We start from the raw sequence: 72,089 nt of genomic DNA, 5'->3' as shown, positions 1-72,089 counted from the left end.
TGTTGGATCAGTCCTACGGGCACAGAGTTAGCCTGGAGTTGGGAAGATGAATCCCAGTGGTTAGCAGATTGCTCTGTAGGCGCAAGATCGAGTGCAACAGTGGAGGTCTAAGCTTTCTTTTTCCCTTTCACCATTGTTGAACCTTGGTGGATTATAAGAACGGCTTTCGACGTTGTTTCCACAGACGGTGCCAAACTGTTGATGTAGAAATCTGGTTAGCCTTCGCTGGAGCTTTAAGTACCTGCACCAAGAACAGACAAAGGAGACCCTGGCTAATAGAGGGAACCCTCCGATGCCTAAGTCAGGTAGGGAATCTGGATTTGGTTGTAAGAAAAGTTTTACACTAGAGATTGTGCATACCTTTCACCATTAGGGATGCTCCCATTTATAAGTGAGGAGTGGGCGGTGTCGTAGATTGCGATCTTCCCATTTAGTAGGAGCATATTGTAGAAGGATTTAGATCCTAGACATGTCGTGGATATTGTCCGAGATCTTCAGCTGAGATCTCGGACTAATCTCTTTAATATGATCCGATTAGCTGGAATTAGAAGTAATATGTGGTAGAAGGCCGAGGCCGAGCAGAACGTTCATAATGGGCCTAGCAGCCATCTCGAAGAATAACGCATCGACCTAGCCTTCCTCCCGAGTCGTGACTAGGCTTTCCCTCAACATTGGGCAGATTGCCATCTTGCCGAGTGTTGGAGCATAAAAAGAAGAAGAAAAACGAAGGAATGAGTAAAAAGAGAAGAAGATTGACTGATGTAGTAAGTTGTTGCGTAGACCGCGCAATCAAGAGTTAGTTGCATCGGTCGTGCAAACCCCTTTTCCCCTTGCACGGGTCATGTAACTAACTTCAGAAATGGTTTGATGGAAGTGATTGGATCTAATGCAAGGTGAGCCCCATGGCATAAAGATCGAGGATTCACACATGTGGAGGCTTATAAATACCCCACTTCCCCTCTCATTTGGGGTTAGGAAGAATTTTAGAAGAAGGACAGAGCTCCTGAAGAAGCTGAAAGTAGGGGAGAGAAGTTGCAAGGGGTTTGCGCGACTCGCGCAACCCTGGGCAACTAGGTTGTTGTACAGCCAATAAAAGAAAGGGGTTGAAATGCTGCCGAAATTGTCAAGCCTAATCTTCACCATTTCAAAGTTCTCCTTTTGCATAAAGGATAAGCTCAAGTGGGGAGAAATCAGATGATCAAATCTGCACAATATTCCTCCTAGAGAGATCATCGGATCACAAGTCGAAATGCTGCTGAATATGATATTTAGATTAGACATTTGAACTTTGTTAATTCCTGTACTTCCTAAATAATCTATCTTAGAATCAAGAGATATTTAAGGATGTAAACAAACTAAATATTAATAATATGATGATTGTTCTTGATACACTCTCTCTGTTATATTTGAATAAGATAATCTCCAAATTGAATGCATTTGTTTCTTGTTCGAAACAAAATTGCGACTCTGCTGGGGACTTCTATCTTATTTAATGTTAACATTGAGAAGGTTACATGACTTTCATCATAGTTTGGCGTCTTTCTGATGCCAAAATGGTGACTCTCAATGGGAACATCCTCCCCTTCATCTCTCGGATAAATTACATTATTATTCAAATAATAATTATGATTTCATGTTTTATTTGAAGGTAAAAAGATAAAATTGTGAACTACGATCAGTGACAAATTCAATGAGAAAGGTGAACTTTTATTTCACTGTGACTGAATTCATAATGGAATATGCACCGGATCAACCTCCAAGGTGTGAAACCCAGTCTCCTGTAAGTAAAAATGACTTAACCCAAATAATGGTTGGAGTCGTGTCTGCTTCAGCTCAAGCACTGGAAGGTGATGAAGACTGGATTGTCATGACATCTCGACGGACGAGAGCTCGAAATGCAATAAGCTTCATAATAGGTTTACCTTCGCCAAGTGCCAGGGGACCAATAACATGGAACACTGCCAAAAAGAATTCTGAATTAGCCCCTCCTGTAATATATCTTAGGCAAATAGTTCTGCAGTTAGCATCACGTGACTTCCCGGCTTTGATTGCTCCAAGAGTCCATTGGACGAAAGAGCAAAAAGGAAAGGCGCTACTCGTAGGATCATCTACTTCTGTATCACCTTGATCAATCAATTACAGCACAAGTACATGAAAATTGAATGAGACTCCCCTCTTCGTAAGTCCCATCATATCAACATATTCCCATCCTACTCCGACTACAGCTTCATTACGAAGTGGGGAAGCTACAGTACACATGGCCGGAATAAATCAGGAAACCATGCCGACTGCAAAAGACCGCATGAATGAAATGGCACAAGCACAGAGAGTACTGATGGAAGAGTGTAGAAATCTCAGGGAGGCTTTGGCAACTCTCGCGCACAATGTGGCCCAAATAGCGGCTCCTCCAATGATGGGCACGATGAATGGACAGGAACATTAACCTGAAGGCTTTCAGCCACCGGGGGCAGGATCACTCGGATTTGCTTTGGCAGTGAGAACCATTACTCAAGAGGAAGTATGACAAGTTGTTGAGGAAGCTGTCAGAACAGAAAGGGAGCATAAGAATGTCAGCTGATTCAAATATAGAACGTTGTATCTAAGAGAAGTGGAAGATGTCCCTTTTCCAGTTAACTTCAAGCATCCAAACATTCAGAATTTAATGGGGATGGATCACTAGAGGAACATTTGATGCATTTCATTACGAGCATGGGAAACTTCTCCATGATACCATAATATTGCCTACGATTGTTTGGATCTTCTCTAACGCATTCCGATGGTATTCTAGTTTGGCTCCAGGATCGATACGCACTTGGAAACAAATGCAGGATGCTTTCATGTTAAATTTCTTCTCATCAGAACGCGACGTTAGCATTACGGAGTTAGCTTTGGTATGGCAGAGAGAAGAGGAACGCGTGGAGAAATTCATAGACAGATGGAAGACATTAGGAGCTTCTAGTAGACAGTTACCAGAAGAGAAAGAGTAGGTCAAGATGTGCTTGAATTTCATGGAGACGGGAATTGCTTTTGGGCTTACTAGCGCCGATATCAAGACTTTCCATGATCTGGACACCAAAGCCCATGCCTTAGAGCTGATGACCCAAAAAATGCCAGCATTTCACTATGAAATGGCCAGGAGAGGACCCAGTGGGTTGATCGCGAACACTGTATATCATGAGAAAAGAAGTCAGGAGACAAGAGACTCGGGAGAAAAAAATGATAGAACGGAAAGAAGAATCAAGCCGTCCTAGGAGTAGAGTCAGCGGAAAGATGCCCAGATTACTTAATTCTCACGAAGGGTTCGCGTTCGATTGGGAAGATGTCGTACCCATGATGAACCAACTATTAAAAGCTGGTACGATAGAATTACCTGCATCCAAGCGCCCCGAAGATGTAGCAAGAACGAGAGAAAGGGATTTCAGCCATTATCATCGTCTGGTGGGGCACCCGATAGAAAATTGCTATACGTTGAAATGCATAATACAAAGAATGATAAACAGGGGCAAGATAGTGATCAGAAAAGAAAAAGAAAGAGACGCAAAGGCAACAGTGAATGTATTAACGATTCGGGAAAGTACCCATGAAAGAGTAGGGAAAGAGAATCGTAAGATGATAGGAAAGGTCGCGGTAATCACACTACGGTCAGGGAAAAGAATGACAAGTCCCTCAAGGCAAGAAGTTTGAGTCACAAGAGCAAAGGCCATCAAGGATCAGCATGATGGTGATAAAAAAGGAAGAGAAGAAGGAGGCAGCAAAGGTGACTTATGATGTAGTAAGTCACTTGAAAGGCATACCGGCTCGGCTAAGTGTGTTTGATGCACTAAACTTATCAAAGGACTTTCAACAAAGTCTGATTCAAGCACTATCCAACCATAATGTCAGAGAGACATTGTTTGTGGAAATGGAAAATGAAGAATGCATAGAACGAGAGGACTGCATGCCAGTACTTTCCTTCTCTGATGATGATCTGGCCTGTGATGCAGAGCATAATAGGCCACTAATGATAGTGGGCCACATCCGCGGCAGGGAAGTCAAGAGGATTATGCTCGACAACGAGTCTGCAATGAATCTGCTACCTCTAACAATGCTAAATAAGTTGGGCTATCATTGTTCTGATCTGTGCCCCAGTGGAATGATGATATAGGGCTTTAATCAAGATGGGCAGCGCGCGCTCGATAAAATTACAATGACATTGGAAATAGGAGAATTAACTATTGATGTTGTTTGCCATGTAATTAATGCAGTCACGACATACAATCTTCTCCTGGGAAGACCAAGGATATATTAGTACAACATTATACCTTCTACCCTACACCAATGTTTCAAGTACTGTAAGAATGGAATACAGTATAAAGTAATGACCGATGCAAGGCCATATACAGAAGCCGAAGCCCTTTTTGTAGACGCAAGTTATTACGACAGATTTGCCAGAGGAGAAGAGAAAAAGAATGATGAGAACAAATCCTTAGAAAATACTCATGCGAAAGCAACAAAAGGGGAATTCGAAAAGGCAGGATCGTCTGGAACTTTATAAGTAAAGAAGAAGTTCTTTGTGCCAAAATATTTGAGACAGCCAGGATAGCCGCCATTAACGTTATTATCATCTAAACAGTTGAGAATCTTGCAGTCAAATTATTCAGTACCATTGCCATATGCTAAAAGAAACAAGCCATTCCCGGCTGTTCCGGAAAGGTTTCATGTCAAAGCCAGTGTGAAGTATCCGGAACCGATTGAATTTTACGCCCATTCGGAAGTAAAGGTAGAAGATAGAACTGAGAATAATGTATATCACAGAAAGTTGACATCTCGTAATCTTAAGAAATACAGTCCGGCAAGCAAGAAAATTATGAAAAGCATGAGTTTTGATTACGACAAACCAACTGGTTTAAATCATCGAAAAGGAATTCAGATTCCTATTAGAGTCGGTCAGAAGAGGCAAGGGGCAGATTCTTCGGTGAATATGGTCACAGTCGATCCGTTATCAGAGGCAGATCCTGAAATAGTCAAGCATCCTGAGACAGCTCCGAAGCAGCAGACAATCGATAGTTTATGAGAAGTAAATTTGGGCACAGAAGAAGAGCTGAGAAATACATTCATAAGCGCTAGCTTTATTAAACAAGAAGCTAAAAAATATGTCCAATTGCTAAAAGAAAATAGAGATGTCTTCGCCTAAACATATGCGGAAATGCCGGGTGGTAATGCATCAATTAAAAATTTCTAAGGACAAAAGACAAAAGACCAGTTAAACAAGCGCAAAGGTGATTTCACCCGGACTTGGTCCCTCTAATGGAAGAAGAAGTGAGCAAGCTGATAAAAGTCGAGTTTATCAGAGAGGTCAAGTATCCTAAGTGGATATCAAACATCGTCCCAGTAAAGAAGAAAAATGGACAAATCAGAGTGTGCGTAGATTTTAACGACCTGAATGAGGCTTGCCCGAAGGACGACTTTCCTCTCTCAATAACGGAAATGCTGATTGATAGTACGACACAATATGTTGTCATGTCTTTCATGGATGACTATGCTGGTTATAATCAAATTAGGATGACTCCTAAAGACGAAGAAGCAACGGCGTTCAGAACCTCATTAGGGATTTACTACTACAAGGTCATGCCGTTTGGTCTTAAGAATGATGGGGCGACAAGGGCAATACAAAATATCTTTCAAGATATGATGCATAAATATGTTGAGTGTTATGTAAATGACCTAGTGGTTAGGTCAGGTAATCATCAGGAACATCGCGAGCATTTGGCATCAGTCTTTCGACGGCTCCGAAAGAAATAACTAAAGATGATTCCAGCAAAATGTGCTTTTGGAATGTTGTCAGGAAAATTTCTCGGCTTTGTCATCAGGCATAGGGGTTTCGAAATTGACCCAGGGAAAATCAAGGCCATCCAAGATATGCCGCCTGTTCACTCCCCAAGTATAGGGTTGTGATGTAGTAATAAACTCGGTGAGACCGAGGTCGAATCCCAAGGGACTGAAACCTGTACGTACTTTGAAACCAAGTAGAAATAGAACTAGACCAAGATGAAATCTAAATCGAATGATTTTTGAGGAATAATAGTGAAATACTAATCTAAAACTTAAGGAATTCAGAGGAAGGAGACTAGGGATTCAAAGGATCCACTTGTAGAGATTAGGGAGATCTATGGCCAATTCATGAACTCAACTGGACTTCGAGTCCCATCTTCATCCAGTTGGAGGATATACCTGGAAATCAATTCTGAACTTCATTTAATCTAGTTTTCAAGTGATCAGACAGGTGTAAATTAGAATGGATTCCATCACAAAACCATGCCCATGAGACAAAGCAAACAACAAAATTAAACTAATTCACAGCGAATCTGGGTGATGTATGAATGTCAGGAAGAGTTCCGTCATCCCACCATGTCGAAGGGGCGATGGTGAACAACAGGGCATCCTGGCTTCATAATCACAAGAAAGGAAGAGGAAATACTCAAGCCATCGCAGATCTACTGTAATGTAGGTCACAATAAACCATTAAAAACTAAAGCATTCTTTCATTAACTAGAATTAAATATAGTTTCATCATAGGCATCCACACCGTAGGATCAACCCCATCACGCCACAAGCTTCACCTCTTAGCCCTAGCTAAGAGGTTTAGCCTACCATGATTAGGCTATCCTCAAATTAAAAAGATTAAAACAAAAAAAATAGAAAATACAACTAAGAAAAGGAAAAAAACTCTCTGTCTCTTCCACGGCTGGAAAACTTGTTCAAAGCAACTCCTCCCTCCCCACTGCGCCTCTCTCTCTCCCTCTTTATATGCAGCAAAGACTGGCTGGAGTGCCCGAGGCGGTGGCTGGAGTTTTCTCACTCCATGATGCGCGATCTCTGTTTTTTGCAACAAAATAACATGTGTTTGATTTGATTTTGCGGCGTCAAATCAACACATTTGTTGATTCTGACACCTTGGCTAGGGCTATGGCCATCTGTTGAAGCATGTGGATGGTCTGGATCATCAATCCGACGGTGATCAAAAGAACACAGGGGCCCACAGCGTCCGGATTTCATGGACTGCGAAACAGAGCCAGCGCTTCTTGCGCTGGCTGTCGGTGGGACCCACTCCTTTCATTTTCTACGAAATCCACTCCGTCCATTGTAATAACGTCGAAAAAAAAGTAAGAAATGGCTGGCTTCATGTTGGATTCGGTGTGGCCCATGCGATCTTTGTTCCCACTGTCCATTACTACGTTTACATGCAATCTACCTGTGTGTGTGTGCATGGGACCAAATTTTCACCTAGGCGAGGGTTGTAGCTACCCCACGGAATGAATGAACGGTTCAGATTGGTGATTTGACTGATTCGTGGGCCCCACTGAGAGAGATCGGCGGACGCTGGTCCGTCCGCTATTCTGGTGCCGAACTCGGGCGAGTCGACTTTGACTGGGAGTCCCAGTCCGAACGTGCTATGTACACGCACGTCACACGTGGGGTCCACTGTGATGTTCACAAGAAATCTGTCCCTTCCATCCGTTTTTCCATCTCATTTTAAGGATTGAGACCAAATTTTAAAGCATATCCAAAGATCAGGTGGGCCCCATTTTAATGATTTGTGGGCTAATCTGGCTATTGAGCCTCTTGCACAATAATCTGAGAGTTGAAATTCAAAGTGTACGGTTAATTTGTGGTCCCTTGGCCATGTATGAAGTTTCAAGCCAAACAGATGGTGGGAACCCTATGATTTACATTATGGACCAATTTCGGGCCACTTGAGCTTCAGTTACTTGATTTTCGCGAATCTCTGGCATGTAAATTCGTCGATCTTGGTCCCCTGGGGTCTGTCTCATGCTTTGGTGAATTTAGAGTATCAATCCATATATTTAGCACCCTCTTTCAGTCCAGGCTCTTAAAGTCACCTTGCAACACAAACACAAGTAAATCGGGCTGTTAAACAGTATCCTGTTCGTAAATCCAGGCAATAACTAGGTCTGATATGCAATATTTGACCCTTGACACCGCCTCCGAAAACTTTAAAGGAATTGAAAATCTTGCAAGGAAAACTGGCGTATATTCTCCATTTTATTTCAAATCTAGCGGGAAGATGTCAGCCGTTTTCTCATCTGATGAAGAAAGGAACAGAGTTTGTATCAGACATGGCTTGTCAAAATGCGTTCAATTCAATAAAGGAACTGTTGAGACAACCTCCAGTATTGACATCTCTTATAAAGGGTAAGCCACTTATCTTTTACATATCTGTGGCCGAGAATTCGCTGGGAGCCTTGTTAGTGCAGGTAAATGGAGATGGAAAAGAAACAACTCTTTACTATCTGAGTCAAACTTTGATAGGCGCATAATGCAATTACTCCCCGATCGAGAAAGAATGTCTGGCGCTGATATTTGCAGTACAGAAATTAAGACATTTTTGCCTCTCTCATGATATAATTTTGATTTAAAGGGTAGATCCGATAAAATTTTTAATGATGAGGCCGATGTTATCGGGAAGATTGGCCAAATGGATGTTGTTACTTTCGGAATATGCAATTACCTATGAGCTGATGAAAGCAATGAAGGGACAAATAATGGTAGATTTCCTAGCAGCACATCTCGTAATGGAAAGTGAGAACATTAGCAATGATTTTCCTAATGAGCAGGTAATGAAGATTGAGTCACAAGGTCAATGGCAGATGTATTTCGATGGTGCTTCTCGAGCACCAAGAGTTAGGACAGGAGTTATATTCATCACTCCTCAGGGTGATCTATTACCCTATTCTTTCACATTGGGTACTGCGTGCACGAACTATGAAGCTGAATATTGAGTCCTCATCATCAGAATGGAAATTGCCCAAGAAATGAAGATAAAAACACTACAGATTTACTGAGATTCCAAGTTGATTATAAACCAACTAACAACTGAGTTTGAAATAAGAAAGCAAGAACTCTTGTCGTACTGTCGAAAAACACAGTAGTTACTAGAGCAATTTTGCCACGTCGAAATCAAGCATTTACCGCAGTCTGAAAATGTAAAGGCGGATGCTCTGGCTAATCTAGTAGCAACCCTGTCTTGCCCAAACGGAAGTCCATTCTAAGTAACTATAGAAGAAAGAAGATTCTTACCCTCTTTAGAAGTTATTAATGCTTTGGCTCCCCATATCATGTTTGGAAATGACAGCAAATGATTAGTGCCAACCTTTCATAGATTATCTCAAATATGATATCTTTATAGAAGATCTAGCACAAAAACAACAAATCAAGAAGAGATCGGGCAGGTTCATCATATGTAGTGAAGTGTTATACAGAAAATCTTACAACGGGATGCTGCCGCGTTGTCTAGATGAACAAGAAGTGGATTATATGTTATGAGAAGCTCACTCTAGAGAGTGCGGGGCACATCAAGCTGGACGAAATTTATTTCATTGGATACATCGAATGGGGTATTACTGGCTTACAATGTTCAAAGATGCAATAGATTATATGAAGCGATGCCACAAGTGTCAGATCCACAAAAATGTGATACATATTCCCCCCTGAAGATCTCCATCAGACGGTCACTTCTCGGCCTTTCGCTGCTTGGGGACTCGATGTTATTGGGCCCATAAATCCACCTTCATCTAAAGGAAAGTAACACATTCTGGCAGCAACAGACTACTTCTCTAAGTGGATACCAGCAATAGCATTGCGCAATGTTAAAGAAAAAGATGTAGTTAATTTCATCCAACACGTGGTAATATATCACCACGACATCCCGAAGAAAATCGTTATTGATAATGATACCCGTTTTAAGAATAAAGGCATAGAAAAGCTATGTCAGAAATTCAGTATTCACCACTCGTTCTCAACACCTTATTATCCACTGGCCAATGGATTAGTAGAGGCACAATAAGACGATAGTGAAGATATTGAGGAAGACAGTAACAGGGAACAAGCGTGATTGGGACTAGAAGTTGCAAGAAGCGTTGTGGGCATACAGGACTACCCACCGGACAACAACAAGAGTGACATTATATTCGTTAGTTTATGGCATGGAGGCAGTCATCCCAATCGAAACACAGGTCGCGTCATTGAGAGTGGCAGTTCACCAATCAATTAAAGATGATGAAAATGCAAAAATAAGGCTAGAAGAATTGGACCTGCTTGATGAAAAGCGCCTGGTAGCTTAGCAGCGATTACAATTGTATTAGGCAAGAATATCGGTTTCCTTTGATAAACGAGTTAAACATCGCTCTTTCAAGAAAGAGGACATGGTGCTAATGTTGAAAAGACCAAAGTAGTGACCTACAGAACAGGGGGTAAATTTGAGCCTAAATGGGATGGGTCATACATCATAAAAGAAGTATATTCTAATGGAGCATACAGAGTAGTGGATCAAGATGGATAATGTATCAGTATATCGGTCAATGCACACTTCATCAAAAAGTATCGTCCCTGAAGATAGTCACAATTTTGATCCAGAAGATTATCGGCATAATGCTTCTATATCAAAAGGGGGCAAGGACAAGTGAAGTCATGTTCATATATTCTTTTTCAAATAATTGAATAAAGGAGGAATTTCAAATATATCATCAAAGATTATATATGAGTGGTTTCTTAAAAGAGAGTAACCATCATTGTTGCTATCGAACAAGCTTTGTCAAACTTGTTGAAATTGGTACCATCGCCAAGCCAATATATTATTATGAGCATGGTGCGAATATCATTAAAGACATTTTCAGCAATGGTGATATATCAATCAAGACGCCTATTACTACCATGAAAACGATGGCAACTTATTATCATTTGAGGCAGCCTAGCCAAGCTTATACGTCCAACTACACAAGCCTATATAGCCAACTACGCATAAAACTTATCACCATCACCATTTGGGCAACAGTGAGAAGCCAGTGGCCCTAAAAAGCCCGTGAAGGCCATCATATGCATACTCATGAGAGCAGCGGATGGAGCTAGTGACTGAGAGCCTTAAAAGGTCAAAAAGTCCTCAACGACCAGTCACGCGTAACACCAATGTTGTCTGTATAGCTTTTCAAAAGCATGACGGGGAACGGATGAAATTGCCCTCCCGTGAATGGGTCCGACCTTGCAGACGAAGAAAATGCGGGCTGTAGTGTGCGCTCTTTGGCCATTGTCCATAGATAGGACAACCATGCATAAGACCCCCCCAGATCCTTGGCTTGATTTCAGTAGTAGCACATGAGGAAGGGCCTAAACCTACTCATTGATGGACTGACAACCCTAGATTTGGTACCTCAAAGGTCGCCTTATGCACCCCGTGAACTCTACAGAGTTACTGCGGCCAACCCTGCGTGTAAATTCAACCGAGTGCACGGCCCCGGTAGCTTCACTGGGCCCCTCTGATGGATCGCGGTTTGTGAACTCACTAGGCTGTGAGAAGTCCAGTGAACTCATAAGAGTTACAGAGATCATCAAGTTGGACTCGACTCCACTACTTAAGAGTCTAAAAAACTGCATGGTTCTACTACTCAAAAGCTTAAACTACGTGTGATTATTTAACTAAATTGAAACTTAGTACCGTCTACTAAGACGAGAATCATATAGGAAATCCCTTACTAAGAGTCATAAGAAATGCATAAATAAAAGCATAATGCAACAATCAGAACATTGCATGTACACATATGCATAAGTATAAAAGAAAAATTCAAAAGAGACAACCATTCTCAAGAACATCACAACATACTCATATATCTTGCAATTCAAAAAGTGCTTATAATAACAAAAGAAAACATGATAAAGTTTTATCTCTCATAACTCTCCTACCATGCCTAGTGTTGCTAAGTATTGTTGTAAATTTTCCTGAAGATGAACTTGAGCAGCCACATGTTCCAGTTTGACATTTGAAATGATTCTAGTAGGATCTGGAATGCTAGCTAACTTTCTCTCCAATGAAGCAATTAGCTCTTCATTTTTGGCCAATTCAGATCGCTTGGCGTCAGTAGAATGGAGAATAGATTGTATCTTTTCCTGCATTTTATTGATGTTCAAATCTTCCTCTAAGTCCTGCTTCTCCAATTGGACAATTTCTCATTTCAAAAGAGCAATTTGGTTCTGGATAGTTGTTCTACTAGCAACAAAAGTCTACAATTGCTCGCGCAAAGATAATTGTTCTTGGTCATGTTGGGAAATGATGGAAACGATCTGGGAAGCTCTCTCTAGAAGACGCTAGCTGTTTCCCATACTTTAAGATTTCTGGCGGAACAACTATAGTCTCAGCTGTCTTCAGAGCAATTATTGAATTATGAAATCTTAAGAGAGCATTGCGCATAGAAGAAGCATTGACTTTAGCCATCCTTGCAGCGCTATCTAGAACATCCATGGCAACTGCTAGATCTGAACATTGATTAGGATCTTTAAACCTTTCAATGACTGCTGATATAGAATTCCTAATCAATGTCAATTTGTATGCGGGAATTTTCTCAAAAGATAACATATTCGACAAAGAAGTGACAGAGCCAGAGCTAGCTGTGTCGCTCTGAGGTAAGTTCCTTGTTGAGAAATGAAAAAGTAAAGTTATAGCAGAACCATAAATGCAAATGATATGAGAAGCATAAACAAGGAATGAAATATACCTTTTGCTAGCACTGGAATAATGGGAGATTGCATTTCTTAGGTAAGGGGAGGACTAGATCTTACCATCTCAGCAAAAGAAGGGGCTCTGGCCTTAGTACTTGAATCTATGGTTGTTGGAGTTGAAAAATTAGTTGGTTCCACCGGAAAAATGATTCCGTGAGCCACTACTCTTAAAGGTACTAAAGGAGTCAAAGAGACCCTCGGTAAAACCACTGGTACAATAGGAGGTAAGTCCATAGGGGAAGTACCATTTGTCCTAGTACTGACAATATGATCACCTGAAATAAAATACATAGTGTGTGTGTGTGTGTGTGTGTGTGTATAAAGAAGAAAGGAGAAAAAAAACAGATAAAAATAGTAAGATTTTCTTACCCGGCGAATATCCATATTCCTCGTAGTCCAAGGGTTCATCTTCTCATTCCTCCACCATTGGTGAAGTCTTTACAGGAACATTGGTGTCAGGAACAACTTCAGAAGTTGATGGGAGATGTTCCTCGTTGACAAAAACACCCTCCGCAATGATGTCTTCCTCACCACTAATGTCAACTTCTCCTTCCTCATAGTCACCATCTTCATTCTCTCCTTCAGTATTGTATTCTTCAGAAGCGGTATCTTTAGATGAGGAAGTCGAACCTTCACTCTTTGAATCTCCTTCGCTTGCTTCTTCAATTACAACCTGCTTCCCCTTTGAGAGAGGAGATCGACTGCTCCGTGGTTGAAGATCTTTACTGACTGGAGCTAGAGAAGTTGAAGCCACAGTACCTTCTTGAGGTGAAGGGGGAGAGGCTTAGGAGCGCGTCCGAGATCTTGTCATCGGGGAAGAGGGACTGGGGTGGACAGTCCTAGCGGCAGGAGAAGAAGTCGGCTGATCTTGAGGACTGGTAGCATTTTCTTGAATTGGAGAAGCAACTTCCTTTGTTTCCTCAACTATCCTTTCAGAGCGGTCTCAGGGAACTTTTTCAAAATCATGGATGGCCTCATAGGCTACCCATCCTTCCCAAGTATTATCAAGTTTTCGTTCACAAATGGGCTCGTCTACAGATATCTTAACACAAAGATGACCAGAAAAGGGGGCATGACTTGTCACTGGTATGAAACCTACCCCTTCTGTGAAGGTACGATCCCTGAGCCTCGGTGGCGAAAGCCAGATGGGCTTAGTAACTGGCAAACCTTTCCTTACCAAATATGATTGGTGGACCCACCATCTCATGTGACTATATGAGGCCCGAGGGATACGATCGCAGCCTGGAATGATGAAGGAAGAATTGACTTGGCCGCCCAGCAGTTGTTTCCATATCATTGCCTAATTATACAGACTAGTCCCGTAACTCCGCATCCGTCTGGTCACTAACCCACAATCCTTCAGAACTGCTTAGTCAAAACCGAATTGACGAGCAAAACGGCTTGGGTAATAAGGTTCTCTCAAAAATTCTACTCCTTCCCTCAGCAAGAGACTGCATGATCGGATTGACAGGTAGAATGTTCTTTCCCCTGAGGTAAGTGATCCCGTGTCTATTTTATCTGTATCTGTTATATAATGATACAGACAGAAATGGGAATAATTGATCTTGTTATCGGAAGAGATTACGTCCTTGACCCAATCATAAGATCTCTTCGCCATAGCTCTCTTCTCAAAGAACTAGAGCGGAATTTGGGAAGAGTGAATGTAAGCTTTCCCTGAAACTTCAAAAGTCCAGGGGAAGTATACACCAAGCCAACAAGTGAAATAGTGTCATGGCGGTAGGTGGAAGCAGAGCTAATGGAAGGACTCTTTACATGGGAAGAGAACTCTCCAAAAGCCCTATAAATCGAACACAGAACTGGAGGAGCAAGGGAATATTTGTATCCCTTAGCCATAGCACCAGCACCCACAAATACAGTGAGACAAATGGCATCTGCCCACTTTGAATTGGGTAAGACTACTACGCTTAGCCAATATGTAAGGAATGCCGCAAGCTCCCCGCCAAGAGAATACTTGGGATGCTCTTTTATATTTTTGCGGAGACCTTCCAACTCTCGCAAATGATTTCCTTTGAACCTAGAGGGAGAAGAAAAGACAGATATTGTGAAATATCTATGTCAAGATACGATGAAAGAATAATAATTTAAAAGGAAGAGAAATTACTAGAGAGCTCTGCTGAAGTGCGCGAGCCATTGCATAGGGGAGATCTTGTGGATCTTCAGATACTTGGACATCCCCTTGAAAAGTTCGGTAGTTGTTTCTGAGATGGAGTTAAGGCGGCTTGGTGAAGAAACATAAGCTAATTCATCGTTGGTCGGAACGAATTCATCATAGAATTTTTCGATTATTGGGAGACCGGTGATTCGGTGAATATCCCAAAGCGTGATGCTTATTTTGCCTCCAGGAAGATGAAAAGAATTATTTGAAGGACACCATTAATTAAGGAAGCCCAGGATAGAAGACTCCTTGTAAAAGTATTGCGACGTTGCTTCAATTACATTATAAAGGTTTATCTTGATCAGGACCTTCGAGTGCTTTGCTAAAATCGCCGCCGCCCACTCAGAATAATAGTTTCGGGAAGTCAGGAGACCCATTGTTCTAAATTCTTCTGGACTCCAAATTAGTCGGCGCTCACTGAAACTATAACGCCCTAGTTTTTGAAACCAGAGTATATGACTCGTTCTCCAAAATCCAAGTGTTCGCCTATAAAATTCAGTGAAAATTTGAACCGCTTATCATTAATCAGAGTTAACAGCAACGAAGATAGAATAAACTAGGAATTGAATGAAAACATTCTAATCTTCACAAAAATCCACATGTAGCACTCATACAAGACTTATACAATCTTAAACTTGAACTTGAAAACCCAAACCTAAACCCGATCCCGAACCCGAACCTGATTTCCTAAACCTAAACCTTAACCTATTCTCAATCCTGTAAACCTATAGCTTATAACCTAAACCTAAACCTAAACCAAAGCCTTAACCTAAACCTATAACCTTAACCGAAACCAAAACCTATGACCTAAAACCTTAACCTATAACCTATAACTTAAACTTATAACCTATAACCTAACCTTAACCTAAACCTAAAACCTAAACCTTAACCTATAACCTAAAACCTAAACCTAAACCTAAAACCTAAATGTATTCGCAAATCCCTAAACCTAAACCTACACCTAATCCTAATCTCAACTTCCTAACTTAAACCTAAACCTAAACTTGAAAACCCAAACCTAAACCCGATCCCGAACCCGAACCCGATTTCCTAAACCCAAACCTTAACCTATTCTCAATTCCCTAAACCTATAGCTTATAACGTAAACCTAAACCTAAACCTAAACCTAAACCTATAACTTATAACCTAAACCTAAACCTAAAACCTAAATGTATTCTCAAATCCTTAAACCTAAACCTACACCTAATCCTAATCTTAACTCTCTAACCTAAACCTAAACCTAAACTTGAAAACCCAAACCTAAACCCGATCCCGAACCCAAACCTGATTTCCTAAACTTAAACCTTAACCAATTCTCAATTCCCTAAACCTATAGCTTATAACCTAAACCTAAATCTTAACCTAAATCTAAACCTAAACCTATGACCTAACCTATAACCTATAACTTAAACTTATAACCTATAACCTAACCTTAACCTAAACCTATAACCTAAACCTTAACCTATAACCTATAACCTAAACCTAAACCTAAAGCCTAAATGTATTCTCAAATCCCTAAACCTAAACCTACACCGAATCCTAATCTCAACTCCCTAACCTAAACCTAAACCTAAACTTGAAAACCCAAACCTAAACCCAATCCCGAACCCGAACCCAATTTCCTAAACCTAAACCTTAACCTATTCTCAATTCCCTAAACCTATAGCTTATAACCTAAACCTAAATATTAACCTAAACCTAAACCTAAATCTTAACCTAAACTTATAACCTTAACCTAAACCAAAACCTATGACCTAAAACCTTAACCTATAACCTATAACCTAAACTTATAACCTATAACCTAACCTTAACCTAAACCTAAAACCTAAACCTTAACCTATAACCTATAACCTAAACCTAAACCTAAAAACCTATATGTATTCTCAAATCCCTAAACCTAAACCTACACCTAATCTTAATCTCAACTCCCTAACCTAAACCTAAACCTAAACTTGAAAACCCAAACCTAAACCCAATCCCAAACCCGAACCCGATTTCCTAAACCTAAACCTTAACCTATTCTCAATTCCCTAAACCTAAACCTAAACCTTAACCTAAACCTAAGCCTAAACCTTAACCTAAACCTAAACCTAAACCTATAACCTTAACCTAAACCAAAACCTATGACCTAACCTATAACCTATAACTTAAACTTATAACCTATAACCTAACCTTAACCTAAACCTAAAACCTAAACCTAAACCTAAACCTAAAACCTAAACCTTAACCTATAACCTAAAACCTAAACCTAAACCTAAAATCTAAATGTATTCTCAAATCCCTAAACCTAAACCTACACCTAATCCTAATCTCAACTCCCTAACGTAAACCTAAACCTAAACTTGAAAACCCAAACCTAAACCCGATCCTGAACTCAAACCCGATTTCCTAAACTTAAACCTTAACCTATTCTCAATTCCCTAAACCTTAACCTATAACCTAACTAAAACCTAAGCCTAAAACCTAAACCTAAACCTAAAACCTAAATGTATTCTCAAATCCTTAAACCTAAACCTACACCTAATCCTAATCTCAACTCCCTAACCTAAACTTAAACCTAAATTTGAAAACCCAAACCTAAACCTGATCCCGAACCTGAACCCGATTTCCTAAACCTAAACCTTAACCTATTCTCAATTCCCCAAAGCTATAACCTATATACTATAACCTATAACCTTAACCTAAACCTAAAACAAAACCTATAACCTAAACCTTAACCTTTAACCTATAACCTAAACTTATAACCTATAACCTAACCTTAACCTAAACCTAAAACCTAAACCTAAACCTATAACCTAAAGCTAAAACCTAAAACCTAAACCTAAACCTAAAACCTAAATGTATTCTCAAATCCCTAAACCTAGACGTACACCTAATCCTAATCTCAACTCCCTAACATATACCTAAACCTAAACTTGAAAACCCAATCCTAAACCCGATCCTGAACCCGAACCCAATTGTTGTAATAATGTAGCCCAATCACATGGTGACAAACAAGAATGTATCCCTTTTAACACATGCCCCTTTTTACAAAGCTTTAATTTTTGTTGTTGTTTCTATTAACTTGAAATAATTTTTTTGCATTATTTGCTTGCATTAGTTTTATTTTAATGATCAATTTTATTTTTAAAAAGTGTGCCCACTTTTTTGGAAGGAAAAAAAAAAGCGAATGAAGTTTCTGCAATTCTTCATGATTCTGAATTATAATGTTTTGTTGGTTGAATATTTTTTTATTAGATGAAAGACACAAAAAGAAAATTGTTGCTAATTTTTTTTCTTATTTATTTATGATGTTAAACTTATATGTTATGCGTGGATGAATGTAATGTGGATAAGATTATGTTTGGATGGATATAGTTTATGTTTGGATGAATATAGTTTATGTTTGGATGGATTTACGTAATTTGGGTTTAGATGGATGTGAATGTGAATATGATGAAATATATTATATAACAGGTGTATATCAGGAAGTATATGTCTCATATTTGAAAATTTCTGATGGCTCTAGGCCGTCCATATTTTTCTAAATATTCAAATATGAGACGGTCGAAGACCGTCCTTTTAAGGGTCATAAGAGACGGTTCATAGCAGTCCTTTTTAAGGACGGTCCATGACCGTCCTTTTAAAGGACTTTTAAGGTTCATAAGAGATGGTTCACAGCAGTCCTTTTTAAGGACGGTCCATGACCGTCCTTTTAAGGCTCATAAGAGACGGTTCATAGTAGTCCTTTTAAAGGACGGTCCATGACAGTCCTTTTATGGCTCATAAGAGACGGATCATAGCAGTCTTCATGACCGTCCTTCTAAGGGTCATAAGAGACGGTTCATGATAGTCCTTTTTAAGGATGGTCCATGACTATCCTTATTACAGACGGTCCATGACCGTGCTTTAAATGTCAATAAGAATGACGGTTTATGACCATCCTTTAAGTAATACAACGCCCCAAAATATGACGGCCCATGCACGGTTCAAAGCCGTCCTTTTTGGTCATTTTAGACGGTTTTCAACCATCCTTTTTTCGTTGTTTTGATGTAGTGGCAATACAAGGGAATATGTCTAGATAATCAAGAAATCAACCTTACTGCTCCATAAAATGGCTAGAAAATCAAGTTTTAAACCTTTACCCGAAAATCAAATCGTACGTGAACACTGCAAGATAGCTAGGAAATTACTAAGTGAACACCCGCTCCACCCGAAAATCATGGTACGACTAAACATCGTAAGATGGAGAGACAAGCAACATACAAAATCTAGACCATTCAGAAATTATATCGTATCTGAATGCCGTAAGATGGTTAGGAAATCGCTAAGTGAACACCTACTCCACCCGGAAAACATGGTATTACTGAACACTGCAAGATGACTAGAAAACCAACATACAAAACTCTACTCCACCCGAAAATTATATCGTACATGAACACCGCAAGATGGTTAGGAAATCACTAAGCGAACACCCTCTCCACTCGAAAATTACCATACGATTAAATACTGTGAGATGAAGAGAATAAACTAGCCACAAAAAAAGCATCAATGTCCCATCAAGGCCGCAAAGGGCAAGTAAACGATTCAAGCCATGTAGGGCAAATATGCGGTCCAAGCCATGTAGGGCAAACATGTGATCCAAGCCACGCAAGTCAAATATGGACCATAAGATAGAGTCCACAACAAGTCTCATTCCACCCATCAAATGACCTCAAGTAGCAACATCTAATCAACTAGCAGGTTATACAAATGGGAATAGCATGTGATCACCAAATCATTTATGTTTACTAGAATTTAAGTGGGAAGCTCAAGGGGTGAGTCCTCACCTGTGGGGTTGTATTACTGTTCTTGATTCACATCCCCGTGTACACCTTGTGGCCCAAATCACGCAAATGATCTCCTAAGGTTATAGTCAAATATTCCCAAGGTTAATGCATTGAAGTTGTGTGGGTTTGAAGGGTCCCATAAATAGGGCTATTTAGGCCTGCTTTACAGTGACTAGGTTCACCAGATTTTTGTCCCTCAGATGGCCCAGATTAGGCCTGGAATTTTGCTCCAAACCAAGGCCTGAACTGGGCCTGGGTTGCGTTATACAAGCAAGGCCCAGAGGACTGAGTGGGTTGATTTATTTAGGCCCACCAGATTTTGTGGTGTGGTCCATGTGCGGCCCACTGGAACCTTTAGTCCCAGGTGCGTCCCACACAGTTAGTTGTGGTGCAGCGTGGCTGAACCTAGGCCCACCGTGTTTTAAGGTGAGACCCACCGTTATGTGGTGTGGCCCCAACTGAAATGTACAGGGCCGGCCCACTGAGCTATAAACTCGGGTGCGGTCGACCCTTTTTTAATGTTGTGCGGCCCACCTGTTCTACAGGGTGCCACCCACCTGCATTCTAAGGTGGGGCCCACAGAGTCTGATTTCGGCCCATTACTGGGCTGAAACTGTGTTTGACCTCAGCCCAGCTTGCTGCTCATGTAAGGCCTAGCTGTATGGAGGTGTTTTCAGTGCATTGCACGGCCCATATGCTTTGAGTCCAAATTGCGGCCCAACTGATGGCTTGTTTTCAGCTCTTTGCATGGCCCATTTGAGGCCAATTTTTCAGCCTGGTTCAAGGCCCAGCTGAGGCCTATGTTTAACTCAAATCAAGGCCCGCTGGTGGGAAGTTTGTTGCCCAAATCAAGGGCCTGCTGATGGACATTTCCAGCCCAAACCAAGGCCTGATGAATGCCAGATTTCAGTCCAGTTTTCGACCCAGATGGAGGCCTGACTGAAGGTGTTTTTCAGCTCACCGTTCGGACTGTTCTCAGCCCAGAATCTCGGCCCATCTGAAGGCCATTTTCGGTTTAACTCATGGCCCAACCGAGGCTTGTCTTTCAACTCAAATCAGGGCCTCGTTGGGACCTGATTTCAGCTCGAACAAGGCCCGGTTGAGAGCTGTTTTCGGTTCCGTTGGAGGTTGTGGGTGGAGATGTGAGCAGCGGTACCTGCTGTTGGACCCAACGACAAGCTGGGTCCCGATGCTACCCTCCTGCTTCTTCTCTCCCTTCCTTTCAGCGAGGTCCCTCAGGCCTGAACTGACCCAACATGATCCGAGCTGGTCGGGTGGAGTTGGTGCAGTGCAGAGTCGGGTTCGCCACCTGCGTTCCTTCTCCCTCTCTCTTTCTCCTCTCTTGCTCTCTACTTACTGTTTTCTCTCTCTGATCTTCCCTCTCTCTCTTAGTGGTGACTACGGGCTGCACTGACCCGACTCGTCCCAACTCGATCAGTTCGACTCGGTGCAGTGCGGCACCAGGCTTACACCCAACCTTTCTTATTCTCTCCTGGTTCTGGTGGAGATCCCAAGACGGACATGCCTATTTATAGGCATAGGGAGAGCCCGAACGGTCCACCAACGGTTAGGATAGGTGGCTGCATTCCCTTATTTTTCCTTGGTTTTCATGTCCATTGGGCACATTCATCATGAGGGATGGATTACCACAGCCGTGACCCACCAGAAAAGTATTTTCGATCAGTCGGTGGGGTCCATGCCATCCCAGTGGGTTTTGGTTTAACGGGGAAGAGGGTGAGACCGTTAATGGCGGGTTTTTGCCTGTGGAATATCGGGATGATCTGGTCCATCTGAGCGGTTCGGATGGGGTCCTAGATCGCTTCAGGCCCACTTTTCGGGTCGCAAACGTGAGTTTCAATCCATCCATCTCATGAGAATTTTCAATTTTCGTCACTTTCTCACAAGATGGAGCATCTCTCTCCATTAACTCGCACCGCCTTTAAGGGAAGGTTAGGATCGCTCCATGTGGCCCAGGGAACGGCCAGAGGCGTGCCAGCACCTGTTTTGCAAAAGGGGAAGATTACTTTTTACCTTTCCTTGTCACAGACGGTTGCCTGACCATTTTTGGTAGCGAGAGAGCATGCTCTCTAACGGCACGTGGATGGCTGGGATTGCTTACGAAAACTGGCCCTGGATCCTTCTTGTGACCACACTTTGACCCACCATTAGAAGATCTTGACCATTCACGTTATTTTACCTGATTCCGATCTAGAAATTTCGTCCGGATGCATGGGTCTGCAAGGCTATAGAGTTTTGGTTAGATGGGTCCCACGAGTCTGATAAACGGCTCGGATCATTCCAAAAGTGGCCAGGGTGGGCCACCTAGAGGCCAGACGTCCGTCAGATTCGAATATGGTGTTTGGCGGGAGGAATTTTTGTTTTTTTTTTCCGTAAGAATGCTCGGTCAAAGCCGGTCAAACCAGCCTGCGTGGTCCCGTGCCTTTAGTGCACTCGCACTTCATGTGGGGTCTACCATGATATTTATGATAAATCCACTCCGTCCATCTGCTTTGTCAGCCCAAAATAGGGCGCAGAACAACGAATGAGGTAGATCCTATACTTAGGTGGGCCATATTAGATGACAGATGGCCTTTGAGTGCCTATTTATAGTCAATCCAATGATGATTTGCGGTCCAATCCCATCATCAAAGCCATTCATCCAACTGTTGAGTCAATCAGGTCCACTACTTACTTATACTGGTATCATCTTACATGTATGAGCCACACAATGCTCGCCATTTTTGGATTTTTTTTACGGATTTATGTCGATTGGACGGTCGGATCATCTCCATATATGAAATTAAGGTTTACTATGGATTCCTAATCAATCTAGAGGGAATTTAATGGTTAGTTAGGCATTGATTAGTTAATTTGTATGGTTTGATCACCAAGGTGTTAAGAATATAACAAACAGTGGATGTTATGATCCAAAATCTAACGTTGATAATGGATGGTCTAGCTGGTTTATCAAGGAGGTTAGAACTCTAAAATATTCCTCTCTTGTGGTGTGAGGGTCCATCTTGAAAGAGGATGACTGTATGGCTCAATCTATGGGTTACCATTAACGGTTGGATTCAAGTTCGAGTAAGGCTAAGTGTTTAGCTAAATCAGGTTTGCATTCATCATAAATTAGGTCCTTCTGGTAACACCCGAGTACTGAAGGTACGTGGTGTTACAGAAACGTTGCTGAAGCGTCTCGTAGAAATGAGTTGGGTACAAGTTGTGGTGATTGTGAGATGGAGTGAGGAAAATCATTGGATGGATGTCGCCAATCTATTGCCTCGGCTTCTTCGGCAATGGGATGCCTTCCAGAATTCTGGGTTCTCTTGATGACCAGGATTCTGTATAAGCCAACTTTTCTTCGTCTATCTGATCCATGGATTCATAGTTCAAAATAGAATGGGGATCACCATTATACCTTATCTATAAGGGTTATCAAATTTCATGATACCCTCGATTGCCCGAACTGTCTCCCAAGAATTCTGTAACTTCTTTCTATTATGTTCCTTGATTTTCTCTTGAAACTCTTAAGCTTTGTTTCGGCGGGTTTTCTTCGATCTGAAAGGGGGCAGAGTATCTTCTCGGGCTGGGGGTTTCTGAGTGATAGTTTGGAGGTGAGTCGTCGACTTTAACCATTCTTCCCAATCAAATTCAAGACCATGCTTAGGAGGTCTTTCGATATCGCCCATAGGGATGACTCCATGAATTGGAGAGGGTAGTGTGTTGATACGGTCGGTAAAATTGAAAGTGGGAAGCACTGACTCTTTTATATACGCGGGGCGGTTACTGGTTGTTTTGAAGCGTTTATGCGAAGGTTGGGTTGGGGATGGCAGTGATTTTGTGACTTCAGAAGGTGAAGGATTTGACAGTTCTTCATGGGAAAGATGTATGGTAGGAGTTCAACGCAATGGAAAGTCCTTTTTGTACGGGGCATGATGAAAAGTTCCAGTCCTGGGGAAACAGGTTAAGAAAAAAGACTAAGTCCGAGAAATCTGCAAGGATTCGTTGCGCGGGTCGTGCAACCAGAGTCGATAGTGCGGGTTCACGCAATGTATTTGGCCTTGCATAAACGTAATATCCGTTGCTTAGGTCGCACAAGCAAATTTGATTGCGCGGGGAGAAAACGGCAAGATAGAGCTTCGCTGCAGGAAATGGGAGGTGAGAGAATAGACTGAGCTCCGCTATTCATAGAGGATGGGGCCGAGTACAAAACTCGAGCGCCTGTTGTGGGGGTCCCACAAACACTTTCAGACATTTCAGAAATTCAGAGGAGATTGATCCTGATTCTTTGATTCAAGTGAACAAAGAAAGGATCAAGGGGGTATCTGTTGGAGCATAAAAAGAAAAAGAAAAATGAAGGAATGAGTAAAAAGAGAAGAAGATTGACTGATGTAGTAAGTGGTTGCGCGGGTCGCGCAAACCCCTTTTCTCGTTGCATGGGTCGCATAACTAAGTTTAGAAATAGTTTGATGGAAGTGATTGGATCTGATGCAAGGTGGGCCCCATGACATAAAGATCGAGGGTTCACACGTGTGGAGGCCTATAAATACCCCACTTCCCCTCTCATTTGGGGATTGGAAGAATTTTGGAAGAAGGTCAGAGCTCCTGAAAAAGTTGAAGATAGGGGAGAGAAGTTGCAAGGGGTTTGCGTGACCTGCGCAACTGGGCTGTTATACAGCCAATAAAAGAAAGGGGGCGAAACGCTGCCGAAATCGTCAAGCCTGATCTTCACCATTTCAAAGTTTTCCTTTTGCATAAAGGATAAGCTCAATATTCCTCCTAGAGAGATGATTGGATCACGAGTCGAAATGCTGCCAAATTTGATATTCAGATTCGACATTCGAACTTTGTTAATTCCTGTATTTTTTAAATAATCTATCTTAGAATCAAGGGATATTCGAAGATATAAACAAACTCAATATTAATAATATGATGATTGTTCCTGATACATTCTTTCTGTTACATTTAAATAAGATAATCTCCCAAATCGAATGCATTTATTTCTTGTTCGAAACACCGAGCTGAAGTAATGTCTGAGGCCGAGTAGGAAGTGTTCCTTTCTGTGGTCTCTCTCAATCTTGTTCTTCAAGGTTAGGATCCTTCTGCAAGCCTCCGGAGCACGGCGTGATTGACTTTATGCGAGATCATACCTCGGGAGGTGTACCGTCCTGGTGGCGCTCTACACTATCGAGAGGTGAGTGTTATTTTGGCCGTTCATGGTCATCCTGGCCTTGAGTGGCACTAGTCGGATGCGTGACTCATCATGGGCATCCGAGCCAACCTTGCATTTCTGTCCAACTCATTTAAACCCATTGAATGGTAAAAAATGGTCTTATTCAGATAAAACCAGTGCCCAAGATCCAGAGGTTAAGATTGTTCAGCCTGTTTGATTCTACTCTATAACTTAGAGACAATGAGTTACTCTATGTATGCCACATACGCCACATTAACAATTTCTGAGAGCCTGCATGTCAAGGGTTGTTAAGCTGCGAGTAACAAATAACACCCCCTTAAAAAAAAAAAAAAAAAATCCTAGAAAGGCTTGTATAAACCCCAATCATGAAATTGGGCGCGTGACTGGTCGCTGATATAGATGGTAGAATTCATGTTGATAAGATCCACACTGGCCATTACGTGCACCACCTTGTGTTTTAACCGGGTCCCAAAATTCAGGCCGATTCAATACTCAAGTGGGCTACACAATGTGGAATAGTTGAGATATGAGTCCCACTATTAAAATCCTCCAAAATGTGTGGGGTCCATCTTAGTGCATGGATGCCATCTAATCCACTCTCTTAACCTGCCACATTAGAATTTAGGGATCCCACAAAATTAGGAAATTCAAAATCGTATGTTGGCTAAACTACGTAAATTTAGAGGTTTTATATGTCGTTTTGTATTATTATTATTATTATTATTATTATTTTACTGTGTGGTCCACTTATCTTACCTGTACTGATTTTTTAAATACATAATAAAATAATTGACGACGCATGTACTGGACAGGGCAGATATCGGATTAGGTGTTACCCAACCTTTCCATGGGGCTCCCCTTGATGATGTGTTATATATCCACGCCAATTTTCAGCCCATTTTACAACGCAGTCACAGAATTTAAGCAGATCCAAATCTCCCGTGTACCAAACTACAGGAAACATTTGTGAATGAACTCTCACCATTGAAAACTTACCATGGCCATCTTTAAGAAAATCTATAATGTTTATTTTCCATCCGACCTGTTGATAAGGTCAAAGAAATCCAGATGAAGGGAAAAATACAAATTTCAGATTAATCCAAAATTTCTGGAGCCTACGAAAAGTTTTTATAGCCATTTACGACTGTAAAAAACTTTTGAAGCCTGAAAAAGCTTTTAATAGTCATTCACCACGTTTTACATTTGTGTGGTCCATCTGATATTTGGAGTGTTTTAATATCTTAAAGAAAATAATAAAATGACATGAGAAAACGGATGGACGGCGTGGATATACAATACATTCATAAAGGTAGGCCCCGTACGGTAAGGTTAACACCCACTAAGGTGATACCGGCTAACAGCTGATCCGCTTCCCAGAACATGACTACGCGTGGTTAGAAAAGCAAAGTGTAAATAACGAAAGGAAATTTTTGGAAAGAGGGTATTCGAAAGCCCTAGCACTCAACCGAACATCTTTCCGTTTGATTCCCTTGATCGATAGAACTGTTGGAGGATAAAATCTAGCTATCAATCAGCCCTATGAGAAGAAGAGTCGTCTGAATTCTCATCGGCGTTGGAGCACACGAGAAGATTGAGATTTCCCTTCTCACGTCCGCACGTATCTGGAGCTCAAGATTTCGATTTTTTGATTGATTTCAACCTAAATTGAGGTATTTTCTTATTCTTAATATCAGTTAGTGACTTCTATTTCATTTTTTAATGTGGATTTATGAGTTTTTTTTTTTTTTTGGGTGTTTTAGATTTTTTTTTTCTTTTTAAAACCGGTGTATCGGATATCGTATTGTTCGCCACCGATACGACCCCGTATCGGGCTGTTTCATGGACGATACTGGTACGTATAGGGCGATACGTACAGGGTTCTGATGCAATGTTGTAGAATAAGAATTTTCTACGACCCTTTGTTGTGTGGGGCCTGCTGTGGTGTGCGTATGGCATGACATCCAATACTTCCAGTCCATCACGTGGGCCACCATTCTACAGTCGTGGTTTTTGTGGAAACCGAAAAATTGCAAAATAATCTGAAATCAGGACAGGCTGAAGCATGTCTGAAACGTTGTCCTTAAAGCGTTATTTGCCCCTACTCAAGTGAATTGAGTATGCTGATAGGTTACAGGCAAACCGCTTCTAGGATACAACGAGCCTGGTGTGGGTCTACGTTCAGCAAACACGAAGGCCCACCTATTGGAACTCTGTTACACTCAGTCTGGCAGAAATACAATAAAAGGAAAAATCCCAAAAGAGAAAAAGAGAAAAGAATATGTGATTTAGACCACTGCACTGGTTAGTTCTTCAGTCACTGGTTCAATTGAACCGTTCTAGACCACACCGTTTGTCTGTTCTTCAAGCAAAGGTTTAACCCTTGCTGTCTTGCTGGAATCACTAGAGTATAGGAGAGGAGTGGTAGGCTGTCTCAGTTCGTATTGGTCTGCTAGAGTGGGTTGAGAGATGGTTTGGAAACCCATCCAGGCTCTCCTTTTATAGGCTATGGTGGCTGGGAGTTATGGTTCAGGGAAATAAATCCCATGACCGTTTTCTAACCTTGCTGTATTGCTTAATTTAGGTCTGTAGAAGAGGAGGCTCTGGTTCATATGGGTATTGCATGTTGACTGTTGTGAGAGCTGGCTAGCCATTTTCTAGTTGTTGGGCTAGCCATGCAATAGTTTCAACATGGCTCTGCAATGAATTGCATGAGGAGTTACACCTCTGCTGCAACAGTCACTTTTCAGCCTGTATAAAACTGAGGGACCTCTCATTCTGTCCTCTTAGTCACTCTTCCAGCTAGCCACCCACCTTAGCCATTTAGTCGCACCGCGACTCATACACGTCTCACTCCGGTTCGCGAAGGAGCGACCCTCCGGTTGACGTGTTTGTGTAAGGTGCACCGCTAACGCCTCTACAGCCACATTGCCTCACGTACCAACGATCTCGCACCTAGCCCGAGCCCATGCCCGAGACCGAGACCGAGCCCGAGCCAATGCCCGTGCTCGAGACAGAGTCCGAGCGCTGCTGGTGTTCCAGTTGCTACGCACCGTATCACGCAAGTTCCATTCTCCTTTGAACTAAGTGTGTAAGTATAATAATACTCTACATCCTTTATATAAACCACAAAATTTTCTATTCCCTTTCCCATGTGGGACTATTCTTAAAAACCCCAAAAGGTGTTTTACAAAATTTTTAATATATTCTATTATCTTTTATTTAAAAATATATTTTATAAAATCAATATTTTGCAACATCCAGTCCATCACGTGGGCCACCATTCTACAGTCGTGGTTTTTGGGTGGCTGTGCATTTTTTTTTTTCCCTACGGCATAGCCCACATAATGATTGGATAGGCCTGATTTGTATGGTGGCTGTACATGGATTACCTGCATCCAGCGGCTGCAGGATGATTTCTGAATCCCTGACATGGCTCAATGAAAGAGCATCATGAGCGCCATTTGGCAAGCACACATGGCGCCATGTGTCGCAGGCAATTGTTTTCTATGGCATGGTCTGGCATCCAACCCGTCCGGTCCTGCAGTATTGGTCCAACCATCATGTGGCCACCACTCTGCAGTGGAGGTTTTCGGGTGACCATCCATTGTTTTCTATGGTGTGGTCCACCGAATGAATGGATAGGCCTAATTTTTGGGGCATCCCATCGCTAGAGTTGGGCTCGCATGATGTGTGGGTTGGATGGCATACACAATCTCACACTTTTTGCTGTTTTTATATTTATTTATACTATTTGTCATATTTTTCCTATTCATCATTATCATCTAAGCCATATCCCAGTTAATTGGGGTCAGATACATGAATCCCGCTATGCCTTTCCACTCTATCAAGGGCCAGAACTTTAGGTAGACCATAAATCATCAAGTCTTTCCTTACTACCTCCATTCACGTACTTTTAGACCTTTTCTTTGCCCTTTTAGAGCCTTCAACTTGTACCAACTCACTACTAACAGTGGGGTTCTTGGTCTCCATTGCACATGACCAAACCATCTAAGTCTACTTTCCCCCATATTTTTACCTGTTGGTGCCACTCTTAAATTCCCTTGAATGCATTCATTTCTAATTCCTTCCTTTCTTGTCTCGTTACGTGTCCAACCGAACATCCTTGTTCCGGCTATACTCTTAACTGCCCGACATTCTGTTCAAATGATGGAAGTTATGGTTAAGTTCGATGGTAGCTGCCAACCTGATGCAGCCCCCTTGTATCCGGGCTGGAGACCAACACTGAGAGCGCAAAACTTGCACAGGTGCAATGTAATAGACTATTACATTACAATCAAGCGCTTTCTAATAGTCTGTCACATAGGTTGATTACAATAAAGAAGTTTTTTCCTATTATTTTAATTAAAAAATTACAATACTGCAAGCCTCTTAGGTTGCGTTTGGGTGCACTTTTGAATCGTAAATTAGTTCAATGGAGAGGAGATGACTGAATTCCAGTTTTCCTTCTTTAGTATTCATAATGAGGAAGTAGCCCTCAGATTTCAGGTCTGTTCCTTTCAAGCCTGTCTTTTGTATTTTGGTCTTTGTTTGTTTGTTTGTTTTGTTTCTTGAAAGGTTTCAAGCCCATCTTGAAAGCGGCGAAATTGCAATTTTGAACATGTTCCCTCAATACAAATACTTGGTAAGGTGATTGCAGTTAGGGCTGTCAGTTGGTCAGGTTTGGGTTGGGTCCTATAGTACCTGCACATAGGCTAACCTGTTTCAGGTGTTGCCGGGTCTGAGTCTCGTTCTTGAAGACCTGGATCCCGATCTGATCAGTTCTGAGTACTCATCAGGTCTTTAAATCTAGGTTTCTAGTTGGTTTGGGTCAAACAAGAGTGTTTTAACGTTTGGGTCCATTTGATGGATGGATCTAGATCACATGCGTGTGCTACTTTGACACTCGTTGTGTGTAAATGGGCTCCTTACATGCCTACAGCTTGGGAAGCCTTATTCCATTGCTAGAGTAAACAATGGAATAAATATAATATCACCATTAAAACTGATCGGATCTGACCAGACTAGACCTGAATACAACTGGGTTCCAAAATCTGAGACTTGAATCTGACTTTATTTAGGGGTGTACACCGAGTCGTGCTGGCCTCAGCTCGACTCTGCTTGGCCATGAGCTGACCCCAGCTCGAACTCGGCTCAGCTCGGTCCTCGAGCCTGACTGGCCAGCTCGGCTCGGTTCGGTCAGCAGATCGGGCCAGTTCGAGCCGAGTTCGAACAAAATTGAGCTTCTGTGGCTTTTTCACAAACACATGCGGTGCATTTTCAATTTCTCACTGTATGTAAAACAGCAGTAGCTATTTACAAGTATTTGATCAAACACCTTATTTGCAACATTAAAATCAAGGAAATATGGTATTTGTTTCATATACATACCTTCCTTGCTACTAGCCGACACTTCGTTGAGTCACTTCATCAAACACTTGGTGAGCAACATCAATATCAAAGTAACCGAGTCACCGAACTAGTTAGATTTGAGTTTGATTCGAGTTGGGGTTTGATCCGAGTCGAGTTGAGCTTAGGCAAGCTTGAACTCGGTTCAAAATTTTTTCGAGCTAAAAAAATCAGCTCGACTTGGCTCGAACTCAGCTTCAAACCAAGTTGAATTGAGCTTTTTCGAGTCAAGTCGAGCAAGCTAACCGAGCTAACTTGATTCGTGTACACCCCTAACTTTATTACTTGATGAGTCCAAACTAAAAGTACACGGGCCTGTTAAAATCATTGGGTCCATTGGGTACCCATGAGTCAGGGTACCCATTGAAAGCCCTAATTTCACTTTCTTGAATTAGTAATTGCAATTCAGTTCATCGGTCTTCCAGATGCAGACTTGAAGTTTCTTCAAGTGGGGGATAATTTGAAAGCTTTTGGAAAAAAAAAATTAAAAATTAAACCAATCCATACAAATTTGATTTTCTTAACTGGTCATGGAGCTGATTGCTATCGAAGCTTGAATTATGATGTACTTTTCTTTATTTTGGAAACTGCTAGAATATTTATTGATGCTATTCAATTTCCTATATCTATCATTTTTAAAACCACATTCATGTCCTGAAGTTCTCATTCAATTGGTAATGCAAAACTTACCGGGTTGATTCATTTTGTTTTCTCTAGAGGGTCAATGGATCTGGCAACAGAGAATCGGCTAGCTGCATTACTGATGGAAGAGGCAACAAAATTGCGAATGCAAGCCGAAGAAGAAGGTGTTCATGTTTACCTCCGCCAACCCCAAGTAAGGGGTCGACCAAATTCGCGGTTCCTCACTGCGACTGTTCTTGGGGTCCAACAAGGTTAGTTTTGAAATTTCATAGAAACTTGAGGCGGGCCCATTTCTTCCATCTTCGTCTTCAGAGAACTTCCCGCATTTTTATTTATTTTTGGTTAAGTTGCTCCTTGTTACATCCATTTTTCATATAGGATTACTCTTTCCCGTTCCGATTCTTCATCTCTTGGCAAGTTGGTGTCTGCACGTTTGATTGATTCTGAAGTCTTGTTTGTTCTTTTCAGCGAATCGAACTGCGGAAGTCAATGAAATGTGGCGGGTGCGGAAGAAAGAGCTGGAGCTAGATGAGAAGCTGATGGGTATATCTAGAGATAAGGGCAGTGACCGGAGTAGCTTTCTCCGTACTGATTACCCAGAAGGAAGCTCAAGGCGCAGGGAAGTGGATAAACATGCTACTGACTCCTGTGGATCAAGAAAACGGGCAAGTGAAGATTGCAACACTGATGAGGATAGCGGTCTGAGGGATGATGAGGTTGAAGAATTCTTGCATTCGAGGTTAGAAACCAGCTTCTTTGTGTGTATGTGCATGCTTGTGCTCATGAGGTGTATGTTTGTGTGACTTTGTGCTTGCATGTGTTCTGTGCTTTTAGAAGTTCTTAAGGATTGTTACACTGGTGTCAGGGTGAAGAGAGGAAGAGGTGCTATAGGTTCAAGGATGGATGAGCCAGGCCCGTTTCTTCCATCTTCATCTTCGGATTCCAAGGGGAAGTTCTTGGTGAATCATGAGATGCGAGTGGTGGAAGAATGGGAACAACGTGTTCTTGGGCCAGAGAAGCCGTCGTTCCTGAAATCATGCAAAACAGTGGATGAAAGTGTGTTTGCTCATAATAGGAAGGATGTCCAGAAAACGGATGTAGTGAGCTCAAAGAAGGGACACACAAAGCTCAAATCGAAGAAGGGCTCAAACAAGTTGCGAGATGAGAAGAGGAAAGAAAAGAGGTCTAAGCATCGTTGTCATAGTAGATGAAAACAATTATGTTGTAAGCAGGATGCATCCACTGCTCCTACAGATGACTATGTAATTTTGAAACCTGAAAGGAAATCAATTTTCTTCAAATAACTTCTCTTCTGACTTCTCTAGCATTTGCACTTGATGTCCGTTAATTAGAGTTTTTTTTTTTTTTTTTTGAAAGATAACGGATTGTATATTAAAAACAAAAACAAAATACAATGGAGGAGGGAGAGTCTGCTGATAAAGCAAACTCTGCTAACCTTCTAGAAAGCGAAAATCATAATCTTTCATGGATGTTACATTAACAGCCCATTCTGTTAGAAGACACTTTGCCTTGGAAGCAATGATCTTAACAGAATTCGATGTATCCCTGAAACATCTCCCATTTCTTTTTTCCCACACAGACCACCAGACTGCCAGAATTGCTATCCTCCAAAGCCTCGTCCTGGTCTTTCCTATATTGACCCCATGCCATGCTAAAAGAAGATTATCCATCGAACCAGCTAGACACCAACTGATATTGAAACACGAACAAAAATCAGACCAGATCTTACCAATAAAAGGACAATGAATAAGCAGATGATCTACAGATTCTTCGTTCTTCATTCAACATAAGCAGATGTTGACTAATTGCATCCCCTTTTTTCTCAAATTATCAATCGTTAGGATTTTCTTTTTTCCAATCAACCAGCCAAAAGAGGATATCTTTGGAGGAACTGAGAATTTCCATATGTTACTTATCATTTGATTATCCTTGACAGCTGGATTAATATGGAGCAGATTATATAGCGATTTGACTGAGAAATTACTGGACTTATCCAGTTTCCAAATAAGTTTGTCTGCACATAGATGATTCGGCGATGATCTCTGAATGCAAAGAAGAAGGTCCACATACTAACTAATCTCCCAATATTGAAGATATCTTCTACACTCCACATTCTTAACTATCCAGCAGAAACAACATAACAATCAGCAACTGAAATAGCTTTTTTAGGGGCAAGAAGGAAGATATTCGGAAAGCCTATTTTCAAGGGCACCTCTCCCACCCATAAATCTTCCCAAAATCGTATGTCGTCTCCCTTTCCTAACTCAAAACCAATACCTTTGAGAACTTCCCTTTTCGTACGAAGAATGCCCCTCCATTGATACAAAGCCCTATAGAGAGATGAATCTTTTGTCCACCAGCCACCCTCTGACGTACCATATTTTTTTATTAGAATATTCCGAAGGCTCTTTCCTTCTGCCCCTAATCTCCATATCCACTGTTGGATCTTCCATTACAAGGGGCTTCCTTCACATGGTCAAACGACAGAGACATCCCCATTTTGGCTCGGTTGGACCGCTTTCTGGTCTCTCCAGATTGGTTAGACAAGTTCCCTCTTGTCTCCCAATCCACTCTTCCTCGACCAACCTCAGATCACAACCCTGTCCTCCTTGCCATCGACTCTGCCAACTAGGGCCCAAAGCCCTTCAGATTCGAGAAGGCTTGGCTCAGAGAAGAAGGTTTCCACCAGTTGGTCAGAGACTGGTGGGCTGGCTTCACCGTGGAAGGCTTCGCAGGATTCAGAATATGCAAGAAACTTCAGATGCTGAAAGCGAAGCTCAAAGCTTGGAATCAATCTATTTTCAGGCAAAGGGACAGAGATACTGATGCAATCCTGGCAGAGCTCCAGGAGTTGGATTCGGCTGCCGAACTGGACCCTAGTGCGACCGATTGGGCCAAAAGATCAGAGATCATCCAAAATTATTCAGCCAGGATCTAGGTTGATGAAATGGCGTGGATGTAGAAATCGCGCTGTAAATGGATAAAGGAAGGCGATAAGAACATGAAATACTTTCACCCCATCGCCAGGGCCCGAGCTTGAGCCAACAAAATCAGCAGCCTCATGATCAATGGGTCTCTCACCGAAGATAGGCAGCAAATTACTGACGAAGCCATCTTGTTTTTCAGACTTTTCTTCCTCAAAGAAGATTGGGCTAGACCAAAGCTTGACAGCCTCGACTTTCCTGCTCTATCCAAAGACCAGTCCTCCTGCCTCGAATCCAATTTCACTGTTGAAGAAGTCAAGGAAGTGATAGATACCCTGGAGGGAGATAAAAGCCCCGGGTCCCGATGGGTTCCCAATCTGTTTTTTCCGCTTGTTCTGGGAGATCTTGGAGGGGGACATCATGGCCTTCATCAACCAATTCCATAACAGAGGTCGTCTCTCTAAACACCTCGGAGCTACGTTCATAGCGCTTATTCCTAAGTCCCCGGGTGCCAATACTGTGAGGGATTAGGCCGATCAGCTTACTTGGCGCCCCTTGCAAAATCTTAGCGAAAGTGCTTGCCTCCAGGCTAAGAAGAGTTATGGAAACGATCATCTCCGACAATCAGAGCGCCTTCATCTCCGGCAGACAAATTATCGATAGTGCATTAATCGCCAACGAATGCCTCGACTCGTTCTCCAAGTCAGGAGTCAAAAGCGTTCTTTGCAATCTGGACCTGGAGAAAGCTTTCGATCATGTAGATTGGGATTTTCTCCTCTACATGATGCAGCTCATAGGCTTCGGTCCCAAGTGGTGTAGATGGATCAAAGAATGTATAGGGTCGGCGCACTTCTCGGTTTTTCTCAATGGGGCCCCAAATGGTTTTTTCGGCTGCTCCAGAGGCCCCCTCTCTCTCCCCTTCTTTTCCTCATTGTTGTGGAAACATTCTCTAAAATGCTTACTGCTGGTCCGATTGCTGTTATTATTTCAGGTTGCCACATCAGAGGAATGGCTGCGCCAATTACCTACATCCAATTTGTTGACGATATCCTTCTCTTCAGTGAAGCTCATCAAGACAAGCTCAACAACCTCCGCACGATCATCAGATGTTTTCGAGGCAGTTTTAGGCCTCAAAGTCAACCTCTCCAAATCAAAACTGTTCGGTATAAATTTAGAAGAAGAAGAGACTCGTTGTTTTGTTGGCATCCTCAACTGCTCAACTGCTCCACTGCTTAACTGCCTCACTTCCGTCGACTTTTGTTGGTCTTCCCCTTTGTGTGGGAAAGCCTCCCAAACATCTCTGGGACAAAGTCCTAGATCGAGCCCAATCCTTCCTGGCGCGCTGGCAGTGTAAATTTCTGTCCTTAGGGGATTGTATAACTCTGATCAAAGCCACTCTCTCCAGCCTCCCTATCTATTTCATGTCCCTCTTCAAGTGCCCCTCCTTGGTGCTGAAAAGGTTCGATGCCCTTCGAAGTGGTTTCCTGTGGCATGGTTTTGAAGACAAGAAAAATTTCATTTGCTGGCCTGGAACAAGGTTTGCCAGTCTATTGAGGCGGGCGGTGCAGGCATTCGATTGATTAAAAGTATGAATCAGGCCCCTCCTGGGCAAATGGTTTTGGTGTCTGGGCACAGAAGAAGGAAAACTGTGGAATGTGCTGGTTAAAAGAAAATATGGATCCTCAGCAGGAGGGTGGTGGACTAAGGAGTCTTCAGCCTACAGGGCCTCCGCTCTATGGAAAGGTATCATAGCGTTCAAATCTGACGTCCACCATTTTCTCTGTTGGAAACGGCGACAAGGTTCGGTTCTGAGAAGACGTGTGGATGGGGGATTCTGCTGTCAAAGAAGATTTCCCATGCATCTACAGATTGGTCCCTGACAAATCCATTTCCATAGACAATTCTTTTCAATCCTCTGGCGTTGAGATCATTTGGTCTATTGTCTGTAGAAGAAACCTCAAAGACAGAGAATCTGACACGTACATTAGCCTTCTTCATCGTCTCAGCACGGTAAAACCTGACCCCTCCGTGGTTGATAGCCTTCTTTGGAAGTTCGACAAATCGGGCATGCTCTCGGTTAAGTCTATTTATCATTCTATCAGAAGTGCGCACACTCCCGCTACCCCTCCCATGACACATAAGATTTGGAAATATAAGCTTCCCCCGAAAATAGTCGCGTTCGGATGGTTGGTGGCTAAGGCCAGGGTGCTAATAGTAGATAACTTGAGGAAAAGAGGTATGATGTTAACCAACATCTGCCTTTGCTGTAGGGGCGACGCTGAATCAGTTAACCACCTCTTTATCCACTGCCCCATTCTCTCTCAGATCTGGGCCTCTGTTTTCTCTTGGTTCAATGTTTCTTGGTGCCTCCCAAACTCTACGGGTATGCTCTTAAAGGCGTGGCATGGGGTCTCTATTGGTAAGCAAAAATCTGATTTTTGGAGATTGGCCCTTGCGGTTTGGTGGGCAATTTGGAAAGAGCACAATGAAAGATGCTTCAAAGGAACATCCAACCCGGTGGGATCTATAGTGGCCAAAGTCCACTTCTACATTACCGAATGGGCTGTCTTTTTTTTTTTTTTTCTCCTGTTTGTTAGTAGTTTGTTTTTTTGGCGAGAGTTAGTTTGCCGCTTTCTTAGCAGCCCTTCTCCCCCCATTTTGTTTCCCTTTTCTTTATAATGAAATTGCAAGTTGCCTCTCAAAAAAAAAATATTCTTCAAATCTTTTACCCCTGCAACGCCTTCTTGATAACGCTTGCACACCTCTTTCCAATTAACTAGGTGAAATTTCTTCTTTTCCTTATTTTCCAAATCATAGAAAATCCTGTCTTAATTTTTCAATTCCAGCCAACACCGATGACAGACATCTATATAAAGACAAAAAATATAGAGGTGAGTTAGAGAGAGCCGCCTTTGTAAGAGTAAGATGACCTCCCAAAGATAGGTATCGACACTTCCATCTTGCAAGGTATTTCTCAAACCTAATAATGACCTTATCCCATAAATTCTTTGGAGGCGAGCCTATACATAGGGGGAGACTAACAAAGGTTGTTGGGAAAGAAGCCAAAGAACATTCAAAAAGCTTCGCCATTTTAATAATCTCTTCTTCATCCATGTTCACCTTGAACATCTTGGATTTACCCAAATTAGCTCTTAGCCCAAACACTACCTCAAAACAGCGGATTGTAGTGCTCAAGTTTTCTATCTTATCTTGGGAAGCTTTAGAAAATATCAAAGTATCATCTGCAAACTGGATATGTGAAATTGGGTTAGGCATGCCTGGTATTATGATACCGCGTAAGATGCCCTCTTCTTGACCTTTATGTAACATTTTAGATAGAGCTTCCCCCACTATGAGAAAAAGAAAGGGAGATAGAGGATCACCTTGCCACAGACCTCTCGAACTTTTGAAGAAACCTTTAGGGGAACCATTGAGAAGAACAGAGAAGTGAGCCGAACCAATACTTTCTCCCATCCATCCTCTCCACTTGGAACTGAAACCCATCTGTTTTAACATATATTGAAGAAAGCCCCAATCCACATGATCGTAGGCCTTCTTAATATCCAGCTTGCAAAAGATTGTCTTCAAACCTGATCTGTGACTAGAATGAAGGCATTCATTTTCTATTAGCGCATTATCAATAATCTGCCTACCTGGGATAAATGCACTTTGATTGACTGAAATGATCTTCCCAATAACCTTTTTCAGACGAGAAGCTAAGACTTTAGCTAAGATTTTATAAGGTCCCCCTAAAAGACCAATCGGTCTGAAATCTTTAAATGAGGCCACAACAGAAACTTTTGGAATGAGAGCAATGAAAGAGGCCCCCAAACCTCTAGATAATTTGCCTCTGTCATGGAATTCATGAAAGAAGTCCATAACATCTGAATGAATAATCTCTCAAAAATTTTGGAAAAACAAAATGGGAAAGCCATCGGGTCCAGGAGACTTATCTCCACCCAACGAATTTACAGCCATCCTCGCTTCTTCCTCTGAAAAAGGAGATTCAAGAGCTTCAATGTCTGCACCCTCTACGCTGTCCACATGAAGAAAATCCAGCCCCGGTCTGCCCCATTCTTCTGCTGAAAGTAAAGAGCTGAAATGTGCGATGGCTTCTGCCGCTATCTAATCCTTATCTTCGATACGAACATCATTCACAATAATGCTGCTGATTTTGTTAATTCTGGCATGCATACTGGCTATACTGTGGAAATATCTTGTATTTTTGTCACATCCATAATCCATTTAGCTCTAGATTTTTGTTTCCAAGATATTTTATTTTCTAGGACCCTAGCTGAAATAGATTGGATGAGCTGAATTCTTTTTACCAACAAATCTGTGGACGTCGGCCCTTCTTCTGTTTCTGCATCAATCCTTTGCAGCTCTGACAACATAGAATCCATTTCCGATTCCCTTTTGCGAAGCTCCATGTTTTTCCACTGTTTAAGCTTTTCCTTTAGGAGTATGAGTTTGAAAGAAAGCCTATAACCTGCAAAACCTTCCACTTGAAAACCCGCCCACCAATCAACGATCAACTATCTGAAGCCTTCTATCTTAATCTAGGAAGAATCGAACCTGAATGGTTTGGGACCCCAATTTGTATCTTCCACCTTTAGAATCACCGGGCAATGATTAGACGTAGTTCTCGAGAGGGCTGTCTGAGAGACGAATGGGAACGATCCCAGCCATTCTGGGGAAACTAGAAATCTATCCAGTCAGGAAAGAATTGGATTTTCTCTCCCATTAGTCTAAGTAAATCTGGAGCCAAGCAGAGGAAGATCCACTAACTCTTGATCTTCAATCCAACAGGAGAAAGCTTTCATAGCTGAGGTAACCTTTCTTCGACGAGAATGTTATTCTGCATATTTGATGGTGTTGAAGTCCCCCAAGATGCAACAAGGACCTGAAAAACTGTCTTGAAGCAGACAGTTCATCCCAAAAATCTTTTCTACTGCAGTCAAGAGAAGGACTGCAAAATGAGGAAATAAGACACTGAAAATCTGACGATTTATCTTGCAGGATGACTGAAACCGAGAATTGGCCGACCCAAGAAGTCTATAATTCCCATTGAACCGAATTCCACGCCAGTAAAATACCTCCAGCACTACCATTTGCATCTAGAACCACCAATTTTGCATCTGTAGCCTTCCATAGGTACCCATCAATCAGTCACTAAACTGGTGAACCTTTGTTTCCTGAAAGCAAATCACATCAGGATTACATCTCTCACATGAATCTTTTAGGAGGCTTCTTTTCTGTTTAGACCCCACACCTCTAACATTCCAAGAAAGAATCTTCATTGAGGAACTGATCTACCCCGAGTACCTTGCATTCCTTGGTCATCACTGAAGTCTTCAACAAACCAACTCTCATCGCAAGCTGCTGTAACTCCCTGTTACTAACAGACCTGGAGAGACTATGTTTAGGAGTTCTTGAAACTGGAAGAGGTCTTCCACGATTCTCAATGCATTGAAATAAGGCAATATAATCCTCCGGACAACCCCCGAAAGACATCCCTATGGCCCTTCTCACGTGACCAACAACATCTCTAATCCATTTCTTTCTCTGGATAGTGTCAATCAAATTTGCCCCGAGTTCTACTTCTTCCATCTTCTTTTCATAAGCTTCCTCTTGATTTGGCTCGACGTCTGCTCGAATCTGTACTGGTTCTGCTACTATTATGTCATCTTCAGTTTCATCCTGGAAGAGAGTGATAGGGCCTAGATCTGACTAGTCGCGAGAAGAAGACAAAGGGGAGGAGAGAGGAGAGACTGGAGAGGTCGAGTAGTTCGATTGCAGAGAGAGATTCTCATCTTCTTCACCCTCAGTCACCCCGCCGCTTGTGTCGATCAAATGGATGAGATTGCTTGTATCCGCAGAACCGAAAGGATCCGAAACCTCCATCTGTTTAACTTGGAGCGGTGATGAAATCTGCCATATTGCCTTGGATATGTCTGAGATATAGGACTCACCTACTGTAGAAGAAATGTCTGGATTAGGATTTCTGGGAATGTTCACTACCGACACTAATTGTGCTCTGACGTGGCTTCGGAAACTAACGAAAGGTTGGGATTAAATGTAGCTGGGAACGTTGGACCGGAAACGGTACTCACTAAACCCGAAGCGACTACTGTTTGTGGACCAGACCCGAAGCCGGACTTCAAGTTAATGACCGAGCGATCGTGTCGTTGATCGGCGCTAACATGCGTCTCTTGAGGCTGACCATTGAGACCATCCACTCTCCCTCGAAAGCCGCGATGCAACTCGATGATGTGGCACCATATCCTCCGTTTGCTTCGACACGCTCTCGTCTCGAGATACAATAATATCGGGATGAGAGCTGAGAGTTGCTGCATGACTGCTACGTGTGTCAAGATGGGACTGCACCCTGGCGCTCTCAACGAGAGGGGCAGCTGGAAAGGATGACAAAGTGTTTAGTGCTCTTCAGGAGCACAAGGTTTGTGCACCTTTGTGTTCCATTGCCTCTGTACCTGAATCCAAAGTGAATGTCGAGGATTCCTTGGTCCTCCATAGATCACCTCACCTAGGGATGAGATCGTCTTTTGACTCCCTTCGCAGAGGTAGATTTATCTTTCCATTATCTGCCAGGATCCAGATATGGGACGACAGCGGATCTCCCTTCTTCCTTCTAACCCGAACTCTAATAACAGCCAGTTCCTTTCCGATCTTTGTCTTGAGATCCAGCTCAATGAAGGATCCTAAAAGAGAAGTTGTTGAGATGAAGCACTCGTCGTACCAAAGTTCCATAGGAATACCCCAGATGAGAATCCACACATCTTCCATACCAAAGATGGAGAAATCATCCCATCTAAGCACTCTAGCTACTGGACCATCTGAATGTAAAGTTCCTGCCATAATCAAGATGTCTGGATTAAGACCCGGGCACATCTTAATCGACAACTCGTTATAACCAATTGGTTTGATGGTATATTTCTCTTGTTGGATTCCACAACATTCATCAATCCATTTCTTAACTTCTGAAATGGATGCCCCCTCTTTTGAAATCATCACTACCATATCCAACAACTCCTTCCTCGACTGATCTAGACGAAGTTGATTGATACGTAGAACGCAATCCGACCCTTTATCTTTTGTTTCTTCTTTGCTATCCTCCTTTTTCCTTGCTGATTCTTGATTGTTACGATTGCTGGGGATAGGAATCTGTTTCATCTTCAATGACCCTTTAGGATTTAGAAGGGCATCTTTGAATGAGAATCCATCGGACTGGATCGATTGATCTTGAGAATGCTCCATCTGAGTTTTCTTGTGTATCGCTGTTGTAGAAGGCTTTCCCTCTGAAAATTTACATTCCGGCCCATATCTCGCCCTTTGAACCAACATAGGAATCCCGCTGAATCTCTTGCCATGAAGCATCTGTACCACTCTTGCTAGTTCTTCTTCCGAACTCATCTTGATCAAAGCAAACCCATGATAATGACCATTTATCCTATCTCTAGGCATAACTACGTCCATTACAGCACCTGCGCGACCAAAAACTCTGGAAAGATTAATAGGAAGCCAGCCATCTGGATATCCTCTTACAAATAAAGTAGGATAAGAGGCTGTTCTTCTACCCAATCTGTCCACTGATTTCCCTTTGCCATTTCCACGCGACACCTCTTTCCACTTGCCCAATATCGTCCTCAGTGCATCTTGATCCGAATCTTCTTTATCGTTATCAACGATTTTAGATCCTCCGGAAACCATCTTCTACTTAGTCTGTTAATTAGAGTTTGATCAGACTATTTTGTTGAAAACTGAAGCAGATCACCATATTGGCCCGGTTCGACTGGAACCAGAAGGTCTGCGAGCCTCCCGAAAGACCTGGTGGAATTGGCTTGTTTATTTTCCTGGCTGATGACAAGATTGGTTTCTAAACAGGGTATATTAGTAGCTAATAAAACTGATCTAAGTGATTATCACTCTTCAGTGTTGGGAATTGGGCCCCATTTTGTTCCACACCTCCTAAAAGTTATTGAGTGTGGCCCCTCTCCATCAATGGATCTGATCTTGATCCGAAAGTGATAACATTGGCCCTATGTTTCTTTGTGGATTGTGTTCCTTTCAAGTGATTTCAATTCATTTAACTAAAGGGATTTCATGTTATCCAGCCTTTTTCCTTTGGATATTCATCATTTTAATGAAGGGTCCAGGTGCACTATGGATTTTATTCTGTGCAACAACCACCACTATTGGTCCTGGTGGTTCTGCATGTGGTTCAAAAAGCAAAGAAGCTATATGGGGAGTTGACATCATTGCTATAAGGAATTTGATGGGAGGAGCTGTACTCCTTTTGTGCCCTTGATCTCACTGTAAGTATGATGGAACTCTAATAAACAAACGTAGAAAATGGATCCTTACGTTGCCTAGCTTGATACCTTGCATACCTTCTTCCAATATTTTCATTTTTACTTGTGTTTTCTTATATTTGTAACTATATCGAAAAAGAAATCTTATATTTGTGGAGCTTTGAGAAATCTTGACGAGGTCAAAATGCTGGTACAAGTGCTTCTTCTTTTCAAGGCTGATAGAATGCATTAACAATATGTGTTGAGACTTAAAGAGTACATTTGGGTGTTCCAGGTTTGCAAGGCCAAGAGAATGAACTCTGACCGAATCAGAAGCCTAGTTAGCAGAATTCCATATTTTTGAGAAAAAATCTTGTATAATGGATCAAACGTTTAAAACTGTATATTTTGAAAGATAGGTATACCGTTTTTTCACGAAATTTCCATTCTCCATTTTTTTTTTGTTCTTTTGACGATTGAAACTGAATTTGAGATGAACGTGTCCCATACCATTTTATAGTTGTTTGTCATTTTGCTAACTATGATCATGAGTGAGGAAAGAACAGGGCCCAAGCCATGAAGTTTCATAAGAAAGGTACCTGTCTAACACTGTGCCTGTTCAGATTTGGGCAAAGTTGTGTCATGACAGGCATTCTATGGCATGTTGCAAGGCTAGCTGGTCATGGACATGCTGTTGCTGACTAGTTGTTTTGCCCTTTGTTTGTCAAACACCCTGGATCATGGACTGGACAGATTGTGGCATATGTGGGGAAATTAAAATTTGTTTGGTATAAATTTGCCTTGCACATTGGGCACATGTACACATTGACACATGCGCCACATTTTTGTGCTTGAAAATTGGTGGTGGCATATATGCTCATGTGGAATGCTTGAGCTTGGACGGTTGCACTAATGGCACATTGAAGCATATCATGCATGTGCATGGATAAATATGATCCTCATGCATACTGAAACTATAATGTGTCATTGATAGGTTGTCCCACCTCTCCACCGCGGATGCCCAATTCATGGTCAAATGTTCACATATCCATGACTACTAGACTAGTTCAAATGTGTATTGGTTCTCATTCACAAGGGGGTTGACACACCATGGACATGTATGGTTGTTCATGACTAGTGGGGACAACTTTGCCGAATCCAAACAGCCCTCATCGGAAAACGGATAAAGCAGGAAAGAGAAGCCCTCATTGATGTAGTTTCTGTTTTCCAGACTACCCCAAACGCCATGGAAGCTCCACCAACCATGCTTTGGTAGTACACCCAAATGGACCAAGCGGGAAGGCACTACCCCAAAATTCCAAATTTGGAACGGATATGTCTTTGGTTCTGGAACCGTGTCAGACCATCCCAGATTTGGAACTGTTTTAGACCATTCTAGAACCAAGGACCCTATTTCCCTCCTTCCCGGCCATAACCCTAATCTCTCTCCCACTCCCTCACTCCCGACCCTCCCTCTGTCTCTCTCCTTCTCTCTGCAATGGCATTTCTCACTCCCACAAAAAAAACCCTCCAACTTCAAATCTAAGAACCTACTCCCGCCAAATCCCCACCATCGGATCCAAATCCCTTCATCTCAAACACGCCCGAGAAGCCGATCCAGCTCCCTCAACGAGCAAGAAACCGTGGCCTTGCCCTTTTTGTGAAGGAAGTGAGGAAGTTTGCTCAAGGCGTCCAGACAACAACCACGGGATCTTCACATCAAACATGCACTGTTCGATCGATAAAGGACACTGTCAATGCCGATTTGACGACAGATCGTGTCCGGCAGATGCCAAAGGCAAAAGATGATATCAAGCTTCCTGAAAAGTGAGCCATTCTTCTATCCTAAAACAGATTTTTTGGGGGTTTCTTCAATTTTAACAATTTCATTGGCTGAAAAGATATATATGATTTGGGCATCCTTTTATTCAGTGGAAATTGTTGAATTTTTCTTGATTGGATGAATCATACTGTCCTTAGAACGGAATCCGTACAGGTATGGTCCATGTTTCGGTTATCCATGCCGTTGATCTAGTTGGTTCCACCATAGATTGCAGATGGCTAAAAAAAATGATATGATCTTGCATATCGCAATGGCGATGCCAGGTCCCCAAAGAGTGTGTGGTGAATATAGGAGTGCGTTGGTAGGGAGGGTTTTAGGAGAGCATCCTATTGAACAGATATCTAAGCGATGCATTCGTATTGTACAAACACCAGAGGTTGATGTTACTGTCTGTGTTGTGTAGGTGGGCCACTCTATGCTCGCTAGCTACAAGAAATTTGTAGTATTTTTACATCAAATATAATTCAGTGGATGTAAAATGCACAGAAATGCCTCTAATGATATTTCAAAGTGGAATTATAGAGTCCTGATGTAGTGATATATCATATACTGTCCTGATGCATATAGCCCATTCAACTGAGGCCTGTTTGTAGATCTGCTGAGCCTGGTTTGTGGTTGCTCTGATGGATGAGCCCATGTTCTTAATGTCTTATAGTTCTGTACTTGCATCCATCTGCCTCAATCTGCTTTACCTAAGGGAAAGCTGAAATTTCAACCAAAACTAAAAACAAAAAACAAAAAACAAAAACAAAGGGGGGAAAAAGCCTTTTTCAATTGCTACTCTGACAGTGGCTATAATCAAAATAACATAGGTAGAGAATCCCATCAGATGAAGATCATGGGGTCAACCATAATTGCTGCAGTCACATTATCTGAGTCTTTCTTCTAAACATTTCAGAAGCTCATTTCATGTACTTCTGAATTGATCCAGTTGCCTATCCACAGCTGATTGACATTTTTCAACTCATTTAGAATCTCAGATAGAAGGTCACATTTGAGGGTGGTACCATTCTTTGGACATGGGGATGTTCCCCTGCATATTTGTACCTTTTTGTTTATGTTCCAAAAAAAAAATAAAAAAAAATAAATCTATTTGGCTATTTTTTTTTTATTTGATAATTCGTATGTTTAGCCTTGAATTTGAATTTCAGGGAAAAGCACTTTGGCATGTGCATTGAGTCGAGGGTCGCACTATAGAGGAAAGCTAACATATGTTCTTGATGGTGATAATGTTAGGGATTGTCTAAATCAGGATCTTAGTTTCAAAGCAGAAGACCGGGCATAAAATATTCACAGGATCGGTTAGTTGCCATAATGGCTATTTATATTGTTTTTCCCTGTTATAGATCATGCAGAAGTTATATGACGAGTTGAACATGCTTGCCAAAATGGCCACTCATCTAATTTCGATCTCTTCATGACACCATTTCAACTTTGATCCGATTTTTCTAGAGACAAAGGTAAGTCTTTGGAAGCCGTAATGAACTAAAATTAATAATCAATTCGATAAAGAGTAACTTGTAGTTACCTTCTCCAGTATTTCAAGGAGCCATGCTCCAAATTGATATTATGGGTGCATTCAAATTGGACTACTTCCTCATCATGAATACTGGGAAACTTCACTAGATGTTGGATGTTTCCTCTCCTTTGAATTTGATGCCTGCAATTCAATTCTTTTGTGCATCCACATGCATTTGACCCGGCTTCTAGGCTTCCTTTCTTAGTGTGGATATTTTATTCATACTTTGTCGTGAAGTTTTAATCCAAACGTGGTCAATTACATGTTAGTGAACTGGATTATTTCTTGTAAAACCATTTCTTCTTTAATTAATGGGGAAGGTAAGATGAATGACCTGTATTGGGCTGATCAAATACTCGATTGAATATTTAGTGCATTTCCTTTTTTGAAAATACTTTGTGATATGTCATTTTCTGCAGACTGGACATTGAACGCACATGGCCAGACACCTCACCAGATTGACCCAAATGGTACACCTGAGCTTTCTCCATCTCAGTAAGTGATGATGATATAGAAGGTTTGGCCCCAAGATCCAACAAGATTGGTGATGAGGCTGATGACGATGACGATCCAGAGTCAAAGTGCAGGTATCGTGTTTATTTTACATTACCGATGTACTGCACATGTAAGCCGGTGCGTGCATGAATGCCCCAGTGTACTAAATCTAGGGTTAAAATCTGCAGAAAGATGGAGAATGGTGGTATAGATGTTACTACAGTGGGCGAACCTATTCCTCCATTCCACTCTAGCAGGGGACATCATGAATCTGGAAAATGCCATTTCTTAAATAAATAAATAAATATGCCATTTCAAACTACGTCCACAAACACCACTAATTCTAACCATTTCTAATGATTGTTTTTTTTCTTAGGCCCATTGAAGTACTGTTTGATTGGTTCATGAAAACATTGAGCTCCTCATGCACATATTTCAAAGCATTGGTGTTGCTGATCAGTAAATTGTTACCATTAATCCATCCATGTAGCACGTGTATCCAATCTGGGTTGTCAAAATTGTGGGTCCCGCTGGATGAAAAGTCTGAACATGCTCCAACCAATTGGTATCCATCAATCAAATGGACAGCTAAAAGGAACAGGATCAAAGGTCCAAACTCAGTCAGTAAAATAGATGGTTGAGATTGCCAAATCAGTGTGATTTGAGAATGTTCTTCTAAACAATGGGGCTGAGGATCCGAATGGTTGGTTTACGATGGATGAGTTGCCCCAACCATAGTTCTAAAACTTGCTGACTCAACTTGAAACTCGGTTGACTTAAGTCGACTCGGCGAGATTTAGAGCCCACTGGAAAAATCAGTAATGGGATTGACTCTGCCTATACTTGGAGAGCCCCATCGAGTTTACTCAAATGGCTCAGTTGACTTGACACGACTCTGCATGGCTCGAACTGAGTCACTCGACCTTAGCTAGTGAAGTATTGGTTATATCTATGTTACTTATACAAGATCTAATTATTTTGAGTATCTATTAACATTTCTAATATTTTAATTTTATAATAATTAAATATCGATCCGAGTCTTCCAGCCAATCTGACTGAACAAAAGGTTGAGTCTTCGTGTTTTTGAACTATGGCCTAACCAAGCTATCACATCTAGCCCTTGTCACCCACTAAAGGTAAATACATCACAAATCTCTATTTTCACACCCAACGGTTACAGTTAACTATTTTCTCCTCAACTGAATATGGACATCTCACACAGCATAGACAGGAGGCTTCCTCATAGCTCTACACCTTGCAGTTTGTGGTTTTGGCGTTGTTTGGGTGCTGTCGCCGGAATGATTGCAATCTGATCTTTTTGTTAGCTATCACAGTCCATAGCAACTACAACGGTTGTATGGAGCCTCCCCACTCAGATCTTTTTGTTAGCTATTAACAGATTTACTGATTGTGATTATACATTGAGTTCCAAGGCTTTGGGGTTAAAGCATGATGTAATTGGCTTTGGTGCAGGCTATTGAATCAGAAAGCCATGAATTAGGGCTAGATCTTTCAAGTCTAGGAGCTGTGAACACCAAGTTTGCCGCCCTTTTTAGGTAAGTCAAGTTTCAGTAAATTTCTGAGTTTTAGTTGTAGAACTTCATGTGATGAAATTCCACTGTTTGGTGTGAGTGCGTGTGTAAAAAAAGAAAGAAAGAAAAAAAAAAACAAGTCAACACAATACAATTGGCCATTTTCTCTGATTTGATAAAGTGAACTCATGAATTTGCTGCTGTAAAAAAGAAATCTCGACTTGTGAATGTAGTGGTCTACAAAAGTAGGCTGCATCTGGCAGTGCCGATTAATTCAATTGCATTAATTACTCAGTGAAGTGGAAACAACCAAACTGTAGTTACAATTCAGATGCTTGGGTGAGCGTTCACAATTCCACTTGGTTTTCCAAATGCATCCTTAGGGAATCAGTGTGCTGAATTGAATTGATAGCAAACTAAACTCAGCAATTTAGTTACAATTCTGTCGTTTATTGATTGTGTTTGCAATTCAAATCACTTGCATATCCAAAGTTCCAAACACAGCCTTAGAGAATCAGTGCACTGACTTGAATCAACACTGAACTGAACTCAGCAAATTTCACAGCATGAGCAAAATGTTAAACAGAGATATCCACAGCCAAACAATAAATACAATGGCTGATCAATTCCTTTTTAACCTTTGTATTTACAGATTTCCCAACTGAAGTTTGAAGTAGTGAAACCTTTTTCTGAGATGTGAATGTCATAAAGTTATTATTTTCCTTTTCTGACATCTTGGTGTTCATCTAGTTGGATTACTTTCCGTTATAGATTTGTCCGACCTGTTTTAGTTGTTTAAATAATTTGTCGAAAAATATAGAGTTAAGGCGTGTTTATCAGGGAGAGGCATTATTTTATACTTTGTTTGAATTGCTTGATTGTAATGCTTTTCTCTAATATTTATTTTCCCAATAAAGGACTGATTGGTCAGTTTAAGGTTGAACACTCTTTTACAAGTTATTTTCTATACCCCACATTGCATTTCATAGTCACATTCATACTTGAATACTGCTTCTTTCCGCCCCCAAATCGATGGATCACATTCCATTCACAACCATGGTTTGGCAGTTGGCACTAGCACATCATGTTGGCCTCAGGAATCATGAACACCCAAACGCACCTTTCGTGATTTTCATCAGTATGGCATGGTAGATGTAGAAAAATCAATGTAGACTTGAAAATTCCCAATTGTTTTCAGGTAAGTTGGACAATGGCGTTGTCCTCAAAGCCATCTGCGTGGGTTTCCAAGAGACCACTGAGCCAGCCGTTTGTTTGTGTGAAGGTCGGTAACAGTTTCCTAAGCATCTCTTTGTTCATCATAGCTTGTTGATCAATTCCTAACGTTCATTTTTCTTATTTGAAATATTATAATAAACAGATAATAAACAGATATAGAAACAAATGAATGCATGGAAAATAATGGTGGATGCTGGCTTGATAAGGCTGCTAATATTACTGCTTGCAAGGTATTCTGTTAGAGGTAGTAGCTGATGTTTGATTGAAAAAGTGGTGACTTTGAATATCACACCTGGGAGAGCATCATTATCCAAAAAAAAAAGAAAAAAGAAAAACCTTCGACGGTAGATTTCGGTACCTGTAAAGAAGATCGCCTAATCGGAAGCTGTGTTTGATGGGCCATTTGAATCGAAGCCTTTGATTTGGAGAGATTTGGCCGCAAAATCCGCCAAAATCGTTGAAATAATCGGCATTTGGGAGAGATTTTAGGGTTCCGGCGTCCGAAACCCTCTCTGCTTCGAAAAAAAAGGGCCCCGTGCATCGCACGTCACCGACGTGTTGACGTCACCAAGTTATGTGGGTCCCATCATGAGGTATATATTATATCCAAACCGTTCGTCCATTTGGCGAGCTCCTCGTAAGGCTTTATCCGAAAAATAAGACAGATCCAAAGATCAAGTGGACCACACTGGAAAAAAGCAGCGGGATATTGAACGTCCACCATTGAAACCCTTTTGGGGTCGCAAAAGTTTTGGATCGTATGATATTTGTTTTTCCTATTCATCAAGGTCTTTGTGACCTCATGAACAGATTGGATGGAAAACAAACGTTATGGTGGACCCTACGAATGTTATAACGGTGAGAATCATTGTCCTCACTGCTATTTGTGGTGTGGTCCAATTGAGGTTTGGATGTCACTCATTTTTGGGTTCGTGATCTAAAATGATCTCTCCAAATGGATGAACGGTGTGGATATAATAAATACATTATTGGTGGGGCCATGTAACTTTGATCTCCTTTGAACTGTTTGTACAACTCAGAGGTGCGCTCGTTTGGGTGCATGATGTAAAAACAAAGCAAATTAAAATCTCAACTGGACCACACCACAGGAAACATTTTGATTGAACCTCTACCATTGAAAATTTTTTGGAGGCCAAAGAAGTTTTGGATCAAGCTGATGTTTGTCGTTTCTCTTCATCCATGTCTTTGTCATCTTATGAATAGGTTGGATGACAAATAAAAATTACTTTGGACCCCAGGAAGGTTTCAACGGTGGAAATCATTATTCCACACTGTTTCCTGTGTAATGGTCCACTTGAGCTTTGGATTTACTTCAATTTTGGTATAAACCCCTAAAATTAGTAGCTTTGGATTTATAAATGGGATGCATCATATTTAAATATATTTACCTTAGTTTAATAAGATGACGCATAACTTGGTACCTTATACAAAGGAAATTGATTATGTGCACTATTTTTTTGATATTTTATGATTTAAAAGTGTGCATTAAGGTCTTTTTAAATAATCCCCAAAGTTTCATAAAAAAATTCAACCATTTTGCTAATGTTTCCCCATGTTTTCCAAAAAGTGCGATAAACTATGCGATACAAACGATATATCCCATGCGATAACCGATACGTATCTGTATCCCAAGGGTGCGATACATTGTGCGATACCGATATTTCGAACACTGGGTGCATGTACGTATGCTGATGTTTGATTGAAAAAGTGGTGACTTTGAACCAACGATGGTATAAATGGGGCTTACCTTTTGGTAGGTATAAAGCTGTGGATCTGGTGGGCCCGGTCATGGGAATGAGCCCTGCCCGAATATCTCCCCTATCTCATGATCCCACTCACCATCAATGGAAGTGGACAAAAACTAGTGGTTCACATTTAATGTGGGAGATTTTGTCTTAGCTCCTCCATTGTAGGGCCCGGCCCACCATATGAATGATCCAGACCACCAAAGGCAGGCTTTGCTTGTACAGTTATTTGATCTGAGCAAATGCTTAGTCGAACATTTTATATTGCCTCTGTTAAGAATTCCTAACACAAGCTTTTCCATACAATCTTTACTTGTCCTTGCAAATTCCTATTGAGACTTTCCTTTTACAGCTCCAAATGTGATGATGATGGTAACAAAATCCTGTTACCTGTAAAGAAAAAGAGCAAAAGAAAAGGCACGAATCAGGTACCAAACAAGCTAAGAGAGTGTTTCAGTTAAGTGAGGCTTTATTTTTGTATTATCTCTTGTACATCAAGTGCATGCTAATGGGCATTGTTACTACAACTGTCAGTATGGTGTAAAAAAAATTCTATATGCAAGTTTGATTCAACATAATTTAAGCATTGGATCATGTTGCTAAATTCAAGGGCTTATTTCAATTTTGATGATCCCTTGTAATGATCAGTATTTTTTATTTTATTTTATTTTATTTTTCATTCAGCAGTGGATAGATCTAATTGTAATGTGAAACATCATTTTTATTTGAGTAAGATACTGATGTTACTCTGTGAATCGTGAATCTGTTTTAGTAATCTGAGGCATGTTAAAGGTGTACCTGATTGGTAGACATCTAATTTTTATTTATCCAATGTCAGCCTTGTGTAATCAAATATGATTTTGGGTATCTGAGCAATATACAACAGGTCAAAGATGGAGATTTGACCTGATAACCTCTACTACCAAAGGCAAATGGCCTTCACAATTGTGCAAATTGTCTGACACTGTTAAATACAGACATTTTTTCTTTCTGCTTATGTATATGAGTGTAACCATTTTAAATTTTGATTACTGACATTTATAAAATTTTAAATTTACTATGTAATATAATGTAAATTTACCATGTATGCCACTTGTTTCCTGCCACTTGGAATAGCTGGGTGCTTCCTGAGACTAGTCCTATTATCGACAAGCTTGTTATACCATACTGTTTCATACGTTTGTGCTGATGCTCTTCCCTAATCTAACTAGGAAGCTTGCAAGCTTTGTTGATAAGTTACTTTTTTTTGGGTGTATTCACTATATTTTTCACTAAGGTCAATTCCTTTGTTATGTAGTTCATGCTTTTGGTACATAATGCCTTGTTCTCTTGCTTGCATTTCTAGAAATTTGATGCATTAGCATGGTTAAAAATCACCTTGCATGAATGAGCATGGAGTCTCTCAAATGTATCATGTGAATTAATTTTACTGCAGCAGGAAAATTTAGTGGATTCTTTTGTTTCTTCCATTGAAACTGGACTTATTTTGTGCAGTAACCATGGCCAATGTGCGATCATCATGTTCGATGTCACAGCCCGTTTAACATACAAAAATGTTCCTACGTGGCACCGTGATTTCTGCTGGTGCATTTTCTTTGAAGCCTCAACTAACTTTTTTAAAGCTTTTCCAGTTATTATCACCAACATGCTTTGATAGCACATTTGACATTGATGCAGGGTTTGCAATCAGGGTTTGTGAGAACCTCCCCATTGTTCTATGTGGCAACAAGGTTGACGTCAAGAACAGGCAGGTGAAAGGAAAGCAGGTTACTTTCCACCGAAAGAAGAATCTCCAATATTATGAGATTTCTGCTAAGAGCAATTACAATTTCGAGAAGCCTTTCCTCTTATCTTGCTGGGAAGCTTGCAGGGTAATGAAGAAAAATCTATTCCTTCTTTTGATTGAAGATCAGATATTTACTTTTGATTCTGTAGTTGATTCAGATTTTACCCAGGTTCGGAGCTCAGATCATACACAGTCAACTAAAGTTCTGCATCTAGCTTTATACAAATTTAGACTATATTTAAATTTGAATTTGAATTTGTTTATGGATTCTTTTCTGGCAGGATGTTTTTTTTTTTTTTTTAATGCATGTCTACCATATATCTTGGTTGTTGTCTTGTTAGAAAAATAAAGGCACCACATGGAAATATACATGGTTAGGAGTGAACTATGCCGAATTCTTTTTACTGAATTTGCATTATTTAAAAGAAAAAAACTTGATGTCTGCTATACAAATGGTGGTTGTTCATCACACCCGAATAGGAAAGTTGAACTGATTAGTAGCACAATCTCTTGGCCTTTTGAAGTTTCTATTGGTTTCAAATTCTCATATATATATATATATATATATACACACACTTGGAGTGGAGCCCTATTGATCATCCTTATTATTGTCTTGAAAATCTGAATGTCCACAAATCATTTAAGATGCCTTATGAAACCCCCAGGTACCAATTTTTACTTTGAACCAAAACTGTGGTGGGCCATGAAAAATGAATGTTTCCTCCCTTGATTTGATTTCTCTTTCCTATGGCCCACCAGAATATATATATATAAAATATACCCCTAAGGTTTCATATTCCGCATATATATATGTTCGGATACACCCATATATATATAAGGTATGCGTAGGTTTGCAGAACTGTTTTGTCTTTACCCCCGAATTATTAATGGTGCGCATTCAGCAATTACATGTATTTGCTTGTGTGACTGTTTTTCCTCTAACATATCAGATTTGCTTGTGTTGAAATAGGCAAATTTTTTTGTTTTTTTTTTTCTCCAGATATGCATTGCTTTGGAGCTTATATGTATCTCATGGATGACAAGGACAAGGAATTGTTGAAGTAGTTTCATGTGTTCAAGTGAGTCTCGCTCTTACCCCTTTTTGGTGACCATCATCAGGGGATAAAATATCTGCATTAATAGATCCTGGTTTTGCGGGACATAGCTTCATCCTTCAACCTCCTTGCCACTGTCTTGAAGACTCTACAATTTTGTCTGTGCCTCCGCCTGCAATTTTTACAAGGCCATTATGTTGATTGGGAAGGAGGGCAGTAAGGGCTATTGGAAAGGCTATCTAGCACAGGTGGTACACATAATTTTATATAGTGTTGTGCAGCTGTTTGCCTATGAATCTTACAAGTATTCAGTTTGTGATGTCCAAACATGTGATCTATCTTTTCCATGTTGGGATATAGAATATTTTAACAGGAAAGGATGGGGAGCTCTCTGTTGTTGGGTGACTGGAAGTAGGGGCTTGAGCTGGTGACCCACCATCAAGTCCAATTTCAATCTTTTTCTTTTCTTTTCTCATTGATAGGAGGTGGCAACTGGAGAAAATGGGTCGGACTCGAGCCTGGATTTTGGACTGGTCAGGCCAGGCCTTCAGACTAGTGTTGTTCAAAATTTTGATTTTTCTAGTCCCTGGCATGGGCCCATTGGCCTGGCTTCTTGGCTCCACCATTTATGAGCCATTGCCAGAAAATCAATCTGGTCATAAAGTGGGCCACTTGTGTAATCAATGTGGACTGTTGGTCAATTTTCTATCTATTTGTTTTATCATAGAGTATGGCCCACCTGATGACCGGACCAACATATTTTCGGGCTATGGCATATTTACGTTGTAGCCCACCAGATCAACAACCAAGATCTTACCCACAAAGTGGGATTAAAAAATCTACTCTCCCAGTTACCTATAACGGTTCTCTTGTTTTGTTCTTGATTCTTAACATTCGTACCGTGCAGGGAAAAGTTACTGATCTAAGAATCAAGCAGCTGCATTCAGACATTACATATCTTATTGCAAAGCAAGAATCAAAGTTAGCTTTGGGGGTAATATGCTTTTGCTGTTATATAACTATTAAAGTTACTCGACCTATTGAAACAACTGGTGCTTGCTTATTGTTTGAATCAGTGTAAATGTTGATGTGAGGCTTGATGGCCTTTTCAGTCGTGTCATTGGAAGTACCTTATCATCTTTTTTTTTTTTAATGAACAGAATGGTTCTTTTGTAGAAGTTGTTTTACGTTTGGGAACATATGATGGAAAATCTCAACCTGAGGTTGGAGATAGCTAGCTGTATTGACCAAGCTAGGAGTGGTCCACATGGAGGATTTTTCTTTTAATGCATTTGGACAATTTTCAACTTATTGTTGTAAATATTATATATTTTTTATAGTAAAATTGTACAATATTTGTTTAGTATTTATTTTGAATTGTATGGCAACATTCCGTGGGCTTCAAATATTTTTTAAAAATAAAGGTTCCAATAGAAAAAAAAATTACCGACCTTTTCCAGTAGTTGCATGGCTTTTAGGAAAAAATATTGTTCCTAAAATTAACAAGGGTTTAGAACTATTTCTAAATTGAAAATTTTAACCATTCCTAAATTAAAATTTTCCCTAATTATTTGCGATGCCCTATTTACCCACGGTTGAAAACTGTTCTTAAACCATTTAGGAATCAACCGTTCCGACATTGGAAATTTGGTGTAGTGAGGAGGGAGCTTGAAAGTAAGTGAGATGTGCATGTTGCAGCCTAAGAATCTGTGCAGATAGTCTCTCTTGGAACACTTGTCTTCATTTTTCAATGGCTTGTTGCTTCCAAATTTTCCAGGTGGAGTTACCTTTCAATTAGAAGTTACAAAAGTAATTTATGGTTCATAAGCCCTTGTATTCAAAGTTGGATATATCAATGGTTCCTTTTTATATTGTTTTTTGTGCTCCACATCTGATCCATTTTGCTGCAAGATCTGCTATCTCATTCCCCTATACTTTCAGGTGTAGCTTTACAACATGGGATTGGGAAGCCTGATGCATACATTCAAGAAGGTTTGTGATGGTACTGTTGAAGACCCATCTTTTAGCAGGCATGCATCTCTCTTTTCTTCCCCATGATTCCATCATACAATGCTGCTCAAGGATTTCACTTGTTGCGTTTTGTATGTTCATGACTCAGAACAGTATTGTAGTCCATTTGGACTTCTTTGATGTTCATCTCTTGTGTGGAGACGTGGGGCTCATGCTGAGTTGTAATGGAAGTACTGTAGTGGATTGCACAGATCTCAATGACAGCTTTGTCTTATTGACGATCCTTCTCTTACATCCTAAAACTAAATACACAAACTGAAAGCAGTCACATCTCTGTTAAGATTTATTCAGGGGTCAACAGCTATATTGTCTTACGGTTTATCTAGTTCTTCATTTAAATGCATGTAGAAGAGAACCTATGGAAAATTCCTTGAATGGGTTTTAGGAAGAAATCTTAGTCAAAGTCAAGCATTATCACCCTTCATGTGAATATGAATCCAGATTGGGATGGACACTGTTAATTTCACCTGAATTTTCAAGTTTGCTTTTCTCATGTCATTGATTAAACTATTCTAACTTTATGTACAGGTTTTGGAAATTCATATTCTAGGTATCCATCAAACAGGAGTGAAACAGAATCAGCCTTCTCTCATCTTTGGCATTGTCAAGTAATTTCGGTTCCTCTTGTTTTTCAACATGCTTCATGTGCACCAAGAACACAAAATGCTAATTCAACTGAGTTAACTCAGGGGTACAATGAATCCATGTTATGTTCTATTTGAATAACATGCATGGGTCTCACATGCCCGGATATATTGATGAGAAATTGTACTCGGATATTCCAATTTCTGAAAGTGGGGTCCATGATCGGTTATCCATTTGATGACCCGATGAGCACCTCTGTGGGATGCCCCCAAAATCTCCCACTATGAAGATCCTAACCCTTCAATCAATTGGGCTACAAATAACCTGTTTGTGATACAGCCCTGCTTTGGAAAAGATGCCAAAGAATGCCAGGATGGTTCTTATCTGAAGAATTTTGGGGCATTCACATTTCACAGTGGGGGCCTTTCATATCAACAGTCTGGGTCTGCGGATCATTTGCCCTGGCCTGTTTGTGTTGAACACAGACTCTGGCATTGTGATGGAGAATAAGCAAATTCTTAGAAACTAGTTGGAAACTGCATATCTAGCTTAGAAGTAATTCAAATTAAACTGGCCAAATTATTGGTCCTAGTTTTGATGTATCAGAACCAAAAAGTATGTTTATTTGATTATTTCCGAATTCGATTGGTGGAAATTTATTGGACGGTTGAAAATGAAAGATATCCAATGGTCCCATTTCAAAAAACAGGTGTCAGAAGTTATGATTACTTAAAAAGTCTGATTTTGGGAAACTTACAGGTCGTTTGTAATACAGGGGCATTTTCACACCGTGCTCGAGTGGGGTGGCCCGTGGGATGCGGCGACACACTCGGGGTGGGTGACCCATGTGATTTGGGGCCCACGGGGGAGGTGGTTGGGAATTGGGAAAGCTATTCTTATAAATTCAGCTCGTGTTTGGTGCTAGGAAAGCTATTCTTATAAATCCAGTTCGTGTTTGGACACTGGGAAACAATTGTTACTTGAGGACAACTTTTTTATCCGTTGAATACGGATGTATTTCCCAAAATTTTGGGACCCATCTTAAGGATATAAAGGTTCAAATTTTTGGAATTAAATCTCCGATTCAAAACTAAATTTAGCCCCTCACTAATGGAATCCATTTCCATGGTGCTGGAATCACACCTGGGAAGTGGATAGAGCTGTACACAATTTAATTGGTTCCATTTGAAATAATGTATGTCATGTGTATGCATAATCTCTGAGTGCGCACATATCAAGCGTGGTATCCTGCTAGAGTATGAAATAACTGCTCTTCTATGGAATGAGTGGATCAGGAACATGCAATTTCTCAAATATAGACTTTTTCAAAGACAAATAAATAAAATCAATTATCCTGAAATTTCCTTCCAAAAACAAATCAAAACATGAATAACATAGGACTGAGTGCATTCACAGGCATAACTAAAACGCTTTTGAGGCGTATTTTCATTCTTCTAGGCCTGTCGGGTGTGGTACTGGCTTCAGTGCATTGAGGTATTGTATCCTTCTATTCTGCCTTTTGGAAGATATCGATTTACATGATGCTGTCCCGTGTTCTTTAATGCTCTACTTCTGACCTGTCCTATTTTCTTTAATCCCTTGCTTCTGAGCTGTCCCTTGTTCTTTTAGTTCGCTTTTGATCGGATTTCAATAATGTACGTCCATCATCACAAAGATTAGGAGACTGGCCCGTCCCTGTGAATGGATCACTTGCGTCCTGGCTCGTTTCTTGTCCTTCAATTGAGTTCTTAGTATGTGAATTCTTCATTTCACCCATTCCAATCTTACAAATGACTAATTCCAATTCTTCTTCAGCCTGCATGGTTATTATAAAACATGTCACCCTTGTATCCTTATTTTTCATATGAGAGAAAAATGATATGATGGAATCAATTTTTTTGATCATTTAGATTATGTTAGAGATTCTATCATAAGAGAAAACCTTGTAAACAGTTGTTATAAATAAGGCATTGGCCCTATGGAATAAGACACAATTAAATGATTTTTCTTTAAGCAAGTTCTCTTGTTTATTTTAGGGGGATTTATAGTATGAGATCAGAGGACTATTGAGTTTGCTTGCAATCAATGTTTTCCGTATCGTCATTGCCTAATATTGCACCTTAGGATATGAATACATATGATATCGGTTATTGCACGGAATATATTGGTTGTATCGTGTAATTTATCACTTTTGTAGGGAAACATTAGGAAATTGGTTAATTTTTTTCAATAAAACTTTAGGAATTGTTGAAAAAGACACCAATACCTAGGAATATATAAAAAAAAAATCACAAAAAATAAGTGCACATAGTAGGTTTCCTTTATATAGGGTCCTAGTTTATGCACTAACTGAATTGATGCAATTATATTCATAGTCAATTAAAAAATTATAAATATAAGAAGGCATGTATGGAAACTCAAGCATTACATTTAAAAGCAAAAGAAGAAGTATAAAACTAGAATATACCTGTGAATTTCGTAAAAAGAAATATTTTTAACACTTTTAATAGTTTTTAATTAAAAAAATCACATTGCTAAGAATGTGTAAATCAGGTTATATACATGTTTAATTTCATGTTTGGATGCTAAGATTCAACCTATTTGGAAAAAAATATGGAGAAAATTTGATAATTATCCATTTTTTCACAACTCAGTTAATTTTCGAAGTTCTTGAAATTGAAGCTTTGAATTCATAATTTTTTCATGCAAAACATGAAGAATTATAAATCCTTTACCAGTTGATGTTATTTACAACATATAAAAATGATAAAAAATGAATTAAAACTAAAAGCAAGCACTTTATAAAATTCGGCCCTAAAAAGCTTCTTATCGCAATTTTAGAGAAAATTTGAAGATTTTCTTCCAACAAATAAGAATGAATTGATTGGAATAACCTTAGATGTATTAGGAAGAAGTTTTTTTTTCTTTTCCTTTTTTAAATTAATTTTTGTGATTTTTGAGGGTTTTTTTTAATAGAAAATAGTGTCGGTTTCATTTTACCCCTCTTGATATTGCACTCAATATGGACATATTACATGATATGTTAAGAATTTATAAAGGGAAAGTGTGAATAGATCAGACAATATCATGATATCCACGATATATTGCGATATTGTGTGTTATATTGCATAATACCATGAAAAATATATATTAAAGCTAGTTTCACATCGCCTTATTGGGATAATAGATATATCAATGATGTCGCAAGATTGAAAACACTGCTCACAATCATTACATCCGTTTTCTTATGTGATTCAAACTTTCCATCTAATACATTGAACTTCACTGCAATTGATTTCTTCCCCTTGATCTAACTGCATTATTTTTGGTATCAGAGCAAGTTTTGCTTTCCTGAGATTATTCTCTTTTAATTCTCATCTTCCCCATCTTTATACAAATTTTGCTCCAATCTTCATCTCAAATCTACCATCGATTTCCTAAATTAGCTTATTATTTCAGACATTCCATTATAAATCACATACAACCTTTGTCTTACTTAAGCCATCGCCTTGTCTATCGTAAATAGTACAAAATCTTACTAGTTAAACTAATTTATCATATATCTAACCTTTCCAAAACCTTACACACACACACACACGATATATATATATATATGGGAAATGCTCACTACGTGATGTGGATCCAAAATCTGAACCGTTCATGTAAAGCAGCACCTCGTGAAACCCCCCAGGCCCAAGTTTTACTTTGATCTAAAACTTTGATGGGCCTCTTACCAAAATTTCTCTTTGCTATGGCCCTGATCGGGGTGAAAATTTGTCACATCGTGGGCCGCATCACATGCAAAGAGACAATGCAAAGGTGCAAGGAGTGAATGACTGTTTTATTTTTCATGGCTCATCAAAGTTTTAGATCAAAGTAAAATGCGTAGGGGTTTCATGAGGTGCTCCTTCACATGAACGGTTCATATTTTGGATCCACATCACGTATGATGGGTTCTCAAAAAAGTTCGCACCAGTTCAGTACGAACTCGTGCGTAGCTGAGCATTTCCCATATATATATATATATATATATATATATCAATTGGTTGATTTAATAATGAAATGGTTGGATAATATGGAGGGTCATTTCATGATTAAAGATGATACTCAGGAGCAATGAGTTATTGTTCTTGAAGAAGCAAGAAAGAGAATTAACTCCACTTGTCAAACATTTATGGAAGGCCTTGAGGGGGACTTGGAATTCAGGAATGTTGATGTTAGGCTTCTTTGCTAAAATGGTGACTTCCATAAGGAGTATGAGCTGAGCTATGTATCCAACAACATGGTTGTGCACAATCAAAAGCATGAAGAAGAACAACCTCTGATAAGACTATCCAAACTATCATGAATGAGGGTGAAATGTTCACGTGGTAGATCTCACCAAGCATGTCAAGGTTAAATTTTTGGATTATGATGGTACGAAATGGAAGAAGCCATCAAACTACATTTTTTTGCCAAGAAATTTAAGGACGCAACCCAAGATTGGTGGTATGCTATTGAAAACTACTTATAATGATGTGAAATAAAGGAGAGATTATGAAGAGGCTTTTGTTGCTGGATTATGAGACGACTTCTTTCTGAGAGCTCCTCACATTACGACAAAACACTCTTAACTATGGAGGAATACACATAATGTTATTATGACTTGGTGATTCATTGTCGCCCAACGAAGACCGAAAACAACAAGTGTCAAGTCATTGTAGTGGACTAGAGTTTAATATTTAAAGAGAACATGTGATAGCTCAATAACGTGGACACAACTTATTAGATGGCTCGAAAGTACATGAGCGGAAGTTGGTGATAAGACGTAGTGTAAGTGCTTGTATTTGAAGCACACTTAGAGTTGTCAAATTTCGAGACAAAAGGTCGAGTACACTCGACACCTCATGAAGATTGACTCAACATTGCAAGACTTGGCAAGGTTTTGAGATAAAGACCAAGTATATGCCAACCACCAGGTTGTATGACCCTAGAAAGACACTAGGTTAGGTGTTTTTCAAATATATCTTTAAATGGCTTGTGTACAGTGTATATTCACTGAAATTCGGCCAACCCAACCTCAGGTTCAGCCAACCCAACTTTATTTGGCCAACCTAACAATATTTGGCCAAAAATACAACAGCTTAATGGAATTCTGTTGCAAGTTCAGTCAGCCCAACCTTGGGTTCAACCAGCCGAACTTGAAATTGGGCTAAGCCCAAAGAATTTTCAGTCAAGTTTCTAGCAATGAAATTCTTCGGAATGCAGCGGGATTTGGCCAACCGAACTTTGTATTTAGCCAACCAAATTAGAGATTTGGCCTGCTAAATTTTGACTCAGGCCAGCCGAATTTTTAATAAATCTTATCCTGCACAATTCTATAGCCATTGGAATAGAATCATTGGAATCTGGCCAGCCGAACCTATTCTTAGGCTGACCGAATTTGCAAATCCTTTGGCTATAAATAGGAGCCTTCTCTCATTCATTCCAACAACGAAATTCAGAGAAAATTCCCCTTAAAGTCAGAGAGAAACTCAGCCCTCCTAAAGCTATTAGTGCGGTAATTCTAATTTTTATTTAGCTTATTCTATTCTTTTTCTCAAGATTTTTTTAAACGTGATTAAGAGAGTAATATGTACTTTGATTGAGAAATAGAGAATAAAATCTATAGCAGTTAGGGTTTTTCTTTCTTTGAAATACTTTAGAACTCTATATTCTTTCTGGTTATGCAATATACTGCTACATTAATACTCAAGAAAGAAGATCGCTGCAAGAAGCCCCGACTTCAACTCGACATGCTGAAGATAAGTATTGTTTTATTATTTGGATTTTTGAGATAGCTCGGAAATCTCTGTGGGTTTTATTGTGGTGAGCTCGTGAAAATCACAATAGGGGTTTTATTGTGATAGCTTGTGAAAATTACAAGAACTATAAGAGGTTATTAAGGTGAACCTGTGAAAACCTTGATATGGTGTAAGCCAAAATTACGAGGATGGTAATTTTGAGAGTGGAGTAGGTGTCGTTTAAGCATTAAATTACTATAATTGCTTGTGCATTTGTGGTGATTGTATTATTTGGTTCTCTATCTCCTTTTTATTTTGAAATATTGATTCCAAGGACGTCGTGAAATAAGGTTGTTCTGCCTAAATTAATTGGTGAAGGTTGTCCTACGAATTAATTGGAATTAAGGTTTCAATACATTGTGGGATTGAGATTTTTATTTCCACATTTTACTTAAAATTTGGCATTATCCTATTCACCCCCATCTAGGACATTTATAGTTTGTCCTTTCATGTAGTAGCCCTCAAGTTAGAGAATATACATCCACTCACTATATTGTAAGTAGCTCTACATGTATCTGCAACTTGTTGCACCCTATAATAATTTTCCTTGGGGATTACAAAATCAGCCATAACTTTGTCTTTAAGCCTCTCTTCCAAAATGGTAATAAAAAAGTGAAAACTTATTATGACAACTTAGTTGAGGTATTAACATTTGTTTCAAATATGGTGGACGTAGACATTATAGGATAGGGTGCTCCTCTTGCAATCTCTATTTTTACAAGGGACAAGAGGGTGGAGGTACAAAGAGAATTATGTTGCAGATCAAGTGGGAGGTGAATATGAAAGCAAACTAAAAGATGAGGATTGGGAACTTGACGAAGGCATAGATCGCCTTAAGGAAAATAAGTTATCATTGGTAGTTAGGAAGATTCTGATGACACCAAAAGAGGAGTTCCAAAAAAGATTAGTTGAGGATCAATATCTTCCATACACGAGTATCGTCATGTGGAAAGGTCGTCCGGATCATTATTAACGGAAGCAACATTATTAATATGGCCATATAAAGTATGGTGGACAAGTTGAAGTTGAAAACTCAAAAGCATTCCAAGTTGTAAAAGATTACGTGGGTGGATAACATGTTTATCCTTATGGCCAACCGATGCTTTGAACTTTTCTTTAGGTTGTCCCAAGAATCACTTTGGTGTGATATCATTCCAATGAAAGTCACACACGCTTACGATGAGGTTGAGCTCTATGGGTTACACAATGATGTGTGTTGGACATCCACATCATGCATTTGGTGGCTCCCCTCTAGGTTATGAGATATCCTAAAAATCAATCGTATCTGGAACTTAGGTGGGCCACAAATATAAAATCATATGAAATCATGGCCAAAAAAATGTAAAAGCACTTGGTAGGGCCCACTTAAGTTTTAGAATAGCCTGAAATTTATTTTGACTACTCATCTAAGTGAGACACATAATGGATGCATTTCATGTCTGAATCACATCTCATAGGCCTTATAAATAATCAAGAAGGTTTCAATGGGTGGGCATCCACTCAACTGTTGTCCATGGTATAGCCTACTTAAGTCATGAATCGATTTAATTTTTAGGCCCATGGCCGATCATGGAGGGATGCATCTAATTGATGGTGTGGATGTCCAATACACATCATGGTGGGGCCCATAGGGCTTGACCTCGTGAGAAGCTTTCATGAGGTCAACCTCATAGTACCTTTTCAGAGAGAGAGAGAGAGAGAGAGAGAGAGAGATGAATTCGAAGGGCCAAAGTCGGCTTCCATAGTAGTATGACACAATTCGGGGAGGAAAGTTGAGAATGGAGAATCACGAATGTTCTAATAGGATGTAAGACTGATCCAACTGGTGATGTTTCTATCTAACACCTAAGATTCGAGACACCTGTCTGAATTTCAGGATTTGGTCCCTAGTGAACTACCCAGTGAACCAAAAATTTCACTTATACATGTCATTCAACATGCAATCGGTTTGGTACCTGGAGTGTCATTACTAAATCTTCTAACATACTGAAGGAACTTGATAGAGCATATAGAGCTTCATCGATGGGTGGGGGAATTGCTAGCAAGGGATTCATTTGTAATAGCATATGCTCATGTTTGTGCAAACATTGTTGACACCAACAAAGCATCACAGTTGATGGATGTGTGTTGACAACCAGGCCATCAACAAGATAACAATAAAATATTAATTTTCAATTCCACACTATATGACATGCTGAACGTGATGGTGAATGCTACAAATTTTTCAAAGATTGATTTGCGATGAGGATATCACTAGATAAGAATTTGTCTTGGAAATGAAGATTGCTTTTAAAACAAAGGATGGATTGTACTTGGAAAATGCACCTGGTACATTCATGTGGGTGATAATGTAAATTTTACAGTTATTCATAGGCAAGTTTGTTGTCATGTACTTTGACGACATTCTTATCTATAGCCATTTAAGAGAAAGTTTTTTAATCCATCCTTATCAGGTGATGGGAGTATTACGCCACGAGAAACTCTTCAATTTAAAGAAGTGTACCTTTATGTATTTAAGTGTGGTTTTTATGATGTATGTTGTTTTAGTAGAAGGTGTGAAGGCTGATCCTAAACAGATAAAGGTTATTGTCGATTGGCTTACTCTCACAAATATTTACAAGGTTTGTAGTTTTCATGGGATATTAAGATTTTATCGAAGGATTATTCAAAACTTTAATTCCAACATGGCTCCTGTTATTGAATATATGAAGGCTATTTGAATGGGACCAAAGTAATAATAAAGACATTTCAAATGATCAAGCAAAAGATGGCAGAAGCTCTAATTCTCAGACTTCCTAATTTTGAAAATGCATTCAAGGTCATCTGTGATGCATCCCACATGAGCATAAGAGGTGTCTTCGATCAAAAAGGATATTTTTCATTGAGTTTTACACTGTCATACAGGCTTAGAAACATTGATGCTATTATCTAATTCATCAGAAGTTTATACTATATTATAATCATGAGGCATTACGTTATTTTAATTCTAAAAAAAATTGAGTTCAGGGCATGCCAAATGGAGTACTTATATTCTGGAGTTCACATTCAACTTAAAGCATTGGATCTGTATAGAAAATAGTTCACATTCAACTTAAAGCATTGAATCGGTATAGAAAATAAGATAGCATATGCACTCAGCCGAAATTACATTTATTATCTATATTATTGAGTCTCAATTGTTGGGTTCAAGGAACTTAAAAAAACTACAACAAGTGATGATTTTTGAAAAGGTATTGTCATGATATAACCCGTAAAATGGATATATATTCTATGATATTAGGTTATATATTCCTAAAAGCTCCTTAGGAGAACTTGTGATACAAGAGTTTCATTTACCTTCGTGATAACTTTGGCATTGACAAAACAACAACCCTAGTCGAGGACTATTTTTATCTGTTAAGTTTGAATGAAGATGTTATAATTATTATTCCAATGTGTTGAGCTTGTCAACTAGGCAAAGGTACTGTGCCAGATTCTTATTAGGAAAACATCAGCATGGATTTCATTTTACAATTGCCTATGACTCAACATAGCTATAAGTATTTGCGTTGTGGTCAACAGGTTTTCTAAAGATAGCCAATTTCATCCCTTGTAAGAAGACATCAGTTGCCCTATACATGGCTAATGTTTTCTTAAAAAATGTATTTTGTTTGTATGTTGCTCTCATGATAATTGTATTTAATTGTAATATTAAGTTAATGAGTTACTTCTAATGCTTATGGTAAAAAATGAAAATTAAACTTCTAAAGTTTTTATCATTTATAAATAAATGCGCAGACTAAATCTTTTAACCATTGTCTTGGAAATCTATTTTGATGTTTGGTTGGTAATCATATTAATTCATAAGACATTATATTATTATGACTAGAGCTGGACATGAACCAAGCTAATTTGGTTAACTCGCTCGGTTTGACTTGGAGTTGAGTCGAGTTGAATATTTGAGCTCAAAAAAATTTTGAGCCGAGTTCGAGCTGGCCCGAGCTCGACTCTAATTGGATTGGTCCATAACTCGAACTCGAACTCGACTTGGATTAATCTGACTCAGCTCACTCGATCAATTGATATAAATATCAACTTAAAAAAAAAAACCTACCCCCCTTTCTCTTCTCAGCCCGAACAAGCACCCTTAACCCTTTTTCCCTCTCTCTCTGCCCAAGCTACTTGTCTGGCCGTCTCGACTCACTGTCTTGCATGCTCGCCCCCATTCCGTTGTCCGTCACTACCGTACTCTGCTTGCCCCCGTCTGTCACTGCCTTATCCGTTCGTTACCGCCTTACTTGTTTGTTCGGTAAATAATTGAACTCGGTCTAATGTTGTGCTCTACTCTCCCCCATCCGTCACTGCCCTGCCCATCCGTTCGGTAAACAATTGAACCCGATCCCCTTCTTCTCATGATTTTTGGGCGTTCATCTGAACATTGTCCATGGCTGCCCGATTAATAATATTTATATATTATAAGATATATTATATATAACATATTTCATATATTAAAAGATCAAACTCAGTCGCCCACCTCGCTATCCATGGCAGCTTGCTTCCCGATCACCGATCGGTGAAAAAAATTGTTAATATATATGAATAGCGATGGATGGGATGGATGCGACGGATGGACCCATGGCTGCCCGATTAATAATATTTATATATTATAAGATATATTATATATAACATATTTCATATATTAAAAGATCAAACTCAGTCGCCCACCTCGCTATCCATGGCAGCTTGCTTCCCGATCACCGATCGGTGAAAAAAATTGTTAATATATATGAATAGCGATGGATGGGATGGATGCGACGGATGGATCATAGATGGGATGTGGCACGGTTGTAATATATATGGATCATCTATGGATGGGATGAATGGATGGATCATAGACGTAATATATATATATATATATATATATATATATATATATAGATTGTAATACTTTCATTTTTCAATTTAAATATCACACCAAAATTTTAGCAGTATCTTCTCTTATCTCTCTTGATATATTAATCATGTATTTGATTCCCACGTCAATTATCCACACAAATTATGGATATTTAATAATAGAAACAAATGCAAGAAATGTATCGAGAAAGAAAATGAGAGACAAATTGAAACATCCATATATATTTAAATTAAAATAAATTAAAGCATTCGTATCTATTCAATATTAAATTGTCCAAAAATAAGACAATTTAAGAATTTTTATGCCCCAAAAAACACACTAAATCTATACCTGGTAACATAGAAATCCTCGAATGGACAACTGATCATCTTACACTATAATAATAAAACATAATAATAAAAATTTAACTGATTGAATAATAACAATAACATTAATTTAACATTGACAATAAAAATAATAAAAAATTAACATTAACATTAATTCAGCACTGTAAAATTAACAATTTAACATTTAAAATCATGTAATTGATAAGTAACAATAATATTATAATAATATGCCAATAATAATAACATTAAATCATTAACAATTTAAATTTTAACATTAACATTTACATATCACATAACTAATATTAGCAACTAACATTAATATATATTATAATACATTTATTATATAATATATATAATTTAGATTATACAATATACATCCATCCATCCATCTAATCATCCGTCCCATATATATATATATATTATTTATTAAATGATATATTAACAATTTTTTGCACCAATCGGTCCGTCCCATTCGTCTCATTCATCACTGGATGGATGGATGGATCATGGATGAGACGGATGGTTCTTTCATATATTTAGAAGATTAAGAAAATCTTTAAAAAAAATGCTAGTAAGGGTCCAGATTTTCTACAACTGATAACACTTGATATGCAAATGAAGTTCAATAAGTACTGTGATGAATGTCATTTGTTAATGGCGTTAACGGTTGTTCTTGATCCTTAGTGTGAGATATGTTAAAGTTTATTGTTATAAAGATTTAAGATTTATTCTGATCAAGTGGCGATAACCAAAACCTCTAAAGTTCGTGACGTAATCGAAGAATTGTATATTACGTGTACAACTACATCAGGTGTTAAAGAAGTTAGAGCTTCTTCTATTTCTACAAACGATGCCAAAATGATATATGATGAATACATGTCTTTCTTAGTACAAAAGGATACATATAATGAGATGAAAAAATCAGAGTTATACTTGTATTTCAAAGAGCCAGTCATAAGGCGTTAGAATTCAGACTTCTTTTTGAATGGTGGAAGATGAGAGTTAGTGAAGCAAAATATCTTACACTATCAGCGATGACACTTTATATATTGTCAATTCTAATTTCAACGGTGACATCAGAATTTGCTTTTAGTACGGGGAGTAAGGTCATGAGTAAGTATTGAAGATCTCTTTCACCAAAAAGAGTTGAAGCATTAATTTCTACACAAGATTGGTTACGTCCAATTTGAAGAGGTAATAGTTTTGATATTGAGGATGAGGATGAGGAGGAGAACGAATCTCAAGACAAGACTGCACATGCAACAACAACAACGTAAATGAAGTTAGGTTAAAAAGTATTATTAATTTGTTGAAACTTGAAATTGATATAATATGTTATATGTACTTGTATGTAATGTTGATGAATGTTATAAGTGCAATGCAGTGACTTTTATTTCATTTTCATATTATGATTTTGTTTATGTTATAATTCATATTTTATTACTTCTTTAATTTCTCCAACACAAAGTATAAATATCTTCAACTGAACAATCGACTGACGTTTTAGACTATGGTTCCTTAGTCCACCCTCTAAAGTCTTAAAAATTGAAGATTTTGTTTCATTTGTGTGGGGCCAAGTTTGTTAACAAAACTAATCAACTCAGTTTATACTTATGATGTCGGGGTGAAGATGCAAAGCTATCCTAAATCTTCAAAGGACATCCAACTTTCTTAGGCCCTTATTGATTTGAATAAAAAATCTTCCACCCACTATCTAAACTTTCTAAGGCAAAGGAGGAAGCCAAATTATTAATATTGGAAGAAGAACAATTCTAACTCGCCTTAAGACGTAGTATATAAGAGGCTTATAGACATCAATGATTTCCTCTAAGACAACGTGATGCTGAAGTAGAATTAAGTTGCACGAATAAAAAGAAAAGTAATAAACCATCTAAGTTTCTCTCCAGTTTTGGTACATTTTACAGGGTGTTGGGAATTATATATAAATTTGCTCACAAAAAAAGTTTGAACAATTTAATTTAAACTATACAAGAGTATGATGAACATCTTCTGATTCAGGAGATGTGAACGAGTACATATATGAAGAATTGGATGGCAGCTCAAGCTTGGCAAATGAATCTCCTCTCCTATAGTAAATAACGATAGAAAAGAAATGCATTTAATGTTGCTGTAAACTTGTACGTTTATAATTGTAAGATTTTTACTTTTCAGATTGTAAGTTGTTTTTTTTTTAAAAAAAAAAAAAAAAAAAATAGGTTTACTGTGTTATTGATTGAATGTTATATTCAAGTACAACCTTAACTTGAAAGGTCGACCTTATATTCAAACACAACTTGAACTTAAACTCGAAAACTTGAACTCAAACTCGGCTTGAAACTTTGACCTTAAATTCAGCTTAAACTCGGCTTGATTTAGCCCGAGCTACTGACTGAGCCGAGTCGAGCTGATCAAACGGGCTCAGTCACCTAGTTGAGCCGAACTCGAGCTGGGGGTGGTTGTCGATCGAACGGAGCCAAGCGGAGCCCAACTCGATTCGGTGTCGAGCTCTAATTACAACATGAGTTTGTCTACAACAATTTCGTGAATCGTACTATAAGACTATCTTTTCTAAATTGTGATGGGTATGTGACTTCAACAACCTATCAATTTACTCTTACTTTCTATTGTGATTCGATCAAGGTAGGATGTTGAAACTTTTGCACAACATATAAAAGAGATATATGAGAAAGTTATATGGAAGATTACCTTTATTAATGAAAATCATAAGGGTTATATATATGTTTTGTGATGTTTTGATCAATTTCAAGAGAGGGATAGGGTTGGAGGAGAAATTTTTAGTAAACTCTTAGACCAAGCTTCACTCCACAAAGGCAGGCCCTTATCATATTTTGAAGAAGTTAAGTAATAATGTAAACTGGTTGAGCTACTACTTGAAACAAAGTTCAGCTCTATTTTCAATGTGAAGACCTTATACATTTTATCTTGGATATCATAAAGATAAGAGCACACAAGAACCAAATACTCGAGGTACCACACTAATTTGAAGAAATTATCAAAGATGTGTTGACTGATTAGATTATTTTCACATGTCAATGGTCTTTGAAGTTTCTCGTCAAGTGGAGTGGCTGACCGGCATTCAATAATGCGTGGATTTTAATGGAGGATTTTAAGCATGTTAGCCTAGAGCTCTAGGAGGATGCATTTCTATTAACTCAACGGAGCTGAGTTTTTCCAAGCCGACAATAGGATGGAATCGTGCCACATCCCACACGTGCATGCTCCACACACAAGAAACAACCCAATTTTTGGCATGTTTCATTTCCTTTATACTTTCATTTTTATGCCAGAAATAAGTACTGTTATATTTTCTTATTAAAGGTTTTTCTTATTTTAGATATCTTAACTAGTAAAGAATCCTACTTCAGATTTCGTAAATTATGTGAGAGGTTCTCTCAAAGATAAAACATTATAAAAACTTATTAAAAATAAGGCATAGGTATTATGGAAATAGACGGTTGAATTATATATATATATATATATATATATATATATATATATATATATATATATATATATATATATATATATATATATATATATAGGAAAAGGTACTATGCGCTCGACCTCACAATAAGCTCTCGTGAGGTCGAGCTATGTGGGCCCCGTGATGCGTGTTGACCATCAACATCATGCATTTGATGGGTCCCCTCTAAATTATGGGATATCCAAAATCAGCCGTATACGGAACTCGGGTGGGCCATACCATTTAAAATCATGTGAAGACACCGTTAAAACATATAAAAGCACTTGGTGGGGGCCCACCCGAGTTTTGAATACTGTTGAAACTTGGTTTGAACCCTCATCCAAGTGGGACACACATAATGGATGGGATGGATTTGCAAACCACATCTCGGTGGGCCCAAAAAATGATTATGAATGTTTTAATGGTGCAATGCCCCTCTCCACTTTTGTAGGTGGTGTGGCCCACACAAGTCACGGATTGACTTGATTGAGACGTGGGCCCACGATGGAATGGTGCATCTGACTGATGGGGTAGATGTTCGAAACGCATCATGGTGGGGCCCACACAGCTCGACCTCATGGGACGAACTCGCGAGGTTGAGCGCATAGTACCTTTTCCCACATATATATATATATATATATATATATATATATATATATATATATATATATATATATATATATATATATATATATTTCCAGCAAGTTCTAGAATTTCTCTATGATAGTTTGGTAAAAGGGAGGAAAGTGGTGATCTCTACTATAGGAATAAAAATTATAAATCTATGTGATTCGAACTTTCAATCTAGCACGTTGAACTTCATTACAATTAGTTTCTTCCCTGATCTAGTTGCATTACTACTTGAAGATTGAGGTGGACCGCACCATGAGGAACAATTTCAAGTCATGCCAAGGCCTTGGCATCGATTCCCTAGTAGGGGTGGCTAACAGTGGAGTGTGATCTGACAGTGGGTGTACTAACAAGCTTTAAAAAAAAGAAAAAAAGAAAAAAAAAAGTCATGCCAAGGCATCTAAATTCACATGGTGCAACTCATGTGAATTCTCGAGTGACCTGATTTTTGGTTTGTCCCTGGTCCTGGTGGTGGTTTTGATGAATGGATTGGATGGCATATACACAACATGGACTCCACAAACAGTTTTGAAGGTTTTATTGGTTTGGTGTCCCTTCTCAATTGTTAATTGTGTTGTGATCCACCTGAGTTTCTGACAAGGCTGACATGTGGCCCCATGGCCTCACAGAGAAGTGCACACTAATAGACAGGTGGATCTGATAGACACATGACATATGCCCTATGTTAGCATGGTACTTAATGGACAAGGTGAATCTCGTGGACAAATGTCTAATAAGAGCTTATTTGCTTACTATGAAAAAAAGTCTTTATTTTATTTTATTTATTTTATTTTAATTTTTAAATTATAATAAATTGTTTGATAATGGTCTATTTCATATCTTATTTATTTAAGAGTTTATTTTTCCCTTTTTTGAAAAACTTATTTTGTTAAAGTGAGTAAACATTTTTGGACTAATCTGGGGACAAGTTTATCCCTAAAATTTTAAGTAATTTTGATCTTACCTTCTTCTCTTCTTTACCATCTCTTTTGTAAGTGGAACCACATGATGAACGACTCATATTGAAGGTGGGGCATGACATGATGAATGATCCACATC

General features: G+C 39.7%; 2 protein-coding genes across 3 annotated transcripts; both read left to right on the top strand.

Moving 5' to 3' along the window:
• Positions 1-26,126: 26,126 nt before the first annotated feature.
• Positions 26,127-32,085, top strand: LOC131225630 (uncharacterized). Of its 2 annotated transcripts, none has more exons than XM_058221197.1 (4): positions 26,127-26,394; positions 30,848-31,023; positions 31,241-31,511; positions 31,607-31,744. In XM_058221197.1, exons 2-4 carry the CDS (start codon positions 30,855-30,857, stop codon positions 31,614-31,616), a joined length of 450 nt encoding a protein of 149 aa, XP_058077180.1. In that variant the 5' UTR covers positions 26,127-26,394; positions 30,848-30,854; the 3' UTR covers positions 31,617-31,744. The 2 variants fall into 2 exon arrangements, with proteins under 2 accessions (XP_058077180.1, XP_058077179.1); XM_058221196.1 differs by having other exon boundaries at positions 26,129-26,394; positions 31,638-32,085.
• A 19,524-nt stretch (positions 32,086-51,609) lies between these two features.
• On the top strand, positions 51,610-54,496 carry LOC131224917 (uncharacterized). Its single transcript, XM_058220357.1, has 6 exons — positions 51,610-52,487; positions 53,204-53,264; positions 53,404-53,506; positions 53,741-53,791; positions 54,166-54,252; positions 54,419-54,496. Exons 1-6 carry the CDS (start codon positions 51,971-51,973, stop codon positions 54,494-54,496), a joined length of 897 nt encoding a protein of 298 aa, XP_058076340.1. The 5' UTR covers positions 51,610-51,970.
• The last annotated feature ends 17,593 nt before the right edge of the window (positions 54,497-72,089 follow it).

This window comes from Magnolia sinica, chromosome 14 (assembly GCF_029962835.1).
Source record: "Magnolia sinica isolate HGM2019 chromosome 14, MsV1, whole genome shotgun sequence".
Lineage (NCBI taxonomy): Eukaryota > Viridiplantae > Streptophyta > Magnoliopsida > Magnoliales > Magnoliaceae > Magnolia > Magnolia sinica.
Note: the sequence above shows the minus strand (reverse complement) of the source record. Positions and strands in the feature narration are given on the sequence as shown.

Coding starts and splice junctions, on each gene's coding strand:
- LOC131225630 (XM_058221196.1), top strand. CDS start 30,855: ATGGATCTGGCAACAGAGAATCGGCTAGCTGCATTACTGATGGAAGAG. Junction 31,024..31,240: donor TGTTCTTGGGGTCCAACAAG/GTTAGTTTTGAA, acceptor TGTTCTTTTCAG/CGAATCGAACTGCGGAAGTC. Junction 31,512..31,637: donor GAAGAATTCTTGCATTCGAG/GTTAGAAACCAG, acceptor CACTGGTGTCAG/GGTGAAGAGAGGAAGAGGTG.
- LOC131224917 (XM_058220357.1), top strand. CDS start 51,971: ATGTTCCTACGTGGCACCGTGATTTCTGCTGGTGCATTTTCTTTGAAG. Junction 52,488..53,203: donor GGATTCTTTTCTGGCAGGAT/GTTTTTTTTTTT, acceptor TTTTTTCTCCAG/ATATGCATTGCTTTGGAGCT. Junction 53,507..53,740: donor GGAAAGGCTATCTAGCACAG/GTGGTACACATA, acceptor TCTCATTGATAG/GAGGTGGCAACTGGAGAAAA.